The following is a 72,089-nucleotide window of genomic DNA, read 5'->3' as shown; positions in this document are numbered from 1 at the left end:
AGCAGAGACATTACTTTGTCAACTAAGGTCCGTCTAGTCAAGGCTATGGTTTCTCCAGTAGTCATGTATGGATGTGAGAGTTGAATTGTGAAGAAGGCTGAGCGCCGAAGAATTGATGCTTTTGAACTGTGGTGTTGGAGAAGACTCTTGAGAGTCCCTTGGACTTCAAGGAAATCCAACCAATCCATTCTGAAGGAGATCAGCTCTGGGATTTCTTTGGAAGGAATGATGCTAAAGCTGAAACTCCAGTACTTTGGCCACCTCATGCGAAGAGTTGACTCATTGGAAAAGGCTCTGATGCTGGGAGGGATTGGGGGCAGGAAGAGAAGGGGACGACAGAGAATAAGATGGCTGGATGGCATCACTGCCGCGATGGATGTGAGTCTGAGTGAACTCCGGGAGTTGGTGATGGACAGGGAGGCCTGGCATGCTGCGATTCATGGGGTCGCAAAGAGTCAGACATGACTGAGTGACTGAACTGAACTGAAGTGTCAAGAAACACCTGGAGTAACAGGGAAATTTGACCTTGGGGTACAGAATGAAGCAGGGCAAAGGCTAACAGAGTTCTGTCAAGAGAAAGCACTGGTCATAGCAAACACCCTCTTCCAACAACACAGAAGAGTCTACATATGGACATCACCAGATGGTCAACACTGAAATCAGACTGATTATACCCTTTGCAGCCAAAGATGGAGAAGCTATATACAGTCAGCAAAAACAAGACCAGGAGCGGACTGTGGCTCAGATCATGAGCTCATTGCCAAATTCAGATTTAAATTGAAGAAAGTGGGGGAAACCACTGGACCATTCAGGTATGACCTAAATCAAATCCCTTATGATTATACAGTGGAAGTGAGAAATAGATTTAAGGGACTAGATCTGATAACCTGATGAACTATGGACAGAGGTTCATGACATTGTACAGGAGACAGGGAAGCAAGACCATCTCCCAAAAAAAGAAATGCAAAAAAGCAAAATGGCTCTCTGAGGAGGCCTTACAAATAGCTGTGAAAAGAAGAGGAGTGAAAAGCAAAGGAGAAAAGGAAAGATATACCCATTTGAATGCAGAGTTCCAAAGAAGAGCAAGGAGAGATAAGAAAGGCTTCCTCAGCGATCAATGCAAAGAAATAGAGGAAAAGAACAGAATGGGAAAGACTAGAGATCTCTTCAAGAAAATTAGACATACCAAGGTAACATTTCATGCAAAGATGGGCTCAATAAAGGACAGAAATGGTATGGACCTAACAGAAGCAGAAGATGTTAAGAAGAGGTGGGAAGTATACACAGAAGAACTGTACAAAAAAGATCTTCACAACCCAGATAATCATGAAGGTTTGATCACTCTCACTCACCTAGAGCTGGGCATCCTGGAATGTGAAGTCAGGTGGGTCTTAGGAAGCATCACTACGAACAAAGCTAGTGGAGGCAATGGAATTCCAGTTGAGCTGTTTCAAATCCTGAAAGATGATGCTGTGAAAGTGCTGCACTCAATATGCCAGCACATTTGGAAAACTCAGCACTGGCCACAGGACAGGAAAAGGGCAGTTTTCATTCCAATCTCAAAGAAAGGCAATGCCAAAGAATGCTCAAACTACTGCACAATTGCACTCATTTCACATGCTAGTAAAGTAATGCTCAAAATTCTCCAAGCCAGGCTTCAGCAATATGTGAACCGTGAACTTCCAGATGTTCAAGATGGTTTTAGAAAATGCAGAGGAACCAGAGATCAAATTGCCAACATCTGCTGGATCATGGAAAAAGCAAGAGAGTTCCAGAAAAACATCTATTTCTGCTTTAGTGACTATGCCAAAACATTTGACTGTGTGGATCACAATATACTGGAAAATTCTTCAAGAGATGGGAATACCAGACCACCCGACCTGCCTCTTGAGAAACCTGTATGCAGGTCAGAAAGCAACAGTTAGAACTGGACATGGAACAGACTGGTTCCAAATAGGAAAAGGAGTAAGTCAAGGCTGTATATTGTCACCCTGCTTATTTAACTTCTATGCAGAGTACATCATGAGAAACACTGGGCTGGAAGAAGCACAAGCTGGAATCAAGATTGCTGGGAGAAATATCAGTAACCTCAGATATGCAGATGACACCACCCTTATGGCAGAAAGTGAAGAAGAACTAAAGAGCCTCTTGATGAAAGTGAAAGAGAAGAGTGAAAAAGTTGGCTTAAAGCTCAACATTCAGAAAACGAAGATCATGGCATCTGGCCCCATCACTTCATGGCAAGTAGATGGGGAAACAGTGGCAACAGTGGCTGACTTTATTTTTCTGGGTCCCAAAATCACTGCAGATGGTGACTGCAACCATGAAATTAAAAGACACTTGCTCCTTGGATGGAAAGTTATGACCAACCTAGATTAGCATATTCAAAAGCAGAGACATTATTTTGCCAACAAAGGTCTTTCTGATCAAGAATATGGTTTTTCCAGTATGGATGTATGTCATGTATGGATGTGAGAGTTCGACTATAAAGAAAGCTGAGCACAGAAAAATTGATGCTTTTGAACTGTGGTGTTGGAGAAGACTCTTGAGAGTCCCTTGGCCTGCAAGGAGATCCAACCAGTCCATCCTAAAGATCAGTCCTGGTTGTTTATTGAAGGGACTGATGTTGAAGCTGAAACTCCAATACTTTGGCCACCTGATGCGGAGAACTGGCTCATTTGAAAAGACCCTAAAGAAGATTGAGGGCAGGAGGAGAAGGGGAAAACAGAGGATTAGATGGTTGGATGGCATCACTGACACAATGGACATGGGTTTGGGTGGACTCTGAGTTGGTGATGGACAGGGAAGCCTAGCATACTGCAGTTCATGGGGTCGCAAAGAGTCAGACGTGACTGAGAGACTGAACTGAACTGAAGTATCATATAAATTAATGTGATGATTCAAAGAGTGAATGGGTTACAGTTAACCCTTGTGAGTTTTTGCTTCATAACCCTGTGCATGCATGCATGCATGCTTAGTTGCTTCAGTTGTGTCCAACTCTTTGCAACCCCATGCACTGTAGCTTGCCAGGCTCTTCGGTCCATGGAATTTTCCAGGCAAGAATACTGGAGTGGGTTGCCATGCCCTTCTCCAGGAGATCTTCCCAATCCAGGGATTAAACCCATCTTCCACAGCTCCTGCACTGGTGGCAGATTCTTTACCTATTGAGCCACCTGGAAAGCCTCTTAATCCCGTATATTATCCTAAATTTCTGCAATAACTGACATTAAGGGGAAACAGCAATAATAAATGTTGTACAGGGAAAATAAAATGTATTGTGGCTTTATGACTGATACTGGCCCTAACTCAACCAATTTATTTTGTGACTAACAGCAACAAAGAGAAAACATGAAATGAGCAGCTGAACAGAGGGACCCAGCCAACATACTGATCAGCGATCCAGGTGGGAGCTTCCAGAGACCTGGGAGATCATTCCTTCTAAGCGCAGTCAGATTCTCAGTTTCCCCAGTTCTCTCTCCCACTCTCTGCCTTTTTCTCACTCTCCCCATGGACTGTCATTCTCCTCTCCGCCCCATTCCCAGCTCTCATTGCCAATTATGAACTTATCTCTTTAGTCACGGACTTAAGCTGGTTGAAGTAATGAAGATATTCTCACTTCTCTGGACATACAGTGTTGTCATTTGAGCCATAAATGAGAAACTGGAACCAATTACAGATATTTGGTGCATCATGTGGTAATCTTAAATGATGTATGAAAATGGTATAAACATGGATCGATTTTTATAACCTACTTTGATTCTACTTGGCTGCAAATGGTGATAAAACTTGTTTTGAATAGAAAACTATGAAAAGGTGAGAGAAAAGTCACAGAAAAAGAGTTTGAAACTCATAGGGGCCAATGTCTTTATTTAAAGATTTCTCCCACCACTCGTACAGCGAAGATACTTTCAAAATCAAGTTTAATTGCTTAGAACTTCATGTGTCAGAGGGATATACTTTATAGAGTTTTAACTGCCTGTCCCATATATGCAAATATTTACATCAGGATTTTTATCATTATAATATCATAGAATTTCAGACCTGGAAAAGGGCTTAGAATTAATCTTGCGAAGTCCAAGCTCTTAACTTTACAAATGAAAAACCTAAGTCTTACAGAAGTAAAGAAATTAAACTCAAATCTTAGAGCTACTTAACCACAAAGCAAAATGTTGACTGTATGCTTCCAGAGTCCTGTTTTAATGCTGCACTCCCCCAACTCTAGAATTGGGGAAAATACGGTACACAATGGGGATTCTCATGAATAATAATCATGAAGGGTGGAAGGAATCAATTTTCTTGAATACAGCTAAGAGCCCATTCTTTTAACACAATTTACATGATTTTCAGGACAAGCATGCTTTCCGTGCATATGGAATGCAAAGAAAATGTAGCCCAGATGACTGCTAAGTTTTAAAAGCAAAATATGCATGGAGAAGGAGCAAAATTAGAACAGTAAAGGAGTAAATCTAAAAAACTCATAGCTTGAGACTTGAAGAATATCTCAAGTTTGCAGAGACTACAAAATATTTGCAAGCTTCTAGATATTGAGATCTTGGAATGACTGAGAATGATACATTGAAATGCATGTTTTTTGGCATTGCTATGATGCAGTTAAATTGTGTCATTTTAAATCAAGAGCCCTCAATAGCCCCAGTCCACATCCCTGAAAAGAACTGCCTCGCCATCTAGCTATCGTTGTGCCTAAACTTTGTGCAGAATGACCCTTCTCAAGACACTTGCATAGTTTACAGTACATAGATATTCAATAAAGAATGGTGTTAAACAGGTGAACTTATCTCCTTCCACAGTGCTGGGAAAGTTGTTATTTGATGCACTGGAAAATATGTGGTTTGACATACAGATACAGCAGATACTGACCAAGCCTCACATTTGTGTTTATAAATCATAACCACTGGTAAAGGAAAAGCATCTCACCCTCTGCAGGCTTATCTTGAAAAAGAGGTAGAAACCTTTGTCTTTAGGAGAAAATGATCTTTCCAAAGAAACTCAATGCACTTTTCTCCTCTAAGCAAATCAGAATCATGCTAGGATAGTGAATTCTCCAGAGAAAGTGAAGACAAAATCTTGACATCCATTGCAGTTTGAAATTCTCCATGCCTCAGGAAGAAAGTCCTTTTCCTCCCATTTCTGAGTTAACAAAAGTCCTCCCTGGTGTCTAGAGAGAGAGACTATGTACTGGGGTCCTTGAGCTGTTAGTAGAGGTAAGACCATATTAGGCAATGTTTTCACACTAATTTGAGCACTAAAGGAAGTGTTGAGCCCATGGGGACTTTTCATCAAGCAACAGACAAATTTGTTTTCAATATTGAGAGAAAAGGACCTACACATGAAACACTTTGTGTGTTAGTTGTTCAGTCATGTCTGACTCTTTGCAACCCCATGGACAGTATCCCACCAGGCTTCTCTGTCCCTGGAATTCTCCAGGCAAGAATACTGGAGCAGGTTACCATTCCCTTCTCCAGAGGATCTTCCTGATCCAAAGACTGAACCCAGGTCTCCTGAATTGTAGGCAGATTCTTTACCATCTGAGCTACCAGGGAAGCCCTACTGTAAGGCAAAAATTACTGCTGCCACAGAAGCATAAGAAAAGATAAAGAACCAATAGAATTTAATATTTAACTGACAGTATGAGAAATGTTTTTAAATGGTGTGGTATACCAGTTGGACTTTGAACAATTGGTTACATTTTAATAGGACAAAAAGCATAGAGATTTTGTTGTGTGCTGCTGGAATAGTAGTAAAGGCATGAATATGCATCCTGTGTTTAGTAATAACCAGAAAACCAGAGATAGGGATGTAATTTGTGGGAAAGACAAGAAGTTAGAGAAGGGTCAGCTGCACTTCTGCCTCCAGATCTGTTCCTCAGGCTTGCATCCCATTCCACTCCACTTCGCAGACAAGCCCATTCCTACAGACTGTTTCATCCAGGCTTCCACCTCATCTGATTTATGGCTAAGTTTGGCCAGTGGGAGTTACCAGCTAGAGACTAGAAGGCAGTTTGTAGTGCAGAGATGGGGGCTCTGTCAGCTCCTTTCTTGCCCTTGGACGTGACCTCCAGCAGCAACTAAGTCCTTATGGCTCCAGCTTCCATGGGACAGTCCACCCTGTGCAGTTTCACTTCTCATCAGGAAGCTCCCACTGGGGTTACAGTTTCCTCCAGAAAGCTTCGGCTTCTTGGTTCTGGTATCACCATCTCACCACATTGTCCTCTCTGCCTGTGTAGGGAGGTAGCAGCTTCCTCTTTCAACAGAAGGAAATCAGGATATGTCACCCCAAAACATGCCTCTCTGATATAAAAATTATTTTGAGGAATTAACAGAATATGAACACTTAGGTGACAAATGATGATGACACAAAAATATCTCCTATGGTTCTCGTCCTACAGTTATTAGATTTTCACATGAACATACACAACAGATAAGTTTATTAACTGTACAGCATGATGACCATTTACTGTTCATTAAGTGGAAGTAGATCATCATAAAGGTCTTCATGCTTGCCACCTCCGTGTTGAGTAGGCTGCAGAAGAGGGTTGGTCTCACTGTCTCAGGAGCGGCAGGGACCGAAGAGGGAGAGGAGGTGGAAAGGGCAGCAGGAGGGGCAGGCACACTTAGTGTAACTATGGAAATATATCGTAACTTCTGTCTGATTCCGCTTTTCATTTCTCTCAAAATGTTTCTACACAGACTCAATCCTCCTACCATTCACTTCAGTGCCCAAAATCATAGAAGGGGTCATCCATGTCATAAAAGAATGCAAAAGCAGTCTTGCAAAGTCAGAACCCTTCTGACTTTTGATTAACGTTGGTTTTTCGCTTTTGTTTTTTTCTGGCACTGCTTCTTGTACATCTTCTCCATTGTCTGGCACTGGTTCAGAAGCACTCAGTCATCTTCTGGTAATTCCTCTGGTGTGGTGTCTATTAGCTCTTGAATTTCTCCAAGATCCATATTCTGAAACCCTTCACAACCACCACCCTATCTTTTTTTGCCACATCCACAGTCTCTTTCATAATTTCCTTGGCGAGCTCTGTCATAAATCCTGAGAAGTCATGCACAACATCTGGAAACAGTTTCCTCCACAGGAACTTATTGTTTCAGGATTTATGGTTTTCGCAGGTAGTTTTTACAATAACGATGGCATCTTTCGTGGTGTAATCTTCCAGACCCTCATAATGTTGTTTTCATCGAGGTTCTCTTCCACAGCATTGACAATCCTTTCCATAGAGTACTATGTGTAACGAGCTTTAAAGTCCATAAGAGCCCTGATCTGGAATCTGAATCTGAGACACTGTGTTTGGGAGCAAGTAGACCACTCCAGCACCTGTGGTGCGGAACTCATGAGGTTCTGGGTGGCTAGGGACATTGTCCAATATCAAAAGATCTTTAAAAGGCAGTGCCTTATGGGAGAGGTATTTCCTGATGTCAAGGACAAAGCATCAGTGGAACCAGTCCAGAAAAAGACTTCTCATTGTCTGGGACTTCTTGCTGTACAACCAGAAGACTAATAGCTGGTGTATATTCTTTCCTGTCAAGGCTCAGATGTTAGCAGCTTTATAGATACGGGCAGTTCTGATCATAAACCCAACTGCATTTGCACAAAATGGGAGAGCTAGGCTATCCATTCCTGCCTTAAATCCTGGTGCTCATTTCCCTTCTGTATTAATAAATGTTAATAATCCCTGGAGATGCTCTTTCCAGGAAATTGTCTGCTGCCTCTTGGTCAGTGGAAGTTGCCTCTCCTGTTATCTTGATATTTTTAAAGCCAACATCTTTCTAAAACTATCAAACCACCCTTCACTGTTAAATTCTACAGCTTTAGATCCTTTGCCTTCCTTTGGCTTTCCATTGTCATATAATAACTTCACTTTTTTGGAAACATATTAGTCTATAGATATGCCTGCACTTGCATAAAAGCTGCATTTTCAATACAGGATTAAAAAGATATTTTGCAAAAAGTGCGAAGTTTTCCTGCTTGCTAATGTAGATGCAGTTATACCTTCATGGATTTCCTTTTTGGGGTTTTTGTTGTTGTTGTTGTTGTTGTTTTGTTTGTTTGTTTTTATAATGGTCCTTATGCTGGATTTGTTTATCTTGAAATGGCAGGCAACAGAAGCTGCAGACCTCCAGCTAGGGTACATATCCAGCAATTAAACTTCCTCTTGTAATACCGTCATGACTTTTCTCTGCTTCTTGGGAGCACTTCCAACCTCACTAGCGGCACTTCATATGGGTCCCATGGTGTTAGCCAAGGTTTATGGTATAGAACTAAACATGATGAAAACCACGCAAGAACTGAGAAAGAGCACTTTCTACTGTGATGCACAATTTACTGGAGAGAGGAACTGCACAGATGGAGATGATTAGCATCACATGGCACTTTACACAGACTCACAACACCTAAGCTCACCTAAACCGCAACAGGAGTTGCCTGTACAGTAGTACAGTGTGTCCTGCAGCTAATTTTACAGCTATGATTTAATACTGCATCGTTACATTTTTTTTACATTGTTTTTTACATTTCTCTCGGCTATGAATGGTGCCAAGTATGGTTTTTACATGTTTTAATGCATAAGTTTTGATAAATTTTAAGTTTTCATTATAGATTTATACATATTTTATAAATGATAAAATAGGCTAGTATATTCATATATTTTATGCATTCATGACATACCTACTTTTTCTTCACTCTTTTTTTTTTTATATTTCTAGGCTACATGGGGAGAAGGCAATGGCACCCCACTCCAGTACTGTTGCCTGGAAAGTCCCGTGGACGGAGGAGCCTGGTAGGCTGCAGTCCATGGGGTCACTAAGAGTCGGACACGACTGAGCGACTTCACTTTCACTTTTCACTTTCACGCATTGCAGAAGGAAATGGCAACCTACTCCAGTGTCCTTGCCTGGAGAATCCCAGGGACAGGGGAGCCTGGTGGGCTGCCGTCTATGGGATCGCACAGAGTCGGACACGACTGAAGTGACTTAGCAGCAGCAGCAGCAGGCTACATGGATGGTTTATCGGTCATTTTTTCAAACCAGTGCAAATCTCCAAAATTTTGTCCAATATATTTACTGAAAAAGATCGACTATCAGTGGGCCCAGACATGTGTTGCTCCAGAATCAGCTGTAGATTTTTTTATGTTATTCTCAGCTAGGTTTTCAGGTATCAGGTTCACATCCACATAAGTCTTCATATGTTTTCTAATCACTTCATTTAATTCCTTCAAACATTACTGAACATCTACTATTCACAGAAACTGTACTAAGTGAACTGACCACAAAAAGCAGTGTGCCCATACATGACCATATAGCTAAATAACATATAGTGTGATAATGCTTGAACAGTGTCTACAAAGAGTCAGCAGAACGCAAATGACAGAGAAATCAGTTCCTGATTGGCAGGTGGTAGAGAGGTATATGAGATGAAATACTACAGAAGGGAAACACGGCTAGCATGCCTAGGCTTCCCTAGCGGCTCAGTGGTGAAGAATCTGCCTGCCAGCGACATGGGTTCGATCCCTGCATCTAGAAGATGCTCTGGAGAAGGAAATGGCACCCCCGCTCCAGAATTCTTGCCTGGGAAATCCCATGGATGGAGGAACCTGGCAGACTACAGTTCCTGGGGTCACAAAAGAGTTGGACATGACTTAGCAACTAAACAACAACAGCAACAACATTTACTGTCTACTGTGTTTCTGACACTTCAAAAAGTACTTTAAGTATACTTTTATTTAATCCTCAAAACAATTCTCTGAGGTAGGTACTATAATTATTCCCATTTGCCAGATGAGAAGACAAGGTACATAGAAATTAAATAACTTCCCCAAAGTAGAAACAATCACATGGAGATGGACAATGCATAAAACAGTTAAGAAGAGGAAGTCACTCAGTGGAGCACTTGTTTCAGTGTTTGAGATCAAGTATGTCCAGATTAGGAAAAATATCCTAAGAAGTTTGGACATAATGCTGTGTAGGCAAAGGAATTCATCATAAATCTCTGAAAGAAGCATTGGTAGGGAACCAGGGCACATTGTCATGTTTTTGGAGCACTGTGCTATTTTAACTAATTTGCAGACTCTTCTTTCTTATGGAATAATATTAAATCAAATATAAATGTACATTGAAGGAACATGACTCTTGAAGCATAATGTTTCTTCTGTTCTACATGAATGTAATTTGCCTGCACAAATTAACTCATGTGTAAGTGGGTTCGAACCTCATTATCCAAAAGTAATGTCATTGGGAACAACATTGTTTTAAAGCAAAAGACAAAAGTTCCCATTGTATGTGTTTATTGATCACCATAGGCCTTGAGCATTATACATTCAAATTTCTATTTAAATATGCTAAAATAGGATATGTTAATAATACCTTAGTTTGCAAATATGCATAAACAATGTCTGATATAATGCCAGGAATAAAAAAATTCTAGCACAGAACACAGCATTTCCAAAAGCTGTCATATATTCAACACCAGGAGAAAATCATCTTCCATTCAATAATGAACACCTTTAACAAAATTATATGTTAAATTTTTTTTCTGCTCTGATGGTTTTCCTTTAAAAAAAACAAAATTAGATGCCTTAGTTTTTATTTGAGCTTCCAAATTCAACCTTCACCGTCTTCTCCATTTAGAGCATTGACCACTAGGGGGCAGAAATGACCCAATCATTTAGTTTGTTTCTGTTGACTGTTTCAGATTTTGAATCCGAGACGTATGCTCCTAAAGCAGTATGCTTCTAAAGCTAAAGGTGTATCTTCTTTAAACTGCATATCAAACAAACAAACAAAAAGAAAGAAAGAAATTCAATTTAAGTCTCTTTCATTTTTTATGAGTTACCAAGTCCAAATCTTATGCTTGTTTTCAACTACAATAAAGTTAAATTTACAATAGAGAGATTGATAGTTGATTATTGGTCTGTTGTAATATAAGACTAGCAATGTCCTTCCGTATCTGGGTTTATGTTTCTAAGTGCCTACACTAATGATTAATGTAGTTATGAATATCACCTAATTCACATATATTATTAGTTACATATATACATATTATACATTATACATATTAATGTAGTTACATATATTATCTAATTATGTATATGCATATATTATCTAATTACATATATTATCTAATGATTTAGTTACATATATTATCTAATTTAGTGTTTATGACATATCTATGTAAGATGGGAAATTAAAGATTTTTTAAAAGATTGCAAATTATGTGGCATAATAGGGATTTAGATCCAGTTCTGCATAATTCCAAAAGTTTTCTATGATATTAATTTTTTTCTGTGTTGGTATGGAATATACAATACATGCAGGAAAGTACATTAAATACAAATATTCAACTTAAAAATGATATAAAGCAAATATCCATTTCACCACCATTCTGATCGAAACAAAGGACACTTACAGCTCCTGCAGAAGCACCAGGTGGCTACTCACTCTTCACAAACCCCCTTCACCTTGGGAGGTAAAGAAATAAAATAGTCTACCTGTTTGTGTATGTTTTTGCCTGTCCAGACCAGTTCAACAAGCAGGGTTTCCAAAAGCGCGAGAGAATGAGAAACAAGACACAAAAATTCAGAGAAAAGCGAGGATCAGGGGACCAACACCGCTCCAAGGTGGTGCCGAAACCGAATCCAAGCCAGCTTTATTATGCCTTCAGCCGTGAATGAAAGAATATGCGGGGAGTTAAACTATAACTCATGTGGCCTTCAGGGACAAAGAAGAAAATGATCATTAACCATTGAGTAATTAAGAAACAGTAACCAATAACAAATCAGTAACTAAGACTGATTTTCTTATCTATAGATTTTTCACCAGATATGTAGAACATGTGATTCTGAGAAGCCAGTTGAGAAACAGTCTGGGGTTGCAGGATCATATCTTGTTTTCAAGATTATGAACTGTTCCCTCTGGACTTGTTCCAAGAGTCTCATGCCTTATAGCATCCAGTTTATCAATAATTACAAATTTATTTTGTGGCCCTTGCCAGGGCCTGCTTTTCTTTTATTCTTCCTGTCTCCTACACTTGCCTGTAAAAATATTTCCTTCTTTTTATTGCTGAGTAGTATTCCATTGTGTGGATATACCACATCTTTTTACTTATTCACCTGTCAAGAGGCTATGGATTGTTTCCAATAAGGTTGAGGATATGTAGACAGACACAGTGAGCTAGCAATTTCTCAGTTATACATCTTAGGGACGATTTTTATATGTGCCTCAAAAGATGTGTGTAAGAATCTTTGTAGTAGCATTATTCATAACAGTCCCAAATTGGAGATAATCCCCAGGCCTATGAATAGTATTAATAGAACAGACAATAAATTGCAGTACATTACATAGAGCCCCTCTCCACCTTAAAATATCATCACCATCTTCATTTTTATGACCATCATCATTTTTAAGATTATCATTCCTTTTGTTTTACTTAGAACTTCTATGAGATTTATATAAATCTATTCATCATGTATAGATTCATTCATATCTTTCTCCTTTTGGTCAATAGTATATTTTTAATATTTATTGATACTATTGTATATAGTTATAGCTCTTTAATTTTCATTGCTACATGAAATGAAATCTCTATGTAATATTAATTTGCTACATCCTTGAAGAAGTGTTCAGATATTCAAACAAAAATGGCTTTAGGTTAAAGAATACAACATTAATAGGGACCCAAAGAGAATCAAGCACTTTAGAAATAACATAAGAAGGCAAAAATTAAGACAATATAGGTGAAGTTCAGAAGATGTTGACAAGTTGTATTAGAATAATCTTTTCCAAAATCACACACACATACCACACACACACGTATGCACACACTCAAGTTAGACTTCAGTTTTACAAGAAGAAACTTTAATTTTTCACAGATACAGTACATAATTTTTAAAGAAATTGTTAGTCTTTTATATAATTAATGACTTAAATTGTGCTGTTCTTCTTTATAGGTATTATGATTTTGTATGTAATTTCATTCTAGATTTAGATAAAATATCCCCCTCAGGTTCAACTGCTTCCTTTTTTCCCGTGTTTTCTCATTTCACACTTTTCACTTTTCTATGATGAAATTAAAAGCTTTAATATGCAACGTGCTCACTTATTTTCTTTATTCACATTTGATCATTTCTTTCTTCTGATCTCTGAGTAAAGGAAAACAATATATTCTTAATGAGTTATCCAGGGAAAAGCACGGAGAAGGCAATGGCAACCCACTCCAGTACTCTTGCCTGGAAAATCCCATGGGTGGAGAAGCCTGGTAGGCTGCAGTCCATGGGGTCGCTAACAGTCAGACACGACTGAATGACTTCACTTTCACTTTTCACTTTCCTGCATTGGAGAAGGAAATGGCAACCCACTCCAGTATTCTTGCCTGGAGAATCCCAGGGATCAGGGAGCCTGGTGGGCTGCCATCTATAAGGTTGCACAGAGTCGTACACGACTGAAGCAACTTAGCAGCAGCAAGGAAAACCAACCAGTAGGAAGAAGAAATATTGGGCTACAGAAATATTGGGCTAAGCCAACCCTGACTTTGGGAGTGCATGCCCCACGAGGAAGAGAAGGAATGGAAAAACCAAGATGGTAGAGTCAGAACTGCAAGCGTAGTAATGTGACAGTTTCCCAGGGGTTTGCAAGCGAGAGAGCCAGAGATAATATGATACTCTGATTTCCCACAAACTGAAATAAGTTTTGAGTTTAGGTTAACACTCCTGCCTTATCTTTGATTGGAACAGTACAGCATGTATTATACACAGGTTGATAATAGGAAATACACATAATACTAAAATCTGAAGTCATAAACAGGAAAAGCACCCACCTCTACCCAGAACTGATTACACTGCATTAAGACAGGCTCTGATAAGGGAAAGCCATTGAAAAGTCAAGTCAAAAAACAGGCATAAGGATAAAGCTCCAAGGAAGGACCAATAATCAAAGATCCCATCTGATCAGAACAATGCTGAGTCAATCCCTTTCTGAGTCCCAAGCAGCAAAGCCCATTTTGACAAAAGAGAACAAGGATACTGCTTGGTCTGTTAAGACAGAGGTGAACCATTTCAAATTTTCATTTTAAAACAAGACAAGAAGGGGAAGAAATAGTGTAGGTCCAGTATATACCCAAACTGGAAGTAGCCACATAGTGGACACCTTGAAGCTTTCACACCATCAAACACACCTACCTGTTTTCTCAAGAGGCAAATTCTCTAAGAAGTCATCTGCAGCCCACAGCATCTCTTTCAGTGCAGAGAGGATCAGGACATCTATGACAGGCTCCAGTTCCCACTCTGAGGTATAATTACTAACCACAAAGATGTCAGAAAGAGCGAATCCAAGTTTTCTGTGAACTGCCTCTAGCTGCAATAGAGAATGCAAAGCCCAGAAATCTTAAAACAGTGCAAAATACAATTTTATGTTAATATAAATTATGAAAGTATGAACATAAAGTAAGAACTTGGCAATGGTTTGGCTGTTGGAGAATGTAGAGACAGAGATCTGGCCCCATAAAGGGGTTTCTTCAAGAACTTCACAAGTCAGGTTCTAATATCATTGCTAATTTTCACTTAGAATACACATAATAGACTCAGTATGAATTAGAAGTGAAAGGTACCTAATAGTTTCATACAAACTACACTGAAATTCAAGCATTTTAACACCTTATATTAAAATCTATCATTTCCTTTCATTTCTTTTTTAAATTTCTTTTCAATTTTTATTTATTTGTTTTTGACTGTGCTAGGTCTTTGCTGCTTTGCACAGACTTTCTCTAGTTGTAGCGAGTGGAGGTTAGCCTCTAGTTGAAATGTGCAGCCTTTTCATTGCAATGGCTTCTCTTGTTGCGGATCACAGGCACTAGGCACATGAGCTTCAGTAGTTGCAGCACGTGGGCTCAGCAGTTGCAGTGTGTGGGCTCTAGAGGGCGCAGGCTCCAGTAGTAGCAGCACTCAGGCTTAAGAGTTGCAGCACATGGGCTTGGTTGCTCCAGGACATGCGGGATCTTCCTGGACCAGGGATCAAACACGTGTTCCCTGCATTGGCAGGTGGCTTCTAATCCACTGTAGCACCAGGGAAGTTCCCTTTCAGATTCCTTTTAAAGGCTATTCTCAGGATAAGTCGGTTTTAAGACTAATTTAACGTTATGCTTAATTCAAGCTTAGCCTAGTTTATTTGCGTAACCATACTTCCTATGGCAATCCACTCCAGTACTCTTGCCTGGAAAATCCCATGGACCGAGGAGCCTGTAGGGTCGCAAAGAGTCGGAAACGACTGAGCGACATCACGTCCACGTTCACGTTCACGTTCACACTTCCTAGGTTCAAAATAGGACTCTGTCACCTCCTAGCACCGTCAGTAAACTAGCAATTGCTTTACTCTGTGTGCTTCCGTTTCCTTATCTGTCAAATGTGGTGATAACAGTGCCCATCTCATAAAGCTGTTACGGAGTATTGAATAAGAAAATACATCACATATTTAGTGCTCAATGGCCTTCCCTGTTGGTTCAGTGGTAAAGAATCTGTCTATAATGCAGGAGACCCGGATTCAATCCCTGGGTCAGGAAGATCCCCTGAAGGGCATGGCAACCAACTCCAGTATTCTTGCCTGGAGAATCCCCATGGACAGAGGAGCCTAGCAGTCTACCGTCCATGGGGTCACAGAGTCAGACATGACTGAAGCCACTAAGTAGCAGCAGTTCTCAACAAATATTTACTATCTTCATTTCCTCCCAACTATGGTTCCCACCTCCAGGTTCCCTCGACTCCAACCTATTCTGCACATAGGTAGCAGATTTTTATTGGCTTAACTTTGGTCATACCATTGCTCTTTCAAAAAAATTGCTGTAATTCCATATAATGCACCTAATTAATAGAATCATCTCATGCAAATGTAACTTCCTCTCTCTATCACTCTGAGGATTCAGCCCTCCCCTAAACTAAACAGTGCCATGCTTCCCACACACACTACCTTTTCCCTTATTGATGCATTGGCTTATTCAGGGCCTCAGTTTTTCCCCTTTTGGTCCCTTCACTTCCTGAAATGCTCCTCCTCAGTACCACCCCAGTAATGAAATCACCCCCCTCCCCTTTAAAGTATTATCTTCCCTCCTCTAAATTTTCAAAACATTTTATTTTTAATCATTTCTGTTTATCACACTCAATCATATCACATTCTTTAGTCAATTTCTTCTTATCCTACCACCTCCCCCAGTTTCTTTACCTCTTTCTACAAAATTATAAGCTTTTTAGTGCAGGGAAATTATTTTTGTTATCTGTGTATTTGATTGGAGACTCTCATATTTGCCTGATCATCAAGGCAATTGATATAAGTTGAATAGAACCTAACTGAATTAAATTGGAGTGAATGGAAATATCTGTGTCAGTGTAAAGATAAATAAATATTTAATTTTTAAAAATTGGAAAATGAACCTGAGTTATCCCAAGAAATTGTTTTAATTCTTCTTAAACTCAACAGGTGTTTGTTTTTATTTTTATACACAGTAATATGTGATTAGAGTGACATAATACCCCAGAAAATATGTTTACAAATGGCATCACCCATTACCTTAAGTTTCACAGGCACACATTTGTATATGTCTATGAGGTCACCTTTTGTAATCAGATCCAAGGTATCCACATGAGTGAGCAACACCACATGGACCACATCTATGCCAAAAAGATTCATATTATTTTCATTATTAAAGACAACACCAATATTTTTCATTTAATCAGCTATCAGTTATGCAATATGCTATCTATGGAGCAATTTCAGAGACTTGAGAAGGTTCCGTATCACCCACAAAAAATGTCCCCCTTAACTACTCATTCATACTTGTAATTCGTCTAACAGAAGAAATATCCTTCATTGCCTCCTAGGGGAAAAAACAAGACTTCAAAAGAAACCACCTCTTGGAAGAGGTAACTAAAATACACTATAGCATTATTGATTGATTTCACATCCTATCCAAACATTTGTGTTTTTATAGAGATTAGAGAAAACCAAAAGAACTCTAACACACAAGATGGGGGAAAAGACGCCTCAAGAAGGAGAAGGAATTTTAGCAATCACCTTCCTGCACACCACCCTTGAAAGCTTTTAAATTTCAGTGAGCAAATAAATCAATCATTCTCTGCTTCTAACTTAATCAAAGTTGTGACAAATTGGCTCATCTGCAAACAGAATGGAAAACAGAGCCTAGAAAAACCATTAAGGCACTCTAATTCCCTAATCCTATTTACCTTCTCCGAAGCCTTGATGCTACCTCTCCCTACTCAACATCTTACTTTCCTACATCTTTTTCTTACTGAAATGTTCTTTTCTACTTTCTAACCCTTTAAGAAACAAGGGAGAATTTAGGATTCTTGGTAAATAAACACATGCTAGAATGCCGAGGTAGCAGGCAGTGAGGATTATAGTAATCTCTTCATCTATATTGATTTGTTTAATCTTTGTAATAAATCTCTGAGGTAGGCTCTATGATTATACTACAATTTTATAGATCAGAAAATTGAGGCACAAAGTCACTCAGCTTGTGAATGATTAATTTGATGGAATCACACTGATTAGCCAGGGGAATATTCACCTATGAGGGCTTCCCAGGTGGCGCTAGTAGTAAAGAACCTGCCTGCCGCTGAAGGAGACATAAGAGACGTGGGTTCAACTCCTGGGTTGAGAAGATCCCCTGGAGGAGATGACAACCCACTCCAGTATTCTTGCCTGGAGAATCCCATGAACAGAGGGACTTGGTGGGCTACAGTCCATAGAGACTCCAGGAGTCAGACACAACTGAAGCCACTTAGCACACACACATTCACATATGCAATTTCTTAAGTTCTTCATCCTGTCCCCAAACCACCCAACAATATATTCATTTGCCTTAGAAGTAAAGTGGAAAGAGACTCACCAGACTTAATCAACTCCCTTTGAATTTTTTTGATCTTTTCCACCATCTCATGGGAGAGCTCTCCAACAGAGTTGGCATTGAACACAAATGCCACACAATGGATTCTGTCCTTCAGCAATGGGCAGCCTGTATGGTTACCAATGCCTTTTGGCCTTAGTTTCAAGGAATTAAACTGTTAAGTAAAGATAGAGCAACATATTAATTCAATGAATATTTATAAGCACACACTCTGCACCAAGCACAGTTAGAGTGACTGAAACTGAACAAAACAGGCATGTCTCTAACACTAAAGGGCTAACAATCTGGTAGGGAAGACAGTTGTTATGCAATTAGATGGCTGTCCTTTCATATGTTCAGGTAAAGCTTCTGTGAGGAAAGGTCATATATTCAGAAAGCTAAAATGTTGGGGGAGAGTTAGTCTGATAAGGGGAATAATGAGATGGTAGAAAGCATTCAAGATAGAAGAAGCAATGTGGATAAAGGTGGAAGTGAAAGCATTCAGAAAGAAATCTGGTACCGGCAGAATACAAGGGGGAAAGTGATTAAAAATAGGATGTGTTTACTCTTGAACTAGCAATTCCTATGCTGGGAATCTGTCCCACATATATACTGGCAAAATACAAAATGATATATATACAAGGCAATTAACTTCAGGACTATTTGTAGTGCCAAAAATCTGATTCATCAGTGACATATAGTATTTTATCACCTCTCTAAGAAAGGAGAAACCACAAATAAACTACAAATTTTTATATGGGTACTTATAAGAAAAGAGGAGGAATGTATTTTATGAGTCAGAGAAGAGATGGATTCTTTGAGTACATCTTCTTTTCTAGATTTGACCTTGTATAGATGATAAATATAAATATAAAACTAAATTTTAAAAGCTATCCTTAACTTTAAACAAACAACCTTTTACATCCAGTGGAATCATAACCACACAGAGATAAATAATTTGACTTGAAAGCATAGTCATTTATATATTTCTGTTACATATTTCCTAAATTGAATATAAAAATCTGCTAAAAGACTAAATTGTTTCCAGCTTTGATTGTATTTATATTATGTTGGTATTAAATATGATCATGATTAGACTGTTCATAGTAGTAATAGAAATTTTGCTCTGAGACCACAGTGAATATTATGTGCAATAAAGCAAATGAGTGGTGATATGATATTCTGCCACTTCTGATGCACTTGAGAATAGGGATTCTCTGCTTGGGAGAAATGAGATACAAATGTAAGATTGCTGTTCAGTGGCTAAGTCATATACTGCAGCACACCAGGCTTTCTTGTCCTTCACTATTTCCCCGAGTTTGCTCAAACTCATGTCCATTGAGTCAGTGATGCCATCCAACCATCTCATCCTCTGTCACCCGCCCTTCTCCTACCCTCAATTTTCCCAGTATCAGAGTCTTTTCCAATGAATAGGCCCTTCACATTAGATGGTCAAAGTTTTAGCACTTCAGCTTCAGCATCAGCCCTCCCAGTGAATATTCAGAATTAATTTCCTTTAGGATTATGTGAGATAGAAAAGATTAAGTAAAAGTTCTCTAGCCCTGAATTTGAATGGAAATTTTCTTCATGAATTCATAATATATTTTATCATAAGTACATATATTATATATGTGTATGTGTATGTGCGTGTGTGTGTATATATCTTAGCCCTGTCTACAGAAAAGGGCAAGAACCAGTAGCCAACTAAGAAGCAATCAACAGTTCTAATGACCCAAGCAAAGACTCCTTAGAGAAATCATTGATTTAAAATCTAGAACTGGAAATATATACAATGTGGTTTGAATATCTAGCATATCATAAATAAGAAATATAGAAGATTTTTCAGGTTTCTGTCAAAAAAAAACCCACTCAGTATCCAAAATGTAGAGGCTTCCACTTGTCAAAAATGGTACATTTGGCATCAAAATGGAGAAAAACATAATAAATAGAAGCACATCAAGTATGTTCAATTCATGAGTTCATATGGATAGTAAAATAATAAATGGTAATTGTTGGCAGATACAAAGAGCTAACTTATTGTTTCAAAAGTTTGTAAAAAAGAGAATAAATGGAGCATGCATTTCTACCTTTCCTATATAAGCTCTACCACTAAATAACCTGGTAATAGAAGAGGGGAAGTTCCTCTTTCGTATGTGAAATGAAGGAGTGATAGAAAGAGAATACCACTGTTTTCACACTTCAGTAAAGGGTCTAGACATTGGACACTGATGAATATGTATATTAGAAAAATGAGAAAACCCAAAGTTGTATGCCTCTTCATGAAAGAACACAACACCACCTATGAAGTAGAAGCTGAATTTAAACATGCCCCAGGCATAGTTTTGGAATTTTTTCCATGGTTTTAGAAACCCACATCAATTGAAACAAACAGCAAAGTTCAGACTATAGGTTAGTCTAGAGAACAAACAACCAGATTTCTCAAAAAATTAATTTCAAAGAAGAACACCAGAAGATATAGAGGCAGAACATACAGACTAAAAGAGGCTGGAGAGATTTATTTGAATAATGTTTCTAAGAAACTGTTAAAAAAAAAAGATGCATGATAAAGAGAAATGGGTAATAGTTTGCCAATTAAGAACAAGTATAACTTTTAGATGTGATAAGCATATTATGGCTATATTTAATAAAAGACACATATGTGCCATGAGTGTATATATATATATATATATATATATGTATGTATGTATATATACATACATATATAAAACATTTGACATGTTAAATATAAATTAAATATATATATTAATAATAAATTTAAAATAGATATATATATATTCAAATAAAAGTGAAAATGTTAGTCTCTCAGTCATGTCCAACTCTTGGGAGCCCCATGGACTGTAGCCTGCTAGGCTCCTCTGTGCATGGAATTCTCCAGGCATGAATACTGGGAAGAGTAGCCATTCCCTCCTCCAGGAGGTCTTTCTCACCCAGAGATCAAACCTGGGTCTCCTGCATTGCAGGCAGATTCTTTACCATCTGAGCCACCAGGAAGACTAGAGATCTCTTCAAGAAAATTGGACTGATCAAGGGAACAATTCATGCAAGGATGGACGTGATAAAAGACAGAAATGGTAGTACCTAAAAGAAGCAGAAGAGATTAAGAAGATGTGGGAAGAGTTCACAGAAGAACTCTACCAAAAGGTCGTCATGACCCAGATAATCCGACAGTGTGGTCATTCACCTAGAGTCAGACATTCTGGAGTGTGCAGTCAAGTAGGCCTTAGGGAACATTACTATGGACAAAGCTAGTGGAGGGGATGGAATTCCAGCTGTTATTTCAAATCCTAAAAGATGCTGCTGCTAAAGTGTGACATTCAATATGTCAGCAAAATTGGAAAACTCAGCAGCAGCCACAGGACTGGAAAAGGTCAGTTTTCATTCCACTTCTGAAGAAAGGCAATGCCAAAAAATGTTCAGATTCCTGTACAGTTGCACTTATTTCACGTGTTAGCAAGGTAATGCTCAAAATCCTTCAAGCTAGGCTTCAGCAGTAAGTGAACCAGATACACAAGCTAGATTAGAAAAGGCAGAGGAACCAGGAATCAAATTGCCAACATACATTAAATCATAGAGAAAGCAAGGGAATTCCAGAAAAATATCTACTTCTGTGTCACTGATTATGCTAAAGCCTTTGACTGTGTGGATCACAACAAACTGTGGAAAATTCTTAAAGAGATGGGAATACCAGACCACCTTACCTGTCTCCTGAGTAACCTGTATGCATGTCAGACATTGAACAACAGGCTGATTCAAAATTGGGAAACAAGAACATAAAGGCTGTATATTGTCACCCTGCTTATTTAACTTCTATGCTGAGTACATCACACAAATGCCACACTAGATGAATCACAAAGATAGAATCAAAATTGCCAGGAGAAATATCAACAACCTCAGATATGCAGATGACAACACTCTAATGGCAGAAAGTAAAGAGGAACTAAAGAGCTTCTTGATGAGGATGAAAGAGGAGAGTGAAAAAGCTGGCTTAAAACTCAACATTCAAAAAACTAAGATCATGGCATTCGGTCCCATCACTTAATAACAAATAGAAGGGGGTGGGGAGGAATAGAAGCAGTTACATATTTTTCTTTCCTTTGGCTCCAGATCACTGTGGACAGTGACTGCAGCCATGAAATTAAAAGACACTTGCTTCTTATAAGGAAAACTATGACAAACCTAGACAGCATATTAAAAAGGAAAAACATTACTTTGTTGACAAAGATTCATATAGTCAAAGCCATGGTTTTTCCCGTAGTCATGTATGCATGTAAGAGTTGGACAATAAAGAAGGTGGAATGCCGAAGAATTGATGCTTTCAAGTTGTGGTGCTGGAGAAGACTCCTGAGAGTGCCTTGGACTGCAAGGAGATCAAACCAGTCAATCCTAAAGGAAATAAATCCTGAATATTTATATGGAAGGACCAATGTTGAAGCTGAAGCTCCAATAATTTGGCTACCTGATGCAAAGAACTGATTCATTGGAAAAGACTTTGATGCTGGGAAAGATTGAGGGCAGGAGGAGATGGGGACAACAGAGGATGAGATGGTTGGATGGCATCACTGACTCGATGGACATGAGTTTGAGCAAACTCCAGGGGATAGTGAAGGACAAGGAAGCCTGGTGTGTTACAATCCATGAGGTCCCAGAGGGTCAGACACAACTTATCAAATGAACAACAACAATAGCAACATATATTTAAAGGCATATTCATTTATGGGTGAAATGTTATGGTGTCTCATATATTCTTCCAAATAATATAGGAGAGAAGAATGTGGGTAGACATAGATGAATCAAGTTTGGCTATAAATAAAAAATTTTGAAGCAATGTAAAGGAAAAATTTGTTAACTAGTTTTGTCCACTTTTACATAGGTTTAAAATTCTCTATAACAAATATTTCTTTTAAAGAACATTTTAAAATAAACTTAGCTACCTCTATAAGATAACCTGACACTAAGCAATGAAAGAATCTTGCATGAATTTAAAAATTAAGTATTTTCTGTTTCTGGATAAAAATACTGGATGTGCAAAGATGTATATCGACATGCAATATAAAGTTTTCACATCATCCCAATCAAAGCACCAACAAATCAAACACAGAAACAACAAAATAAAGCACAAACAAGTTCATTTGAAAAATTGTATGTATGAAATAGTCAAAAATCTGTGAGAAGTGAATAATGAATGATGTATCCAGTGAGTGATCAAGACACAATTTATTGCCATGGAAATTAAAACAATTAGACAATATAGTAACAATATCACAATGGAATTGAAATATATATTAATAAGACAAACTATGGAATAAAAATTAATATATATATTTAGAATGAAAAATACACAAAAACATTCAATGAAAGATGTTGGCACATTTGACTATTCATTTGGAACAAGACGAATTGATAATTAACTTAATTATATAAATGTTTATTAAAAGGAATAGGAACTTTGTTTTTTTTAAAGGCCGACTGAAGTAGTTCTTCTCTTTAATCCTTTCCTTTTTCTTGCCTGGAATATTGAGAGTACTTAGCATGATCATCTTGAGAACACAAAGATTAAAACCACATGTCTTAGTCATCCTGGCCTGCTGTCACAGGTTAGAGAGAAAAACTTCTATTTCTCATAGTTCTGGAAGCTAGTAAATCCAAGATCAAAATGCTAGTAGATTTGGTGTGTGGCGAGAGCCACCTTCTTGCAGTGTCCTCATATGGCTTCTAGAGAGGTCATCTCTTGTGTCCTTTCTTGCTGCTGCTGCTGCTAAGTCATTTCAGTCGTGTCCGACTCTGTGTGACCCCATAGACAGCAGCCCACCAGGCTCCCCTGTCCCTGAGATTCTCCAGGCAAGAATACTGGAGTGGGTTGCCATTTCCTTCTCCAATGTAGGAAAGTAAAAAGTGAAAGGGAAATCGCTCAGTCTTGTCCGACTCTTAGCCAAGGATACTAATTGCATTTACGAGGGCTTCACTGTCATTATCTAATCACCTCCAAAATTCTCTACCCTCAAACCTCAGCACATTATGGATTAAGCCTTCAACATATGAATGCAGGGTTGGGAGGGCAAACATTATGCCTTATGCTGAGGGTTCTCAGAAATGAAAGTCAGAAGCACTCTTGAAATTAATAACCTGCCACACTGCCTACCTTCAGACTTCCTGTTACATAAGAAAAATCACCCATGTGAGTATATTTATGTAGTTAGATTTCTGTTTCACATAACCAAAGCAAGTGAACATAAAATAGCATTCATTGTTATAACAGCTATGACAGAAGAATCCTTTGGATGCTTGGTGTGCTAAGCCACTTCAGTTGTGTCTGACTTTTCATGACCAAATGGACTGTATCCTCTGTCCATGGGATTCTCCAGACAAGAATACTGGAGTGGGTTGCTGTGCCCTTCTCCAATGAATCTTCCTGACCCACGGATAGAATCCAGGTCTCTTGAGTTTCCTGCATTAGCAGGCGAGTTCTTTACCATTAGCACCACCTGGTAAGCCCCTTGGATGTTTTAATTCTTTATAAAATAAAATATCAAAAAGCAGAAAAGGATCATGAACAAGTATAGTTTAACACAGTAAATCCCAATGCACTAGAGTTTGATATTGTCAATTGTGAGCAAAAATAAACATTTTAAGTATCAATTATACATTCTCAATAATTAGCTAAGTCATACCTGGTATCTGTCAGGAAAATGGCCTTCTAAGATATAGGGTATGTCATCCATGTCCAGGCCTTCTTTCTCACTCAGCCCCATTGAGTCACACAGAATAAATGGCAGAGTGTTGTTATCCTTCCCATCCTTAATGAAATATGCTCTGTACTGCAAAGGGAAAAAAGCAGCTTTAAGAACTCATTAAAAAAAAAAAACACTGTAAATTGAAATGAACTCTATGTGTAATGAAATTGATCAGCAAAAGACATTTCAAATCTAGTTAACTTGAATGAAGAAGCAAAAGCTGAGTGATCTAGCATGGACTTACCTTTTCAGATGTCCCAGTTGGATTAGAACCCACCAAAGCCTGGTTCGTTACATGGCCTCGGAAAATAGACCTCACTGAGTTGAAAAAGCTAGACTTCCCAGCTCCAACTGGACCCAGAAGCAGAATGCGAATTTTGTGAACCAGGCCTCCATATGGTATATAACTTCTGATAGCACACAATAAGCTCTCCTTGAGCCTGTTTAGATAAGACAAGTTTAAAAGTTGACTAAGGTTAAATCATAAGACCCTACCATAAATTTTCCTAGAATTCAGTCTCTTTTCTTCTGTGTTATTATTTATTTCTAACTAGCAACTTGTATAAAAAGACATGAAACTATCTTATCTCAAATCCTATTGTAAAAGAAGTAAAAGTAAAAATAACAGTTTTAACTAAAACCAATCAGACATAAAGGCTTTTGAACTTAAGTATATATAAATCTTGGAATAAACAGCAATTATGCTAAACAAGATAAATTATCAATAATAGACTTCAAAAACCACAAAACAATATGTGACTTTTGAAGTTTATAGAAGTAGATGGTTTCTAACATGTTCTTGAAGTTCATCATAACTATTCCTGCCCTGCCAACCACCCCTGCCCTGAAATAGTTAAAACTATAGCTCTAAGAATTCTAAGCAAAAATATAGACATTCAGCCAAATAATAATTTCCCTTAAAGTATATAAATGCCTTTCATCCACTCAGTGCTCTTTTTGCTTTAACATTGAAATTATGAAATATTTTATGATTATAGTTTGTTCTTCATGACACACAATTTATATGCTATAATTTACACTATCAATTTTATTGACAGACAGTATAGTAGAATAGGGTTTTCCAGGTGGTGCTAGTGGTAAAGAACCCACCTGCCAATGCAGGAGACATAAGAGACACAGGTTCAACCCCTGAATCAGGAAGATCCTCTGGAGGAGGGCATGGCCAACTCACTCCAGTATTCTTGCCTGGAGAATCCCATGGACAGAGGAGCCTGGTGGGCTACAGTCCATAGGGTCGCAAAGAGTTGGACATGACTGAAGGGACTTAGAGGAAAGGATAGTAGAATAATTCTCAGATAATGAACAGAATAATAGAAAGTTAAAACATTGACTTACACAGTAATTCCATTCATCCTCCTTTCGTCCAATAAATCTAGAGAAATAATCAAGGAATAATGAAGATTACAGGTTGTTGAACGATTGGAACTGAATGAATGTTAATGAAGTCACTAGAAAAAAATGCAAAAATTGCCTTTCTGCGGAACTGTACAGTATGGTAAAAAGCAAGTAGAAAATTACAGGAAATCTCCTGAATGTATTTCATTTGAAGAGTCCAGAGCTGGTGGGCACTGCAAGATCTTTTCTCACCAAATTATTTAGCAATAGTGTGTGACCCACTCCAACAAGAGAGATATGAGCTGGGGCCTCTCTGAATCAGAGTAGCAAGGCCTAGAGGCATAGACAGGCCAGGGAAAGACTCGAAATACTCTAAAATGTCTTCTCCATAAATCCAATAGATCTGAAGGGGATAATGTACAAAGACACACAAATAAAAAACTACAGGCACCAGATTTTCTCTAACACCTACTATCAACGGTTGGGCCTCTTAGAACTTCCAATCCAGTTGATTTTCTTCTTGGTGTAAAAAGGAACGTAGTACTTGTGCATCAACAATGAGAGCACAATAAAGGATTCAAGGGCAGACTTGCATCTTCACTGAACCAGTGGGACTCAGGCTCAGCATTCTTTTGTTTCTTGGAAAGAGTTACTCTTTTTTGGTGGATTTAAAACTGAAAGGATTAGATGTAGTGATGCTGGTAACTCTAAATAACAAAAGAATAATACTGTGTGAAACATTTATAGATATAGCTAAATGCATGGTTATAAAGCAATACTCTTTAAATTACCAAAGGTAGCAATAATGAAGACTGTGTTCAATGACTACAATATTAAAAAAAAACTAGAAAAGAATGAGGGTAAACAAAGAGAAGGGCAACCTCTTAGGATTTCACAAAGCACTTTTTAGATAGCTTTAACATCCAAAAGGAAATAAAAATCACAATTGTAAATGTATAGCCTATAAGAATACAAATACTTAATATCAACTTGGGATGTGTATATTTCATGAATAACTAGAAAGAAGGAAAGAAACAGAAAATAGAAACAAAAGAATAAAGGGGAACAAATCTTAGAAATATAAGAATATAACAAAAATTAAAAGGAAAATTTCCATAAATTGAAAAAGAATAAATTAATATAGTAATTAATGTAACATATGAAATAAATTACTAACTAGTCTAATCAAAAAAAGCTAAATTCACAAAATGTCACACCACAAGTTGCATACCAGAATGGCTACAAATTGTAAAATTAGTAATAAAAGATTTGGGGAAAGTTTTAGAGAGACAGAAAGTCTCATACACTGCTTGTGGTAATGAAAACGGGTATGACAATGTGGGAAAACTTTGTCAGTGTCTACTGAATATGCACATACCTGATGACCAATTTCATACTTATATTCTTCAAAAAAATTATATATATACATGAACAAAAAGACATATACAAGAACATTTATAGCAATATTATTTGTACTAGGCCCAGACTGGAAAACCCAAATGGTCACCAAAAGTGACTTGATCTTCTTTACAGTGTGATGGAATCGCTACAATGAATATTATAGGAAAATAAAAAGGAAAAAATTACTACTATATATAATACTATGGATGTATCATTAGGGAGGTAGAAGTTAAAACAACTGACCTAGGATACATTCACTCTCTTTACCAGGGAAAGAAAAAAAGTAACTAGGTCTAATTTTCTTATAAATATGCTAGTAGTCTTATCTCCTGGGAAATAAACTAGTGATATTTGCTACAAGGATGGTATTTTTCTCTTGAATATCTTTAACAGTATGTTCCTGGCTAAGAATTATGTGCTAAGTTACTTCAGTCATGTTAAATTCTTTGTGACCCCATGGACTATAGCCCGCCTGGCTTCTCTATCCATCGGAATACTGGAATGGGTTGCCATTTCCTTTTCCAGAGGATCTTCCTGACCTAGGAATCCAACCCAAGTCTCCTTCATCCCCTGTATTAGCAGGCAGATTCTTTATCACTGAGCCACCTGGAAGCCATTTCTAATTACAAATTGATATATTGACATGTAACTAGCTAAAGATTAAAAGGCAGCATAGTATTATTTTAGAGTCCGGAGCAGTATCTGGCCCATAAACAAGCATGTCTACAACACTTTTGTGGGTAGCACAGACAACTGAAGCTTTTGGAAGGTATCTATCCAAATGCAAATGTACATAATTCTTAAACAGCAACTCCACTGTTGGAACGTTACCATAAAGAAGTATTTTTGTGTACTTATACGCATACAGATAATACAGGAGCATTGGTTGTAACAGTAAATATAAGAAACAATTTATGTCTTTAGTAGAACAATGGGCAAACTAACTTTGGTCTTTTGATATGATTGATATAATAGGAGACTGCAGCAGAAAGCATCGAGTACCAGCCAAGAGAAGTTCAAGCTCTGGTTTCTTTCTAACAGTCTCACAATCTTCAAGTTTGCTTTCTGTTCTCTCTCTCTCACTTCCACAATATCTCCTCCTCCCTACCCCTTCCCCACACTCCAGAGAGCTCTGAATATGCGACTTTTGACCATGTTTGTGTTGTAGAAAACAATTTGGGGCCAGTTTTCAGTCTGGACTTCCTGATGATAGGGACAAGTATAAAAAATTATTGTTCCTTACATGAATGGGTCAGCTAGAACCCTCCAAATGTGAAGGGTTATCCGGTTAAACCTACCTTCACATCGAAAAACTTCACAGTCCTGGAAGGAAATATAATTTTGAAGTAGTCCAAGTGTTTTCTTTGCCTTTACACTAAAATACATGGTTTTTTCCTTTAGATGCATACTGACTTCAAGATTTCCACCAGGATCTTTATCAAATGACATAAGTAGTTTAAATGGTCCTACTTTGCATTCTGTAGTTGTAGTCTCTTGAAAGACAAAAACAGTGATTAAATAGTTTCCTTCCCCATAGTTCTTGTGCATATATGCCGCAACAATCCGATCTTTACTGTAAATCACTGTTAGAGTAGGTCCTTGTCTAGAGCATATCTGAAGCAAACTATTAGTAGAGAATCCATGGACACTGGCCTTATAGAGAAGGCTAAACTGCTTTTCTCCAAAGTAATTTTGCAGCTTTTTTTCTTGCATCCATGTCAAATGAGTTGCCACTGCCATGCTTCTCAATCTGGTGGAAAATCAAATACATTTTCCATTAAGTATTGAAATTTTTGCACTGCCAAAAATTTGCATTAATGCTTCTTATTTACTTTGCGTTACAAATGAAATATGTAAACAGAGGGTGAATAAATAGCAAGAAAAGTCATTAGCTAGTTTTTCATTCTAAATGATTTCTTTTTTAATTAAAAAAAAAAAAAAGACAACTGTTTGCAAGAGGCTAGGAAAAGTGGAAAGCCATTTACCTGTTTGGAGGATCTCTTCAAGGGCTGAAGCTGAGGGTAGCTGCTTTGTCTGACAGCTAGGCAGGCACAAAGTGAGACCAAAAACCTTCTCAGCAACCTTGAGGCTTTGGAGAAGCAGCGAAAAGGAAACTGAAACTTAGTGAGGTCCAGCCCAGTTGGCTCTGTGCTCACTTCCTCTAGTAAGTAAGCATAAAGGGATCCAGTTAATTTTAGATAGTAAAGTCATATAAAAATTATATTAGAAAAATCAAGGAATTGAAGTCAGAAGGAAGAAAGCCTAATAGCTCACTACTTTTTTTAATGATTTAAAAAAAATTTTAAGGACAATTCAGTTTCTAAGCATGGACCCACAAAAAAATCAATGTCTATTCTACCTCCAGCATGCATCTCAAATTTGTTCATTTCTCTTCATCTCTGCTATCAATATATTCTAAACCAACAAATGCAGATTGTTTAAACAGTTTCCTAACTGGTCCCTCTACTTTTCTGTTTGCCTCCTCTCCAATACTGTCTCTTCAATGGAACCAGTCATTTGTAAAATATTTACTGAATAATGTAAACTTCACACTAAAACCCCTTCTCTGATTCCACATTGCTGGGGGTCAGAAACTTGTGTCCTATAGGCGGAACACAACCTGCAGATTTGTTTCATAGGGACAACACAATTCCTTTTCCTTCTTCCATTGTTTTTTGTTTTTGTTTTTTTTCCCTTGGTGGGAATGGGGTGTAGGGGTAGATTTTAAGTTTGAATGTTTTTATATCATCCTATTTCCAATTGTCCTCATAAATCCACTAATCCTAGTTCTGAAAATCTGTAATTGTTTGCCTGGCCTAAAGAGGAATTTAAGTTTTTTATTCTATTTTTAAAAGCACATAAAATAAAAATATTTTAGGTAGCTTTTACATATTACTTACTTAGCTAAAAAAGTACCAGAAGCTATCATATACTTATTATTTATAAGGCACTATCCATGTTAACTCATTTATTCATTTCAATAATCTTGTGGGGAAAATACCAATCTTGCCTCCAGTTTTCAGATAAATAAACTATTGGAGTTCAATAACTTGCCAAAATTCACTCTGCTGCTGAATTTTAGAGCCAAGATTTGAACCATAATCTAAGTGAAAGCAGAGTGATAGGGGTTTCACAGGTACATACATTTGTCAAAACCAGTCAAATTATATACTTCCAACAGGTACAATTTTATGTATCTCAATTATATTTTATTATAGCTGCTAAAAATGTCAACAAGTTCCAAACAATATATTATCCTGTTTTCCCCTGTATAGTAAAAAAGTTTGTAATACAGTTAAACCGCCTGGCCACAGTTTAAGGGCAATGACATACATAAATACACTTAAATAATTCATTAACATGAAAATAAAAGTAAGAAAGATGCTCTTTTGCAAAAGCCATTAATTATCTGTTAACTCCAGAGTCTCTAGCTATGCAAGGCAAGATTCCTATTTGTGTTGTGACCTGAGATTCTTTCATTCATTCTTTCTTTCAATATTTATCAGATACTTGCTATGTGCCTCCACTGTTTTGGAGGCTAAAGATATAGCAAACAAGACAAAGTTCCTGTCCTCATAAAACTATAGTCTTTAGAAGACAGGCAATCAACACAAATGTTATCTAGAGAAAAAAGTTGTGAGGAAAATAAATGGGAATAAGAGAGAGAAGAATAACGAGAGGTGTCTGCCACTTAGCAGCAGTAAAGTAGGTATGGAAGAGATTAATGTCGATGATCACTCTAAAAAGAGAAAAAATATAGGGCAGCAAGAAGGCTATTGCAGTATCAGGTGAGAAGTGAAGATCATGTAGCCTAGTGTGATAGTGAGAGAAGCAATGAAAAGTGGTAAGAATCAGCATACATTTAAGGATGACAAAAAAGCGGTGAGAACTTATTGTAGGACTAATTGTGATGGGAAGGGAGCAGGAATGGAGGACAGAGGAGAATTTACCCTTTGGAGAAAGGAGAATGGCCCTCACGGATTTTTGTCTTGAGACTGGATAAATGATGGAACCACTTGTTGAGATGTGTATACTGGAAGATTTCTTGAGGGGATATCATATATTCTGTTTTATCTGTAAGTGCATAATACAGCTAGTTGGGTTTATGAGATCAGAGACTGGGAAAGAGGACCAGGTTGAATATTGAATTTGAGAATCATCAGCATAAGTCTACATCTATATATCTGGAGAAGGAAATGGCAACCCACTCCAGTATTCTTGCCTGGGAAATCCCATGCACAGAGGACGTTGTGGGCCACTGTCCATGGGGGTCTCAAAGAGTTGGACATGACATAATGATAAAACAATGACAGCAATATCTATATTTATCTATCTAGAAAGCTAAAAGTGACTTTAAATTAATGAGAGCAGTCCTATAGACCAAGACCTACCCCTGTCCCCAACATCTAAAGGTCATATTTATTAAAAGGGTCTATCCAAGAAGAATGTGTGACCAGAAAAGAGAAAAGCTGGAAGAGTAAGTTATACCAGGAACCACGTGAAGAATGAGAAAGTCACTGGCTGCATCAAATAGTGGAACACTTTCCTTCAGAGCCTCCTGCATCTAGGCATCTGAAAAGACTCACTTTGTCTCTCAGGATCTGGGAATTTGAGGGATAGTCTCGTCTCACTGTGGCAGAGGCCGTTAGGGTAGTGGCGACTATCTCTTGTCAGGGAAAGGTTGGAAATTGTTAGAGAAGGTAGCTCTGCTGCAAATACAGAAGTGAATCTTCAGAGAAGCTGTCTCCACAGAGCTGAGTGAAGCTGTGGTCTATGCTAGCAACAGAGAGGAAGGCCTCCCGCCCTGGCCTCAGTGAATTGCTCAAGCAGTTCTATTTGGTAAGCAGCTCTATTTCCCTCTTTTCATGCTCAGTAGAGAGGACCTCTTGTCAAACTGGCCAGTCCTGAGGGTCCTGAGTTCTTAGTGCATCAGGGACCACTGTTTTATATGCTGTTGGTGATAAGGAAGACTTTAAAGCTTACTCCAGCAAAAAAACATGGGAAGGTTTCTGAAAAGCTGTGATGGGAGGAGCAGCCTCAAGCGGAGATTATTTGATAAAATAAAAGGCTTTCAGAGATTAGTGAGGGTTAAATGCAGTGTCACCATGGTCTGAACTTCTCCTATGTTCAGGTTCCACTGTTCCCTGACAGGCTCCAAAAGCAGAAGATACTCCCTCCTTCCATTTTGAAGACTGCCTTAAGAACTCAGACTGGAGCGAAGGAGTCTAATATCACCTGGAAGATGGTTGTCAGCTCAATTAGAAAGATGGGAATCTTAGGGTAATACTTGACACATTCCTTGTATGATCAACAAAACCAAAATAAATAAAGCTTAGCTCTGTAAAAATAAAGAAAACAAGACATGGAGATGGCAGAAGAAATCATTTGGTAGTCAGCACTAACCTCACATTCTTTTGAAAGATGCTGTAGAACTGGCATTTATCAAGATGTAGTTTCAGACCTGCCCTCCTACCCACCCGATGCACACACATTATTGTTGTTCAGTTGCCCAGTCATGTCCGACTCTTTGCAACCCCATGAATTGCAGCTCACCAGGCCTCCACATCCCTCACCATCTCCCAGAGTTTACCAAGTTCATGTTCACTGAACCAGTGATGCTGTCCAACCATTTCAACCTCTGACGCCCTCTTCTCCTTCTGCCCTCAATCTTTCCCAGCATCAGAGATTTTCCAATGAGTAGTCTATTCACATCAGATAATCAAAATACTGGAGCTTCAGCTTCAGCATCAGTCTTTCTAGTGAATATTCAGGGTTGATCTCCTTTAAGATTGACTGATTTGATCTCCTTGCTGTCCAAGGGACTCTGAGAAGTCTCCAGCACCACAGTTTGAAGGCATCAATTCTTAGGCATTCTGTATTCTTTATACACACATACAATAACCCAATAACTTAGACAGCCCTTACTCACAAATTATGTCATTTAAATGAATCAACACCTTCAAAAAGCTGATATTCTCAGCTTTCCTTTCCTTGAGACTTTAAAAAAACTTATTAATACATGCTCAATATGAGCTCAGAGTTGGGATAGATCCCACCCAAAAGCCTGTGTTGGTGTCCCCTCTATCCCCCCCACCTTGCATACTCCCACTGGTCCTTTTAGCAATAAGGATCAACCCTATATGTTTGGAGTATTTTGAGTGTCTCAAGTCTTTATAAAAAGCTATGCTCCAACTGTTCAGACAGCCTCAGACAGCCTGAGCCGCAGCCTCACATTTTAGAACAGAAATGTGTCCTTCCATTGGATAATCTACAGATGATTAGATTACCTGTAGGTTACATTATTATAATCAAGCCATTATTAATGAAAGGCTCACAGGCCACATTGACAAGATTGTCAGATACAGTTTCTTCTTTACCACGTAAAGTGTGGGACTTCTTCAAATGGGAATGAAGACTTTGGACACATTGCCCTGGCTTCTAGTCAGTGTCTTAACTTTCACATGGTACTGAGAATTTCCCCCTTTGCTAATGAAACCCTTCCTCTGGTTCTCTTCGATTCTATTTCTCTTGATTTTTCTACAAGTGTTATGGCCAATGTCTCTTCCCTCTTTCTTCCCAGGATCGGCGACTACCTTGTAGTTTCTACATAACTGAGTCCCTCTATTACCTTTTTAGTACATAGCAATTCCATAAATTCTGTGTTCACATCCTTTCATTGCCTGGACTCCCAATAGTCTATATGGAAGTTTAAAAAACTCAGATCACTGTTTCAGGTTTGTTTGGGTTTTTTTTAAACCCCTGTTCTAAATAATCTTAATTCTTAAGAGGAAAATGGACATGACTCTGGGAAATAAGGGATGAAATATACACAGGAAAGTCTATATAACTATATATAGTTATAGTGTTATATATATATATATATATTAGTTATTTTAAGAGTTTATTCTAGCTGCATGTGCAACCCATTTGAAATATCTGAAGTCCTACCATGTAGATGAGCTATTTTTTCTCCCTGGACTGGTCAGTCATGGGGACTTGACAATTCTCCCTCTATAAATCTACACTGAGACTAGAACCACTGATTGCCTATCAGGCAGAACAAGGTCTGATACACTCAAAATAACATACCTGTATTTTTATCTTATTAATGGTAAGCTTATTGAAATTATAGTGATCCATTCACATTTGAATTTCTTCTATAACATAACACCAAAATAGAACACTAATGTGCTCAAAAACTTATCTATGTGTGGTTTTCTTTGCATTTTTAATCAATATCAGACTGGCATTCTCATGAAATACTCCAAATAAATAAATCATTTAAAAAAATTATAATGATTTACCCACCTCTGTTGAGCTCAGCTTGTCGGTCTTTTCCCTGCCTCTTGTGAGTTCCTGCCATCTGTACTTGCAGTTTTGCTTACACCAACATTTCTTCCCTGGGGCCTGGAATAGCTTGAATCTATCCATGTGAGGGGTGTGCAGCTAGATATTGACTATTATCCTAACTATTATCTGACTGACCCCAGTGTCCTGCATTTTCTCCAGCACCAGAAAAAATTTTTGCAGTGGTTTGGGAGGCTTGATTCCATCTTGCTTAGATTGAAGGCAAAAATCAGATGTATTTAATCTACTCTCCTCAATAAATTAGCACAGACATTCATCACTTTAAAGATGGAATTTGGGGACATCCAAATTCTCACAGCTTTAGGAATGCCTTAAGACTTTGATCAAGCTTCCCTTGTGGCTCAGGAGGTAAAGAATCTGCTGCAAAGCAGGAGACACAGGTTCAATCCCTGGTCAGGAAGATCCACTGGAGAAGGGAATGGCTACCCACTCCAGGATTCTTGCCTGGAGAACTCCACGGACAAAGGGGCCTGGTGGGCTATAGTTCATGAGTCTCAAAGAATCAGACTCAACTGAACAACTAACACAAAGACTTTGATCAGCCTTGCTATCAAGTGGCCACTTTAGCATCAGATGGAGTTATGTCCCTACAAGATGATTAATCATCAGCTGGTATCTGAGTCATCTGAGGCTTACGTGAGTCCACGTCAGTTTTGCCAAATTAGTTATTAGCCTCCCTTTTTTATGAAAAAGCAACAAGATAATCTTTTAATATTAGGTTTCTTTTTTGTTGTTGTTTTGTTTTGTTTTGAAATTTTTATTTTTACTTTATTTTACTTTACAATACTGTATTGGTTTTGCCATACATTGACATGAATCCACCACGGGTGTACATGCGATCCCAAACATGAACCCCCCTCCCACCTCCCTCCCCACAACATCCCTCTGGGTCATCCTCGTGCACCAGCTGCAGCATGCTGTATTCTGCATCGGACATAGACTGGCGATTCGATTCTTACATGATAGTATACATGTTTCAATGCCATTCTCCCAAATCATCCCACCCTCTCCCTCTCCCTCTGAGTCCAAAAGTCCGCTATACACATCTGTGTCTTCTTTGCTGTCTTGCATACAGGGTCATCATTGCCATCTTTCTAAATTCCATATATATGTGTTAGTATACTGTATTGGTGTTTTTCTTTCTGGCTTACTTCACTCTGTATAATCGGCTCCAGTTTCATCCATCTCATCAGAACTGATTCAAATGTATTCTTTTTAATGGCTGAGTAATACTCCATTGTGTATATGTACCACAGCTTTCTTATCCATTCATCTGCTGATGGACATCTAGGTTGTTTCCATGTCCTGGCTATTATAAACAATGCTGCAATGAACATTGGGGTACATGTGTCTCTTTCAATTCTGGTTTCCTCAGTGTGTATGCCCAGCAGTGGGATTGCTGGGTCATATGGCAGATCAATTTGCAATTTGTTAACGAATCTCCACACTGTTCTCCATAGTGGTTGTACTAGTTTGCATTCCCACCAACAGTGTAGGAGGGTTCCCTTTTCTCCACACCTCTCCAGCATTTATTGCTTGCAGATTTTTGGATCGCAGCCATTCTGACTGGTGTGAAGTGGTACCTCATTGTGGTTTTGATTTGCATTTCTCTAATAATGAGTGATGTTGAGCATCTTTTCATGTGTTTGTTAGCCATCCGTATGTCTTCTCTGGAGAAATGCTATTTAGTTCTTTGGCCCATTTTTTGATTGGGTCGTTTATTTTCCTGGAATTGAGTTGCATAAGTTGCTTGTATATTTTTGAGATTAGTTGTTTGTCAGTTGTTTCATTTGCTATTATTTTCTCCCATTCAGAAGGCTGTCTTTTCACCTTGCTTATATTTTCCTTTGTTGTGCAGAAGCTTTTAATTTTAATTAGATCCCATTTGTTTATTTTTGCTTTTATTTCCAGAATTCTGGGAGGTGGATCATAGAGGATCCTGCTGTAATTTATATCGGAGAGTGTTTTGCCTATGTTCTCTTCTAGGAGTTTTATAGTTTCTGGTCTTACATTTAGATCTTTAATCCATTTTGAGTTTATTTTTGTGTGTGGTGTTAGAAAGTGATCTAGTTTCATTCTTTTACAAATGGTTGACCAGTTTTCCCAGCACCACTTGTTAAAGAGATTGTCTTTACTCCATTGTATATTCTTGCCTCCTTTGTCAAAGATAAGGTGTCCATATGTGTGTGGATTTATCTCTGGGCTTTCTATTTTGTCCCATTGATCTATATTTCTGTCTTTGTGCCAGTACCATACTGTCTTGATGACTGTGGCTTTGTAGTAGAGCCTGAAGTCAGGCAAGTTGATTCCTCCAGTTCCATTCTTCTTTCTCAAGATTGCTTCGGCTATTCGAGGTTTTTTGTATTTCCATACAAATCTTGAAATTATACGTTCTAGTTTTGTGAAAAATATCGCTGGTAGCTTGATAGGGATTGCATTGAATTTATAAATTGCTTTGGGTAGTATACTCATTTTCACTATATTGATTCTTCCGATCCATGAACATGGTATATTTCTCCATCTATTAGTGTCCTCTTTGATTTCTTTCATCAGTGTTTTATAGTTTTCTATATATAGGTCTTTAGTTTCTTTAGGTAGATATATTCCTAAGTATTTTATTCTTTTCGTTGCAATGGTGAATGGAATTGTTTCCTTAATTTCTTTTTCTACTTTCTCATTATTCGTGTATAGGAATGCAAGGGATTTCTGTGTGTTGATTTTATATCCTGCAACTTTACTATATTCATTGATGAGCTCTAGTAATTTTCTGGCGGAGTCTTTAGGGTTTTCTATGTAGAGGATCATGTCACCTGCAAACAGTGAGAGTTTTACTTCTTCTTTTCCAATTTGGATTCCTTTTATTTCTTTTTCTGCTCTGATTGCTGTGGCCAAAACTTCCAGAACTATGTTGAATAGTAGCAGTGAAAGTGGGCACCCATGTCTTGTTCCTGACTTTAAGGGAAATGCTTTCAATTTTTCACCATTGAGGATAATGTTTGCTGTGGGTTTGTCATAGATAGCTTTTATTATGTTGAGGTATGTTCCTTCTATTCCTGCTTTCTGGAGAGTTTTTATCACAGATGGATGTTGAATTTTGTCAAAGACCTTCTCTGCATCTATTGAGATAATCATATGGCTTTTATTTTTCAATTTGTTAATGTGGTGAATTACATTGATTGATTTGCGGATATTGAAGAATCCTTGCATCCCTGGGATAAAGCCCACTTGGTCATGGTGTATGATCTTTTTAATGTGTTGTTGGATTCTGATTGCTAGAATTTTATTGAGGATTTTTGCATCTATGTTCATCAGTGATATTGGCCTGTAGTTTTCTTTTTTTGTAGTATCTTTGTCAGGTTTTGGTATTAGGGTGATGGTGGCCTCGTAGAATGAGTTTGGAAGTTTACCTTCCTCTACAATTTTCTGGAAGAGTTTGAGTAGGATAGGTGTTAGCTCTTCTCGAAATTTTTGGTAGAATTCAGCTGTGAAGCCGTCTGGACCTGGGCTTTTGTTTGCTGGAAGATTTCTGATTACAGTTTCAATTTCCATGCTTGTGATGGGTCTGTTAAGATTTTCTATTTCTTCCTGGTTCAGTTTTGGAAAATTGTACTTTTCTAAGAATTTGTCCATTTCTTCCACGTTGTCCATTTTATTGGCATACAATTGCTGATAGTAGTCTCTTATGATCCTTTGTATTTCTGTGTTGTCTGTTGTGATCTCTCCATTTTCATTTCTAATTTTATTGATTTGATTTTTCTCTCTTTGCTTCTTGATGAGTCTGGCTAATGGTTTGTCAATTTTATTTATCCTTTCAAAGAACCAGCTTTTGGCTTTGTTGATTTTTGCTACGGTCTCTTTTGTTTCTTCTGCATTTATTTCTGCCCTAATTTTTAAGATTTCTTTCCTTCTACTAACTCTGGGGTTCTCCAATTCTTCCTTTTCTAGGTGCTTTAGGTGTAGAGTTAGGTTATTTATTTGACTTTTTTCTTGTTTCTTGAGGTATGCCTGTAGTGCTATGAACTTTCCTCTTAGTACTGCTTTTATAGTGTCCCACAGGTTTTGGGTTGTTGTGTTTTCATTTTCGTTAGTTTCTATGCATATTTTGATTTCTTTTTTTGATTTCTTCTGTGATTTGTTGGTTATTCAGAAGTGCGTTGTTCAACCTCCATATGTTGGAATTTTTAATAGTTTTTCTTCTGTAATTGAGATCTAATCTTAATGCATTATGATCAGAAAAGATGCTTGGAATGATTTCGATTTTTTTTAATTCATCAAGGTTAGATTTATGGCCCAGGATGTGATCTATCCTGGAAAAGGTTCCATGAGCACTTGAGAAAAAGATGAAATTCATTGTTTTGGGGTGAAATGTCCTATAGATATCAATTAGGTCTAACTGGTCTAATGTATCACTTAAAGTTTGCATTTCTTTGTTAATTTTCTGTTTAGTTGATCTGTCCATAGGTGTGAGTGGGGTATTAAAGCCTCCCACTATTATTGTGTTATTGTTAATTTCCCCTTTCATACTTGTTAGCATTTGTCTTACATATTGCGGTGCTCCAATATTGGGTGCATATATATTTATAATTGTTATATCTTCTTCTTGGATTGATCCTTTGATCATTATGTAGTGGCCTTCTTTATCTCTTTTCACAGCCTTTGTTTTAAAGTCTATTTTACCAGATATGAGTATTGCCACTCCTGCTTTCTTTTGGTCTCTATTTACATGGAATATCTTTTTCCAGCCCTTTACTTTCAGTCTGTATGCGTCCCTTGTTTTGAGGTGGGTCTCTTGTAAGCAGCATATAGAGGGGTCTTGTTTTTGTATCCATTCGGCCAATCTTTGTCTTTTGGTTGGGGTATTCAACCCATTTACGTTTAAGGTAATTATTGATAAGTATGATCTCGTTACCATTTACTTTATTGTTTTGGGTTCAGTTTATACACCCTTTTTGTGTTTCCTGTCTAGAGAATATCTTTTAGAATTTGTTGGAGAGCTGGTTTGGTGATGCTGAATTCTCTCAGCTTTTGTTTGTCCGTAAAGCTTTTGATTTCTCCTTCGTATTTGAATGAGATCCTTGCTGGGTACAGTAATCTGGGCTGTAGGTTATTGTCTTTCATCACTTTAAGTATGTCTTGCCATTCCCTCCTGGCCTGAAGAGTTTCTACTGAAAGGTCAGCTGTTATCCTTATGGGAATCCCCTTGTGTGTTATTTGTTGTTTTTCCCTTGCTGCTTTTAATATTTGTTCCTTGTGTTTGATCTTTGCTAATTTGATTAATATGTGTCTTGGGGTGTTTCGCCTTGGGTTTATCCTATTTGGAACTCTCTGTGTTTCTTGGACTTGGGTGATTATTTCCTTCCCCATTTTAGGGAAGTTTTCAACTATTATCTCCTCAAGGATTTTCTCATGGTCTTTCTTTTTGTCTTCTTCTTCTGGGACTCCTATAATTCGAATGTTGGAGTGTTTCATGTTGTCCTGGAGGTCTCTGAGATTGTCCTCATTTCTTTTAATTCGTTTTTCTTGTTTCCTCTCTGATTCATTTATTTCTACCATTCTATCTTCTATTTCACTAATCCTATCTTCTACCTCCGTTATTCTACTATTTGTTGCCTCCAGAGTGTTTCTGATCTCATTTATTGCATTATGCATTATATATTGACTCTTTTTTATTTCTTCTAGGTTCTTATTAAACCTTTCTTGCATCTTTTCAATCCTTGTCTCTAGGCTATTTATCTGTGATTTCATTTTGATTTCAAGATTTTGGATAATTTTCACTATCAATATTCGGAATTCTTTCTCAGGTAGATTCCCTATCTCTTCCTCTTTTGTTTGGTTTGGTGGGCAACTCTCCTGTTCCTTAACCTGCTGAGTATTCCTCTGTCTCTTCATCTTGGTTATATTGCTGTGTTTGGGGTGGCCTTTTAATATTCTGGTAATTTGTGGAGTTTTCTTTATTATGGAGCTTCCTCACTTTGGGTGGGGTTGTATCAGTGGCTTGTCAAGGTTTTCTGGTTAGGGAGGCTTGTGTTGGAGTTCTGGTGGGTGGAGCTGGGTTTCTTCTCTCTGGAGTACAGTGGAGTGACCAGTAATGGGTTATGAGACGTAAAGGTTTTGGAGTAGCTTTGAGCTGCCTGTATATTGAAGCTCAGGGGTGTGTTCCTGTGTTGCTGGAGAATGTGCGTGGTATGTCTTGCTCTGGAACTTGTTGGCCCTTGGGTGGAGCTTGGTTTCAGTGTAGGTATGGAGGCGTTTGATGAGCTCCTATTGCTTAATGTTCCCTTAATTCAGGAGTTCTCTGATGTTCTCAGGCTTTGGACTTAAGCCTCCTCCTTCTGGTTTTCAGTTTTATTTTTACAGTAGCCTCTAGATTTCTCCATCTATACATCACCGATAATAAAACATCTAGGTTAAAGATGAAAAGTTTCTCCACATTGAGGGACATCCAGAGAGGTTCACTGAGTTACATGGAGAAGAAAAGAGGGAGGGGGTAGTTAGAGGTGACTGGAATGAGATGGGGTGAGATCAAAAGAGGAGAGAGCAAGCTAACCAGAAGTCACTTCCTAATGTGCACTCCATAGTCTGGACCGCTCAGTGGTATTTACGGAGTTATACAGGGAAGAGGAGAGGGAGGAAGTAGACAGAGGTGGCCAGGAGGATAAGAGAGAGGAACGAAAAGGAGAGAGATAAATCCTGCCAGTAACCAGTTCCTTAGGTGTTCTCCACCGTCTGGAACACACAGAGATTCACAGAGTTGGATAGAGAAGAGATGGGGGAGGAAAGAGACAGAGGCCACCTGGTGGAGAAAAAGGAGAGTCCAAAGGAGGAGAGAGTGGTCAAGCCAGTAATCTCGCTCTCAGGTAAAATTGGGTAGTGAAGTTTGGGTTTTTAAATGTACAAAATTGACAACAAAAAACAAAAAGCAAAGATTAAAAATCTAGAGTAGAGGTTGGATTTTCAAAAATACAATATTAAAGAAAAGAAGCAGAAGGAAAAAAAAAAGAAAAAAAAAAAGCCACAAGAATTATTAAAAAACTCCAACCACAACCACATAAAGACTATATATGGTGTTTGTCTTAAAAAAGTAGAGTCTTTTTTTTTTGAAAAGTAATAGTAGGTTATAGAAATAAAAATTAGAGGAGAAATAGAAGACTTAACAATTTTAAAAAAAGTTAGGGGAAAAAAAGGCAAGAAAAAAAAAGGGAAAAAAAAGGGGGGGGGGAGGAATGATTGTAAAAATAGTAAAGATATCTGGCCCTTCTCTGATGTCATGGGCAGTGTGGGGTCACTTCCAAGGCAGTTCCCTCTGTTTAACTTCTTCTGTTTGCTGGTTTTTTAGGCTCACTAGTTCAGTCGCGCTGTGGGGAGGGGGAGATGCTGCAAACAAATAGCACTGTCGTGTGCACACAGTGTCTCAGCCCCGCTGGACCTGTCCCTTCTAGCGGCGCACAAACCGCTCCGGTTCTACGATGCTCAGCGGGGAACCGTCTGAGGCCGGCCCTAGGCTTCTTGCACCTCCCCGGTCTAAGCAGCTCAGGTTCGGCGCTCAGGTAGCCCTCAGAGGCTCAGATTCAGTTGGGACTGCATTTTGTGCCCTTCCCAGGTCTGAGTAGCTCAGGAGTTTGGCAAGTGTGGTCGGTAAGACTTGTCACCTTTTCTGTCTCTCCTGCTGTTTTCTGGGTGGACCGCTGGTGCCCCTTGTGAGGCAGATGGTGACTGTCCAGCACCCCCAGAAGTCTTAGCAAAGAAGCCTGCTTGCAGTTTGGTAGGTAGAGTCTCTCTAGGGCTGCAATTGCCCCTTTCCAGCCCTTACGGCTCTGGCTACCTGTCCCCGGCGGGGGATGGTCTGCAGCCGGCCTTTTCCGTTCCGTCCTTTGTTCTGTGCTCGGTCCTGGCGGTGTCTTATGTTCAAGCTTTTCGCGTGGTAGCTATCCCACAGTCTGGTTTGCTAGCCCAAGTTAGATCGCTCTGGTTACGCGTGGGGCGTTCCTGCCCGAGTCTTACAAATCTCTGCAGCCCGTGCCTCCCGCGCGTCCCTGCCCTGCCCCACTTGCTAGTGGCGGATGCCAGCGTCTGTGCTGCCTTTCTGCTGGGGGAGTTACTGTTGGGCTTGTAATCTGCTGGTTTTAATTATTTATCTATTTTTCCTTCCTGTTATGTTGCCCTCTGTGTTTCCAAGGCTCACCACAGACTCGGCAGGGAGAGTGTTTCCTGGTGTTTGGAAACCTCTCTTAAAATTCCTTTCCCGGGATGGGCTTCCCTTCCCAGGACGGAGCTCCCTCCCCACCTCCTTTGTCTCTCTTTTCATCTTTTATATTTTTTCCTACCTGTTTTTGAAGACAATGGTCTGCTTTTCTGGTTGCCTGATGTCCTCTGCCAGCATTCAGAAGTTGTTTTGTGGAGTTTGCTCAGCATTGAAATGTTCTTTTGAGGAATTTGTGAGGGAGAAAGTGGTCTTCCCATCCTATTCCTCTGCCATCTTAGGACCGCCCTAATAATATTAGGTTTCTAAAGAAGACACAGGCTTGCACATCACCCACCATAACTACTCCTCTTATTAAGGTGGATGCTGGATGAATTTGCACAATGCTACAAATTTCTGTCAGAAATAATTACTTTTGTTTTTACTTTTTTTCAAATTTCATCAAGATATAACTGATATAAACCATTATGTAAGTTTAAGATGTTCAATGTGATGATTTAATAAACATATTATGAAATGATTACCATAATATGGTTAATTAACATATCCATCATCTCATCTCAAATCATTATCCTCTTTGTATGTGTGGTGAAAATATTTAATAACTACTCTCTAAGCAACAACTGAAAATTTGTATCCTTTAACCAACATCTCATTTCCTCCCGCTCAGCCCTTGGCCACCACCATTTTATTAAAATTTAAGTAATGTTATGCAGTATTTGTCTCCCCTATATGACTAATTTCTTTTAGCATAATACTCTGGCCCATCTATTTTGTCTAAAATGGCAGAATTTTCTTCTTTTATGGTTGAATAATATTTCATATCTTTATCCATCCATTGATGGACATGTAGATTAAGAAACATGTGGTGGTATGTTTTAATGCCACAACCCAATCCACTCATCCACCTACCCCACCTACCACACAAAGGTTTTAGCATTGATACTTAAACTGTCTCACCAACATCCCTCTCACTTTAAGACAATATTCTACCTTACATTTCCCCTTGTTTTATCTACTGTGCCCCTTAGCACTATTTCGATAAGTATTTTAGCAATTTTGGCTGGACTATACAACTAGATGAATTGCAAATTATGTAAAGTTTAAAAAACCCTGAATGGCTTCTAAAATGCAGCAAAATGGTGAGTCCTACTACCTCTCAGGATGGTAGAGAAAGATCAGCAAAATCTACAATTTCAGGGAAAGTCTTCTCTCAGGTAAAAGAGAAGTTTACCCATTTTGAGGCTTCCTGCCATCTCCAATCTTTTCCAGCCTAAACTCCAAATAAACATTTAGTTCCATTGGAGGTCTAAATGCTCCCAAAGTAGTATAAAATCAGAGGATTCAGAATTGTGACATCAGTTATCTAACACTGCCCTTTATAGAAAAAAAAGAAAAAACCTCAATATTTACATTCTCAAATAATATTGGCTCACCTAGACAGTCCCTCGTTGCTTAAGTCTGTTCATCATTCCATTATGTCCCATCTTTTTCAGCATCTCCTTCTCTCTCATAACAGTATTCCATGCCATCCTTTCAAATAAAGTTCCACTTTCAATCTAATTTTACATCTAGAAAAACTTTCCTCTGCCCAGATTCTTGCTGACTCCACTCTGGAGAAGGATGAAGTATGGCCCTGCTGCTGCTGCTGCTGCTAAGCCACTTCAGTCATGTCCGACTCTGTGGGACCCCGTAGGCGGCAGCCCACCAGGCTCCCCCATCCCTGGGATTCTCCAGGCAGGAACACTGGAGTGGGTTGCCATTTCCTTCTGCAATGCATGAAAGTGAAAAGTGAAAGTGAAGTCGCTCAGTCGTGTCCGACTCTTAGCGACTCCATGGACTGCAGCCTACCAGGCTCCTCTGTCCGTGGGATTTTCCAGACAAGAGTACTGGAGTGGGGTGCCATTGCCTTCTCCGGAAGTATGGCCCTACAGTTGGTGAAATCAATGGTGGGTCCTGAGTTACCTTCAGTCTTTTCCAACCAACAATAGCTATGGCTTTTTTTTCTCCCTAGAATACATGGAGGCAGACATACCTTACTTTCCAGACCTGTTGTGCCTTACATCCACATCATAACTATCCTGTTTGCCATTCTTAATTTTGTTCCCAACATCTACTTGGGCTCTACTCCTCAATACTTATGACCATTCTATTCCCAAATATTTTCTAAAGAACTTATCTATCGTTTCCATTGAATTATGGCTTCTGGACATTCATTAGAATATGGCTTCACCTGTAGCTTTGCTTTAGGAAATATTCCTTTTCCCGTAATTATCCCGAAGGAATTCTTGCCCTTGTAATACCCAGAACTTCCCCCAAAAGATAATAATTCTAAGTTGGATTGTATTAATATAAAGAACTATTGATCCAAAGCATATTCATTTGAAAAAGACAGAAATTTGAAAGGAGTTAAGTAAAAAGAGAGAAAACTTGATTCTTCATCTTTCTTTACTAATAGTTCTAACTTCTCCAGCTATCCAGTGAACTTTAGAATCATTTGGGAGTACTTGTATAAAAGAACCTTATAATTGACTTGCACTAGTAGACTTCCCTTTTACTTTTCATTTTCATGCATTGGAGAAGGAAATGGCCACCCACTCCAGTGTTCCTGCCTGGAGAATCCCAGGGACGGGGGAGCCTGGTGGGCTGCCATCTATGGGGTCACACAGAGTCGAACATGACTGAAGTGACTTAGCAGCAGCAGCAGCAGCAGTAACCTTATTTGATCACTCTGCTTTGGAAATGTGGCTAGGGTGGTTTGGAATTCAATCAATGAAAATCAAGCATGGGTTCATTATAGGAAAAATGTTTGTGTTTTTCTCACAGAAAAGAAATGTTAATCTCTTGAGAACACTTGTTTCTTTTAATTAACTTAAATTCATATTTTCATCCAGAGCTAAGCGATACGTTCTCCTTCCTTTATTTATCTCCAGCATTTCATTCTCTCACAGTCTTCCTTTTCATAAGGAGAAATTTTTAAATACACGTTATCACACCGGGGAGATTGGGAGATATGCTTAATAGCAGGTATGCTTGCACCCTTCCAGGCAGTGTGCGAATTTCTGTGAATACAAAGATAAGCAAAATCCAAACCCTGCTTCTTGAGAAGCTCACTATTTAGAGAAGCAGATATCTATAACCATTTTATATTCAGTGTGGTTATTACTGACACTGAGTTTTAAACTAAGTGTTGAAACAATTAAGACAAGTAAGTAAGGGAGTAGTTAACTTTGTTGAGGATATAGTCAAAGATGTCATAGAAATTAATTTGTAAATAGTGCAAAAATACAAAAGGTGGTTTGCAATAGAACATATGTTGGTCTACAGCTGCTCAAGGTTGGCCTTTGTACTTGAGGTATGACTGATCTTAGAAGAAACCATCAGTTAACTGTTGTCAGGGACAGAAAGTGAAACACAAGTAGAAGCAGAGTCTCAAAGAGGCTGTTGGCAACTCCAGCTCGGGCCAAGTGTCTGAATCAAGTCAACTGAGGCAGAGCTGGAACATTCCTGCAGTTGTATCTGGAAACAAAACATAAAAAGGGTGAGAACAAAGCAATATGGTTACATGGCTGTCAGGACTACTGCAGGGAGATGGGTACCAACCATCCAACTGAGAAATAGCTTAGCGTTTTTCCAAAAACTTTGTGAGAGGAGCAGGATGGGACCAGATCACCTGTTTACTCAAGAAGCAAATCCTCTAAGAAGTCATCCACAGCTCGGAACATCTGCTTCAGTGCAGAGAGGATCAGAATGTCCTTTAAAGGGTCCATCTCCCTCCCTGAAGCATAATTTTCAACCACCAATATTCTAGAAAGAGGAATGCCTAGTATCTTGTTGACATTCTGTATCTGTGGAAAAAAGAATTTAATAAATGTAAGTCTTATATCTAAAATTTGACTGAATTTAAATATAATTTAAGAAAGAAACAGTAAACACAATGGCTTAATATTATTTTCTGAATATAATTATAATTCAGATTATTATTTTAAAGTAGAGTATTAACTTCAATCAACCAGCCAATTGATCCACTTCTTCATTTACCTGTGAATATGTAGTGTGAACATGCACACACACACACACAAAATATAAAACTATTACAATTCTATCTAGTTGCAAAAAGTATTCTTTACCTGGCTTTGAGAAATCATAGCCTTATTCATATTTAAGAAGTTGTCTTGAAGAACTTCATTGCAATTATTCACTTTAGTAAGTAATGCTACTTGTGCTACACCTATATCAAGTAGATAAATCAGTTAATTTATATCATAAACAGTACTGTATTAACAAGGTAATTAAATATGTGTGAAAATAGTACTCTGTACGGTAAATTTAAGATCAGGAGAATGCAATATTCCCAAGAAATCTCAATATGGGACCTGAAGTTCTTCTAATGGGAGAAATTATTTCTTCCAACATGAGAGACTATTTCTAAATGGAATTAAAATTATACTAAGTTGCAGTCAGCTATTATACCATTCAAACAGTGTGTTTTAAATTGGTCGGGGGGAGGGGGGGAAGTGGTTGCTGGATCTTGAAAACTGAAAAATAACCCCAAGAAAGAGAAACAGCAAGGAGATTTGTGTGAGAGCATTTGTGAACTTGAAGTACACTGATTTCACTGTTCTACTAAGGACCTTGCATTTTCCCTCAAACTATAGAGATAAAAGTAAATAATAACTGGTTGTAACTGAATCAAAGTTCTACTTTACTAATGGCTATTTCCCCAAGAAGGACAGAGGGATATCTCTATAGACCCCAAAGACATAAAAAGCATGAGAAGATACTACGAACAAGTCTACATGTGTAAATTTGACAACTTAGATGAAATAGACTGAAACTATACACTACAAACTATGCTACAGCTCATCTAATATGAAATAGATCATTTTAATAGCTCTAAAACTATTTTTAAATTGAACTCATGGTTTTAAAAATCCCTGAAAAAGAAATCTCCAGGGCCAGATGATTTTATTGGAGAATTCTACAAAATGTTTAAAAAAAAAAAAATTCTATACAATCCCTTCCAGAAAATGAAAGAGGAAAGAGTACTTCCTAACTCATTTTATAACACCAATATTACCTGAGACCAAACCCTGACAAACACTGCTGTTGATGCTGCTGCTAAGTTACTTCAGTCCTGTCTGACTTTGTGTGACCCCATAGACAGCAGCCCACCAGGCTTCCCCGTCCCTGGGATTCTCCAGGCAAGAACACTGGAGTGGATTGCTATTTCCTCCTCCAATGAATGAAAGTGAAAAGTGAAAGTGAAGTCGCTCAGTCATGTCCTACTCTAGCGACCCCATGGACTGCAGCCTACCAGGCTCCTCTGTCCATGGGATTTTCCAGGAAAAAGTACTGGAGTGGGGTGCCGTTGCCTTCACCATGACAAACACTACAGAAATTAAAAAAAAAAAAAAATACAGACCAGTATCCCTCATAAATATAGATGCCACATTTCTTAATAAAATATTATCAAATAGGATTCAGCAATATATAAAAGGAATTATGCACCATAAACACATGGGTTTTTTGTTATGGAGATAAAGTTGGCTCAAGATTCAAATTCAGTCAATATGATCCATGATATAAACAGATCACAGAGGGAAACAATTCCCATGATCATATCAATCTATAGAAAAAAAACATTTGGCAAAATTCAATACCCATTCATGCTTTAAAAAAAAAAACAAAACAAAACTCTCAGAGAAGTTGGAATAAAGAACTTGCTTAAGTTAATAAAGAACAGGTATTAAAAGCTATAATGACACTAGTTGACATTAAAGTGATGAAACATTTAATCTCTTATCCTAAGTTCAGAAACAAAACAAGGGTATTTGTTCTCATCACTATTCAACTGAAAGTACTAGCCAGGATGGTAAGATAAACAAAAATAAATAAAACACATACAAGTTAAGAAAGAAGAAATAAAATTGTCCCCATTTGAGATGACATGAAATCCTAAGAATTTAATGATAAAAAAATCTTCCTAGAACTAATAAACAATCAACATCCCATTAAGACTTTTTTTTGTAGAAATATACAAAGTAATGCTAAAATTCCTAGAGAAATGTAAAGGAACTAGAATAGATAAAATAATTTTGACAGATAAGAATAAAGTGGAAGGAATTATTTTACTCACTTTAAGACTTATAGTTTTTATTATTATATAACCACAGTGATGAAAACTGTGTGATGTCAGTAGAGGAATGAACATATTGATCAAGGAAACAGAACAGAGATGCAGAAATAGATGCACAGAAGTAAGGACAATGGATTTTTGATAATGGTACAAAAGCAATACAATTGAGAAATGACAGTTTTTTCAACAAATGGTCCTGGAACAACTGAATATCCATAGGCAAAAATAAAATAAACCTCGACCTACACTTCACATCCTACACAAAAAGTGACTCAAAATTAATCACATATTTAAATGTAAAATGTAAGACTATAAAACTTTTAGAAGAAAACAGAAAAAAAAATCCAAGACTTAAAGCTTGGTGAAGGATTTTAGACACAAAATGAAAACCATGATCCTTAAAAGAAAAAATTGACAAATAAGAGTTCACCAAAATTTTTAACATTTTGTTTGTGAAAGGCTCTGCTAAGATATTGAAAAGACAGCTGAGTACTGGGAGAAGCTATCTGCAAACCATATATCTGACAATTGAATCATATCTAGGATTTATGGATCTTTTAAAACTCAACAGTAAAAAAACCAAAGTGTCCAAATAGAGAGCAGGTCAAAGACATGAAGAGATCTTTTACTGAAAAAGACATATACAAGCAAATAAGTACATTAAAAGATGGTCAGTGTAATTCATCATTAAAGTGAAGTCCCTCAGTCGTGTCTGGCTCTTTGCAACCCCATGGACTGTAGCCTGCCAGGCTCCTCCATTCATGGGATTTTCCAGGCAAGAATACTGAAATGGGTTGCTATGTCCTTCTCCAGGGGATCTTCCTGACCCGGGGATTGAACCCAGGTCTCCTGCACTGCAGGCAGACTCTTTACCAGCTGAGCCACCATTAGGGCAATGCGAACTATCACTATATACCTACTAGAAAAGTTAAATTTTTTTAAAAAAAGCAATAATCGCAAATACTAGCAATGAAAGAGATGGGAATACCAGACCACCTGATCTGCCTCTTGAGAAACCTATATGCAGGTCAGGAAGCAACAGTTAGAACTGGACATGGAACAACAGACTGGTTCCAAATAGGAAAAGGAGTACATCAAGGCTGTATATTATCACCCTGCTTAATTAACTTACATGCAGAGTACATCATGAGAAACGCTGGACTGGAAGAAACACAAGCTGGAATCAAGATTGCCAGGAGAAATTTCAATAACCTCAGATATGCAGATGACACCACCCTTATGGCAGAAAGTGAAGAGGAACTAAAAAGCCTCTTGATGAAAGTGAAAGATGAGAGCAAAAAAGTTGGCTTAAAGCTCAACATTCAGAAAACGAAGATCACGGTATCCGGTCCCATCACTTCATGGGAAATAGATGGGGAACCAGTGTCAGACTTTATTTTTGGGGGCTCCAAAATCACTGCAGATGGTGACTGCAGCCATGAAATTAAAAGACACTTGCTCCTTGGAAGAAAAGTTATGACCAACCTAGATAGTATATTCAAAAGCAGAGACATTACTTTGCTGAGTAAGGTCCATCTAGTCAAGGCTATGGTTTTTCCTGTGGTCATGTATGGATGTGAGAGTTGGGCTGTGAAGAAGGCTGAGTGCCAAAGAATTGATGCTTTTGAACTGTGGTGTTGGAGAAGACTCTTGAGAGTCCCTTGGACTGCAAGGAGATCCAACCAGTCCATTCTGAAGGAGATCAACCCTGGGATTTCTTTGGAGGGAATGATGCTAAAGCTGAAACTCCAGTACTTTGGCCACCTCATGAGAACGGACTCATTGGAAAAGACTGTGATGCTGGGAGGGATTGGGGGCAGGAGGAGAAGGGGACGACAGAGGATGAGATGGCTGGATGGCATCACTGACTCGATGGACGTGAGTCTGAGTGAACCCCAGGAGATGGTGATGGACAGGGAGGCCTGGCGTGCTGCAATTCACGGGGTCACAAAGAGTCGGACACGACTGAGCAACTGAACTGAACTGAACTGGGCAAGAATCCAGAGAATCTGGATGCCTCATATATTGTAAAAATAGAAACTGTGCAGTAATTCTTAAAAGTGGTTTGGCATTTTCTTTTAAAAATTAAACACTGAGTCAGCATAGGACCCAGCAATCACACTTTTGGGGAATGATCCCAGAAGAAAGAAAACTTACATCCACACAAAAACCTGCACACTAATATTCAAAGGAGCTTTATGTGCAATAGCCAAAAAAACAGAAGTAATCAAAAAGTCCTTTGATAAAGAACGGTTAAAACAACTGTGGAATATCTATACCATGAATTAGTACTCAACAATAAACAGAAATGAACAACTGATGTACATAACAACTTTTATGTAATTCAAAGGATATTAGACTGAGTTGAAGAAAGCCAGCCTCAAATCAGACATACTGTTGGGATTCCATTTGTATAACATTCTCAAAACTTATGGAGATGAAGGAGAGATTAATTGCTGCCAAAAATTAAGGATGGTGAGGGTTGGGGGGTACTATGACAAAGACTTTCATGGCGATGGAATAGTTCTGTATGTTGTGGTAATTAGTGGAATCTACCCATGTAACAAAATAACAGAGCTATAACACGCATAATGAGTGCTGTATCTCCTGGTTTTAATCTTTCTGGTCTAGTCACTTAATATGGGGAGGTAACTCCTCTATCTAGCCATAGGAAAATCACACATGATGAAAAAATTATACCCATTCTAATCTTTAAGTATTTCAGTAAAGCCTTTGAATGATCTCTATCTGCTATTGCCACCAACCAAACCAGGACTCTGGAAATTGGAAGAAGGGGACATGGGACCTTGCTGTAATCTTTTTGCAATTTTCTGTGAAAATTCAAAGTAAAAATGTTTACTTTATTTCAAAGTAAAAATGTTTTGAAACTCACCACAGTTTATTACTTCTTTTTGAATTTGTTTGAGCTTCGCCATCATTTTAGGGGAGAGATTGTCCATAGAGTTGATATCAAAGACATAAGCCACACAGTGAATCCTGTCTTTCAGTGATGGAGAGGTGATGAAAGTAGGATGCTTGGGTGTAATTGGTTTTTGGGGACTAAACTGTTATAGAAATATAAGGCAACATTTAAGAGAATTCTTTCATTCATTTAAAAGAATTCTGCTGAATTCTTTCAGATACAATTCATGTTTCAAGCATGATCATCACTAACTTCCAACACAAAACTTCCCTTCTCCCAGACACTACTGCCCCAGATTAGTTCATAACATTCTTTGATACTTCCTCTCCTCTGTTAGCATGGCATCTTTATATTAAAAAAAATACAACCCACTTTATTGCTTTGGCAAAATATACATATATATGATTACAACTTAATTATCCATAATGGAAATATTTCAGAAAAGTACAAACAATGTTATTTTTTAAAGCTAATTTCAAATCTCAGTCTCTTCAAATCCCAAAGCACAATTGAGGAAAAGGGAATCACTGCTTAGAAATTGAGGTTAATTTTATTGCACCCAATACCTAAAAGAAAGGTGATAATAATGATTAACTTTCTGAGAACTTAGAGTTTATCTTCTCATTTAATCTTCTTAGCCACCTATGAGATCACCATATTATTATCTACATTTCACATATTAAAAAAAAAAACTCACTGAGACAAGCATGTAACTTACTTATGGGTATACACCTAATTGGTACAACTAAGAGTAGTTGTTTCAATATTTTGTCTAAGTGATTATAAAAGTGCAAAAGATTATATTACTCTTTTCCTAGTATTTAGAATCATAGCAAAGAGTAATATAAACACAGTTCCTCCTGACCTTTTCCTGGAACCTATATGAGTAAAATCTTGCCTTTTGTTTATATTTCTTAATGCTGTAGAAAATAAGAGAAGTTATCTGCTTTCTTTACATAAATATTTTTTCATTTAAAATACAGTAGTATTGGTTGGTGTTGAAACCACTTTATAAAAATTGGAAATGCATGTGATAAAATATAAACAAAAAGCATTGCTGAAAATGATTTGAAATGTTCTAGACTTTGAAGGATTCTTACCTCATATCTGTCTGGCACACAGCCTTTTAAGATGTGGGGTATGTCATCCACACATAACCCTACTCCCTCTTCCTCATCCAGCCCCATGGAGTCACACAACATAAATGGCAGAGACTGGCCATTTTTTCCATCTTTAATAGAATATATCCTATACTGTAAAACAAAACACAGCAATATAAAAGTTCACTCTTCAACTAGCCTTCAAGATGTAATAATAAGAAGAAAAACTCATTAATATTTATACTGTGGTCCTCAAACATTTTGGTCTCAAGATCAACTAAGTTTCTTAAAAATTATTGAGGCATCCAAAGATATTTTATTCATGTGGGTCTTATCTATTTACGTGCAACATACTAGAAATTAAAACAGAAATTTTTAATATTTCTTAAATTATTTAAAAACACAATATGAACCTGTTATATATTAATCTAACAATTTTAGAAAAAAACTATTTTCAAAAAATTATAGAAAAGAGTGGGATTGATTTACTCTTTGCAATTCTCTTTAATGTCTGAATCAATAGAAAACAGCAAGATTCTCATAGTTGCCTCTGCATTCAATCTGTTGTGATATATTGTTTTGATTGAAGTATATGAAAAAAATCTGACCTCACACATACAGGGAGTAGGCAAGGAGGGAGTATTTAATTTAACAGCTTTCAGAGAATTATGGACATTGCTCATTAATAATACATCAAAGCTGAACAAGTGATAATTTCTCAAAGGTTACCTGCAATGTGAAATCTGTGATACTTTTAACTATGACATTAAGTTCATTGATTTATTTTACACTTTGAATATATTTTATATCCATCCATGATTTTGTAAAGTGATGCATTGGTCATTTGAAGGTATTGGTTCACTGGCTTATCTGGATCTTCCAAATATTGGTACATTTCATTGTATAATATTAAAATATCATATTTGTTAATACCATCATTAATCTCATTAGATAAGTCTTTAAGTTATTAAGTTTTCAAGCTCAAAGTAGTGGATACAAATCTTCCTCATGCTGTTTTTCTTAAAAGCTCAAATGTTATCTTTGACAGCAAACACTGTGGGTTGTTATCCTTGAAGTGATACCCTCATTTCATGCATTTTTCCCCAAAATGTCTACCAAATATCCAAGTATAAATAAGCAAGTCTTTCAGTTGCCTTTTCAGTCAAATATGATATTCCATGAGAGAAGTTCAGCTTACAACCACCATATTTTGGCATGCATTAAGAGCACTTTGCATGCAGAATCTGCCTGCAGTGCAGGAGACCTGGGTTCAATCCCTGGGTTGGGAAGATCCACTGGAGAAGGAAAAAACTACCTATTCCAGTATTCTGGCCTGGAGAATTCCATGGACAGTCCATGGGGTCACAAAGAGTCAGAAACAACTGAGGAACTTTCACTTTTCACTTCACAAAGCTTCTTTTCTAGACACACTCCATCAGATCCCAAGACTATTTTTCAGGATGCTGCTGCTAAGTCGCTTCAGTCGTGTCCGACTCTGTGCGACCCTGTGAGACCCCGTGGACTGCAGCCTACCAGGCTCCTCCGTCCATGGGATTTTCCAGGCAAGAGTAAAAATTTCATTTATTGGTCAAATACACTTTCAACATAGACTCAACTATAGAAGATTTGGGAAGAATCACAAAGAAAAGGGCTTCTCAGAGACCCCAGATGATACTCAGTTCTTTCAGTCCAAACCAGGAAGTAGAGAATTCCTCTGTAACCTATTGTCGTTTGAGAAGGAGTCAAAGCACCCATTGCTTCATAAAAATGCCTAGAGTAATTCCACTGGAGATTTTGATCTAAGTGAATGGGGTTTATTGGTAACTCAACATGAAAGAAATTAACTCTAATTAGAGTTAGATAATATTCAATACACTAAAATTTCAAGATCAATAGGCACATTCATAGTCCCAATAACCATTAACCTGTTTCCTTTACAGCTTCAATTCTTCAGAAAGAAAGGTCTCTGAGCAATAAAGTATTCCGTTTCCTTCACTAATATGCTGTCCTGTTTTCCTTTAATGTATATAGTATTTGCATTCTATTTGGAGTTCAGGATCTAATACATCTTCCCTTAAAGCAGCAAGTCGTTGGAGTTTTCAACATAAAAAGAAGGCATAGAAATTCTGTCCTGATGAGTACCACTATTGTAGCATGTCTCACACTGAGTAGTACTTAGTTGATTATTATCTACATTGGTCTCTGAGCTCCCTGAGTAAAGGGTGTAGTTTTATTTGCATAGTCCCTGTTGCAACACAATATTTAGCAAACATAAATATTTCAATCAATGCTTAATGTACTGAATTGCTGTTGCAGTATCTTGCTTCTGAGGCTAGGCCCATATATCATAATAAAGCCACTGAGTGGATAGAGAATAGCCAACATCCAGAAATAAGATGTGATTCTTAAAAGTCTTAGAAATGCTTTCAGTTATTAAATATGACCTGAAATTAAATCAGCTATGACTGTCTTATGCTAAATTTTGCATTGACAACATGCAACATATTCTCAATCAGAAGATAACAATATTGAACTTCAGCAATCATAGAAAAACACAGCTTGATTTTGACATTTTCTATTAATTTACTTTATTCTTTTTGTTTGATTACATAATATTGACAAGCATAGAATGGAAGCTTCTAGATAAATATTGCACTATAAATCGAAGATCTTTAGCATAACAGCTTTAAAAATGGTATTAGTACTTATTTCCTTAAATACATTTATTTACAAATAAGATAGCCTTTATAGGAGCATTGGTAGACTGATTTACCCCATGAAAGTTTTGCTTCTCATGATCATTTTCTATTAAATGATCTCATATAATGCAAAAGTGTTACGATACACAATTTCCATTATTTTATTAGAAAAAAAGAGAAAATAATTTCAATCCAGGCAAAACCATGTGGGACATGAGTAAATTATATATATATATATATATATATATATATATATATATATATATATATATATATATATATATATAAAATAGAAAAAGATATCTACAAAGTTTTTAAACATTATTTTTTGCAAATACCAAAAAGCACTCTTCTTAAAACTGCTTATGTCCATAAAAATGGAAAGCTTCTCTATGTAATATAACTCATGGGGGCCATTCTAATTCAATTTTTATTCCTGTTTTACATTTGATTTAGCATTTAATTGTTCATAGATTAGAAGGTTAAGCTATTGAGAGAAAATGCCAAAGAAATTAACAGACCTCATAATTGTAACCTATAAAACAAAATCCTCAGGAAATCCTGAAATAACTTACCTGTTCAGTAATGCTGGTGACATCAGATCCCACTATGGCTTGGCGAGTCAAATGGCCTTGGAAAATGGACTTCACTGAATTGAAAAAACTGGACTTTCCAGACCCAACCGGACCCAGCAAGAGAATACGGATTTCTGAAACCAAGTCTGCATAGGGACTGTAGGCTCTGACATCTGCTAGGAGCCTATTTCTGTGCCTGGAAAACTGCAGTAGTTAAATGCAATAGCCAAACTTCCATAAGGAACAATATAATTCTGCTGAGCTTTTCTTCCTGCTAAAAAGCATGTTTTAATGCTTATTTATTATTTTGATATTAGCATCTTCTTTCATATAACTTGAAAGGGTCTAAGGTTATACATTTTGTGCTTGACGAAAATGTACTTATCTATATCTGACTAAGTTAAACTAACCAGCAACCAAATAATTTCTAAATTATTAGCCTTAGACCCCATAAGTATAATAAGAAATAACAACAACACTGAAAATGAATTTTCAGTAACAATGTTACATTAAGGGGAAAGAAAAATAAAATATATGCAATGCAGGTTTTTATCTATAAAGTGGGAAGAGGGTACTTTGTTTTTAAAATTTTCTGAGATTCTCTGAAGACTTGATTCTCAAAACAAAGATCCAGAGGAATTATCTAAAATAGTCATCTCAACTCTGGAAAACTTTGAATCTAACAGAACCAAAGCAAAACATGAAGTCAAACTGCCATCAGGTGGATCTTAAAAAGTTTCAGCTGGTAGTGGTTTTGCTTTTGTTGCTGTTCTAAATTGTCTTCAACACGCTATGTCAGGAGCACTGTAACTGACTTTTATCACTCCAAGTAACACGATTTTTAATCTCACTGTCAGTGCCATTCACACAGTTGCTCTAAATGAAATGAGTAGTAGATAGTTCAAGAAACTAACTTACTGTGTGGCTCTTGTTATCCTGTTTATGTAGCCTGCCTCATCCTTAATTCCTAAAGGAAATAAACATGGAATAACAATTTTTAAGCTTGTCTGATTAAATGTGACCAAGTCTAACTTCTAAATAGAGCAGTGAGTCTTTTTGCATAATCCAGCTGAGCTGTTTGGTTAGGAATTAGGGTTGGCAGCATAATGAGATTAAGAGGAGCTAAAAGTATCTTCTTTGTATAAACCACTCTGCAAACTCATATAATTATGCCTAGGAGTCCCAGGGCTAACTCAAAAGGTGTCACGTATCAAAATAATGAGACTTCTCTCTTCTCCATTTCTTCATTCATACTTCTCAACTAACTTTGGTCAAAGCTGGCTATATTTTCTGGGTGATAATCCCATAAACTTTATGCCTTCCATGTTTCATTTTGGAGGTTATTAAAAAATGAGTGGTATGAAATTCACTTGTCTGTCTTCTTTTTTCTTGTTCTTGTAGATTAATTATGAGTTACCAAACACAAAGAATAGAATCAGAATATAGTAGTGTACAAATTAACATACCTTCAACTCGAAAAACTTCACATTCTAAACTTGAGAACATTGGGTTACATTTTACTCTTAACTCTTGCTCTAAATCTCTAGCTATACAAATGCATTTTGTGCTGAAATTTAGAACCAAATATTGTTTGTCATAACTAGAGATATTGAATTCCGAGGTATTATAAGAAATTGTCACTGTTGAATTTAAAACTACAGTTTTCATTTCCACTGTTTCATTCTTTTGAAGTGAAAAAAAGAAGGAATCATTTGGCTCTATAAAACTTTTGGACTTTTCAGAACTATGCCCACGCATAAAGATACCAAAAATATTGTTGGAATGATAAATCACTGTTACAATGGGTCCTTGACAACAGCACCTATTCTGCATTTCTACAGTGTTTTCTCCATGGACACTAGACTTATAAAGAAGTCTCAGAGAAACATTTCCAAGCAGCTTTTGAAAACTTCTTTCCCCATTCCATGTCAATGTGGTTGTCACTGCCATTGTTCTGTATCTAATAGGAAAAAAAAATTTAATAGTTTCAGAGAGTAGTACAGTATTATGATTTCTGCTATACTAGTTTCAGTGAGTTCTTTATTCACTGACCCAATTAAAGCATGTTATTTGGATTTGGAGTGTAAAGAAATATATACACACACATACGTATATACAGGTCAGGAAGCAACAGTTAGAACTGGATATAGAACAACAGACTGGTTCCAAATAGGAAAAGGAGTATGTCAAGGCTGTATATTGTCACCCTGCTTATTTAACTTATATACAGACTCCATCATGAGAAACTCTAGGCTGGAAGAAGCACAAGCTGGAATCAAGATTGCTGGGAGAAGTATCAATAACCTCAGATATGCAGATGACACCTCCGTTATGGCAGAAAGTGAAGAGGAGCTAAAGAGCCTGTTGATGCAAGCGAAAGAGGAGACTGAAAAAGTTGGCTTAAAGCTCAACATTCAGAAAACGAAGATCATGGCATCCAGTCCCATCACTTCATGTGAAATAGATACGGAAACAGTGGAAACAGTGTCAGACTTTATATTGGGGGGGCTTCAAAATCACTGCAGATGGTGACTGCAGCCATGAAATTAAAAGACGCTTACTCCTTGGAAGGAAAGTTATGACCAGCCTAGACAGCATATTGAAAAACAGAGACATTACTTTGCCAACAAAGGTCTGTCTAGTTAAGGCTATAATTTTTCCAGTAGTCATGTATGGATGTGAGAGTTGGACTGTGAAGAAGGCTGAGCGCTGAAGAATTGATGCTTTTAAACTGTGGTATTGGAGAAGACTCTTGAGAGTCCCTTGGACTGGAAGGAGATCCAACCAGTTCATTCTAATTGAGATCAGTCCTGGGTGTTCTTTGGAAGGACTGATGCTAAAGCTGAAACTCCAGTACTTTGGCCACCTCATGCGAAGAGTTGACTCATTGGAAAAGATTCTGATGCTGGGAGGGATTGGAGACAGTAGGAGAAAGGGACGACAGAGGATGAGATGGCTGGATGGCATCACTGACTCAATGGACAAGAGTTTGGGTGAACTCCGGGAGTTGGTGATGGACAGGGAGGCCTGGTGTGCGGCAGTTCATGGGGTCGCAAAGAGTTGGACACGACTGAGCCATTGAACTGAACTGAATGTATATACATATGCATTTATATTATATATTTTAATATATATAGCATTAATGGGTAGATATGAAAAATATATATAATTTAGAGATTTAAATATCATTAATTGTTTAAGTCGATAGGAAAAACAAACTAGAGACTGGATTTTAAAAGTAGAGAAAAATTAATGAATTAGAGCAGAGATCATCACACTTTTTCTTAGCAACACACAGTAGAAATTTTAGGATTTGGGGGTCATATTGTTTCTACCACAGCTACTCAACTTAACCAGCATAAGGAAAAAGCAGTCATAAACAAAGCTCATGACAGTGTCCAAATAGAAACTTTTTTACAAAAATAGATGGCTGGAATGAGGGCATATTTTACCAATCCATGAATCTGATGATAGAAATGAGAAATTAATTCAAAAAACAGTGCACAAAGAAAGAAATTGAAACATGAGAGGATTTAATAGGTAGGAAAGTCCATGATGACTAGAACATTAGCCATCCTGCCAATACTTTCAATAAGAAAAATTAAAAACAAGGATAACTGTGATATAAATATATTTGAAAGCATTGGAGAGAAAACAAAGCAGTAAAGAATTATATTATTGGCTAAGATTTGGAAAAGAAATGACTGCAGAGAGGTAAGCTTGGCATTGGGGCATCTGTCAAATTCAGAAGCTGCTAAGAAATTCTCCAAAGCAGGCTTAAACAGTACATGAACTATGAACTTCCAGATAGTCAAGCTGGATTTAGAAAAGGCAGAGGAACCAGAGATCAAATTGCCAACATCTGCTGGATCATCAAAAAAGCAAGAAAGCTCCAGAAAACATCTGCTGCTCCTTTATTGACTATGCCAAAGCCTTTGACTGTGTGGATCACAACACACTGGAAAATTCTGAAAGAGATGGGAATACCAGACCATCTTACCTGCCTTATGTATGAAAGCAAAGAAGAACCAAAGAGCCTCTTGAACAAAGTGAAAGAGGAGAGTGAAAAAGTTGGCTTAAAATTCTCCATTCAGAAAACAATGATCATGGCGTCTGGTCCCATCACTTCACGGCAAATAGATGGGGAAACAATGGAAACAATGAGAGACTTTATTTTTTTGAGCTCCAAAATCACTGTAGATGGTGACTGCAGTCATGAAATTAAAAGATGCTTGCTCCTTGAAAGAAAAGCTATGACCACCCTAGACAGCATATTAAAAAGCAGAGCTATTACTTTGCAACAAATGTCTGTCTAGTCAAAGTTATGGTTTTTCCAGTAGTCTTGTATGGATGTGAGAGTTGGGCTATAAAGAAAGCTGAGCATCGAAGAATTGATGTGTGGTGTTGGAGAAGACTCTTGAGAGTCCCTTGCACTGCAAAGAGTTCAAACCAGTCAATCCTAAAATAAATCAATTCTGAATATTCATTGGAAGGACTGATGCTGAAGCTGAAGCTCTGGTACTGTGGCTACCTGATGAGAAGACCTGACTCATTGGAAAAGATCCTGATGCTGGGAAAGACTGAAGGCAGGAGGAGAAAAGAACGACAGAGGATGAGATAGTTGGACAGCATCACCAACTCGATGTACATGAGTTTGAGCAAGCTCCAGGAGTTGGTGATGGACATGGACTGCAGCCTGGCATGCTGCAGTCCCTGGGGTCACAAAGAGTCGGACACAACTGGGAGACTGAATTGAACTGAACGGGGAAGAACCACCAGTGGACTGAAACAGACTTAATTCCATCTCTGGTCTTCTCAATCTAATCTATAATAGTATTAAGACAAATGAGAATTGCCAATGTCTCTAGCTATATAGGACAGATGAAAATAAATTTTGTCCAAGTGAAGAGAAAATTTTCTTAACGTTACATTAAGTCTACATTTTTTTGATATTCGATGTCTCACACTCACCATAAACACCAGAGAGCAGACAAAACAACATGATAGAAAACCAAGAGAAAAAAAACAGAAAATAGAAACAAATCCATACTGATAATTGAGTTACCCACAGTGATTTTTAAACAGCTAAGCTTTGTGTGGGCTTCCCTGGTGGCTCATCCATAAAGAATCCGACTGCAATGCAAGAGCTGCAGGAGAGGTGGGTTCCATCCCAGGGCCAGGAAGATCCCCTGGAGGAGGGCGTGGCAGTCTACCCCAGTCTTCTTGCTGGAGAATCCCATGGACAGAGGAGCCTGGCAGGTTATAGTCCATAGGGTCAAAATCAGTCAGACATGCCTGAAGCAACTTAGCATGCAAGCTTGGTGTATTCAAATAAGTAAAAGATGAGATTAAATGGCTGACAGAAAATGGAGTGGGTGGGAGTTGAAGGGAATTCTAGACTTTAAAAATAAATATCTGAAATTGAAAAATTGAAAAATAAATTTAACTGAAGGTTAAACACACTTGAAAGAAAGAATTAGTTGGAAGAAGCTATATCAAATGAAAATTTGAAACAAAGAGAAGGAAAAAGAACAAAGGACCAAAGAGAGTAGAGAGTATAGTAAAATGAGTGGATATCTATGCAACTAAAGTCTAAGAATGAGAGAAAGAAAGAATATGGCAGATATCAAAGTAGTCATACAAAGCTCAAAAAGCAAGCAAGTCTCAAAACATTTCAAACATAAAATAGATTCCCTAATACATTAGAAAATAAAGAAATCTCTGGTGGCTCAGATGTTAAAGTCTGCCCACAGTGCAGGTTCAATCCCTGGGTCGGGAGGATCCCCTGAAGAAGGAAATAGCAACCCACTCCAGTATTCTTGCCTGGAAAATCCCATGGATTGAGGAGCCTGGCAGGCTACAGAGTCCATGGGGTCACAAAGAGTCAGACATGACTGAGTGACTTCACTCAGTACTAGGAAGTCCATTTATCAAATAAGAAAACTTAGTAAGATCTGGAAAATTGAATAAATGATCATTATTGTCAAAACTTGTGAAATGAAGCTAAAACATGCTGTAAAATTTGTTTATAACTAAATATATGTATTAGAAAAGAAGAAAGGCTGAAAATGAATAATATAAAATTCAGCTTCACAAGTCAGGGGAAAATTGCCAATTACACACACACAAAAGAAATTAAATAGTAAAAGTAAAAGCCAAACTTAATAAAGCAAAAATAAATATACAAAGAGAAGATTAACAGAACCAATGTTAGTTTTCAAAAAGTATAAATAATAAAGTCAGTAAAACATTGCTGATATTGATAAAAAATGGTTGGGGGGAGGGACAATGTACCAAAATCAAGAACATAGACAAGAATATCAGCACATATGCTACAAACAAGAAAAACATTTTTTAAGCTGAAAAAAAAATTTTTAATAAATTTGAAATGGGTTAATTCTGAGAAAAACTTACCAAAACTGACTTAAAAATAAATAGAAAAAAAAAATGAATAGTCCCATAGCTATTCTAAAAAACAAAACTCACCATTAAAGACTTTCCACAAATAAATTGCAAAGATAAGTGGGTCCAATAACTAAACCAAACTTTGAGTGATAAGCATTAGAATCTTAAAAAAAAACACTTCAAGAGAATAGAGACCAATACATTACAATGGCATTGCAAGCAGGAACACTGCAAGCTAGTCTCACTCCTAAATACAGGTGTAATATTGTAAGCCAAACATCAAGCAATTAAAAATAAATAAATATTTTTTAAATCTTCAGCAAAATATTAACAAGCCTAAAAAAAAAAAAAGAAGTGAATTTTTGAAATTTATTCACAAAAGCAGCAAATAATGTACCTGGGAGAAAATTTTTTTTAAGATATAAACAACTTCTGTAGAGATAATTATGAGATGAATGTTATAAAGGACATGAAAAATGACCCAAATAAATGAAGACCTATCCAATTTTCTTAGATGACAAAAGCCTTCTTAAAAATTATGTCAATTCCTCCAAAATATATCTTTCATTTCAGCGCAAGGGTGATCAAAAGCCCAAGAACATTCTTTCGATTGAATGTAAGAAGATAATCTGAAAGTTCCCATGATATCTCAAGGAGCAAAGAATAGCCAAGAGAGTTTTAAAGATGAACAAGTCAAGAATTATATAAAATTATGATAATTAGGAAAATGTGACCATGGCATTAAGATAGTCAAGAGCCCTGAGACTGACCCACTTTCATAGCTGAGGTGCCCTGGAAAACAAAGCTGAATGCCAAGTTTACATGTGTAGACTTTACTGCTGGGTACAATTTCAAAGAAATAAACATGAGATAAAGAAGAAAGTGAAATTAAGAACAACTTAAACCAAATACAAACTTAACAGAACTGATTACTCAGCTTGGAGGGGAGGTAATAGCTCTATCGGAGAAAAAATTTTTAATTAAGTCATATCATCCTCATAATCTCATAACATTCTCAAAAGTAAATTCCAGTTGATATAAAGCATTAAATGTGAGAAATTTTTAGAAGGAAGTACGAGATATTGTCATTACAACCTTTGCATTGGGAAGGATTCCTAAAAAAAGATACCAATAGTACAAACTATAAAGGAAAGAAAAATAAATTTAACTATATTAAAACAAAATATTTTACAATAAAAGGTACAACAAATGCAACCTTAAAACATCATATATCTTACAAATACTATCCCATCTATGAACAACAAAGAAACCACAAACAACCTAATAGAAAAGTAGTCAAAGTATGTGAACAAGAAATTCACAAGTGGAAATAACTTAAATGGACTATAAACATATGAAAAAAAAATGTTCAAGAATTCTAGTGACAAGAAACTGTAAATTAGACAACAACGAGATATCATTTCACATCAAACAAAAGTTCAGTGAAACAGATGACCAGGATATAGAAATTCAAGAATATTTACATTGTCCTGATGGACATGCATCATTTTGGAAGCAATGTGTATAGCATCATTGTTTATGGTGATGTTAGAAGATTGGATGTACAAATTTTTGCATATTCATAAAAGGAAATACTAAAGAGCATTGAAGTAACTGAATTAGACCTATTTGTCTCAACACGGATAAATCTCAAAGAATTCATATTGACTGGAAAGAAACAAGTGGAGAATGAAAATCTTAGTATGATACCATAAATAAACTGTTAACTTACAAAGCAATACTGGAGGTCATTTAAATACACACATATATACAGTAAAAGAGCATAAAAACAAGCATGACAATAATTTATGACAAAGTCTGGGTATAATTTCTCTCTAGGAAGTAAGGGAAGTGAAGAAAATAGAAGAGAGATTCATCAATAATTTCAGTGAGATCTGTAATGCCTTGAAGTTTTCAAGAAAAAAAAAACTATTCTTATTAATAAAGCAAATCATTTAAAAAGCCAGAACTGTATAAGATTACAGTAAAGTTTATGTATTCTCTGTATTCCCTGTATTTGAAATATTCATTAAAAAGCAAAACCATGTTTGGGAACGCATGTAAGAATTAAAGATTTTAAAATTTAAAAAATAAATAAATAAATAAAAAATAAACAGAAAAAAAAAAAAAAGCAAAACCAACGAAAGCAAAAATCATGATCTTAGTAGCGATTTCACTTGAAGCTCTTCTTCAAAGAAAGAAAAACAAGCAAATTTCTTTGCCCACAGCTAGGAAACATTGGATGGCAACAAGTCACTTACCAGCTTTTCAGAATGGGACAAGGCTTAATGGAGTGTTAACTGCTCCGTCACACTTATGGACTAGCCAGAGTTTGGAGACTGAAGGTTCTGTTGAGATCCCTGGCTTCCTGTTTCTGAGAAAGGAAAGTGAAACTCAAGCAGCAAACGAGCAGGAAACAGCAAGCCAACTGCTGTTAAGTTTCTCTTTCCCTAAAGGAAAAAGAGACAGAGAACAAGAAAAAAGAGAGATCTGCTCAGCACAAGAAAAAGGTGCAAAGATGTTTGGTCCCCTCAGTAGCCCACATCTAAGCATGCATGAAATGCAATTATTAATAAGAAATTACAATAAAACTAATAGTTTAAATTTTTTTGTTCATTTAACTTATCTATTTGGCACTGATCTATGGGACTACATACATTTTCCTAGTTTCTTCAGTCTTATACAGTAAACTTTACTAGCATCCATATTTCTCAAAGTATGAAAATAAAACTTAATGACATTCAGAGACTTCGCCCAAAGTAATTGAACTGATAGAGTGGTGAAGTCAGCCGGTATTCAAAACCCAGACTCTGTGCACTGGAACAAACAGATTATGATTTGGCTTTTCCTGAATACATATGTAAGGCAGTGTGCAGCCTCTTTTCCCATTTACAAGTTCATTCATTCAACATGGACTTAGACCCTGCAAAGCAAAATGCAGAGTAAGATAAAACCTCCACCCTCAGAGACCATGCCTTGTACTCAGGGAGGCAGGCAGGTAAACCGACAGTTTTGTCAGTGTGCCAAGGGCTACAGGAGGTGTCAGGCGAGTGTATGTTCCTCGGTTTTTGTCTTGTCACAACAAAGATTTGGAGTGATGGACATTAAAGCCCCCTCGGTGTGTCACAGCTACTGGGGCTCAGCAGATGGAGCCTTTGGGACATGCTGAGGAGAAGCCTCTCCAAAGTCCTTCAGTTGTGCCCACTGCCACCCGCCTGTTCTCAGGAGTCTCAGGGAAACAAGAAATGAGAGATTGTAGAAGAATTAAGATTTTGTTAGGCATGTCCCTCCAGCCATAGGAGCAAGGACCTCCTAGCTTAACCGGAGGTCTTCTGGAATCTGAGACTGAGCCGCGTGAGCTTTCTGCTGAGTTCGTTTTTCACTGTCCTTGTTTCCAGCATGATGGGCCTTCCCCTGCCCTGGGTTTCTTCGCGTTCTGCTTCTGCTTCTACCGCGGGAGCTTCGCTGAGTTGGGCTCCTGCTGTGCTTGGCCTCTGCGCGTAGGTTGTTTCAGCCAGGTTAAACCCAAGTCACAGCACCATAGATGTCACGCTAGCGCGTGCTCCTCCGTTCTTTGTCTCTTCACAACAAAGATTTGGAGTGACGGGCATTAAAGCCCCCTTGGTGTGTCATAGCTCTCGGGTCTTGGACAGACCGTGTTATAGCTCTCAGGTCTCGAATGGACTGTGTTATAGCTCTTAGACAAATCAGTGTTACAGCTCAGTGTTACAGCTCTATTTTATTTAGAAGATAGCAGGAAAATCCGTCTTCGAGGCATGAGGGCACATCGATCCAAAGACGCGAAGAGAAGAGTGCCCCAGCGTGTGGGAGAGAGAGAGAGCTAGATTTGGCTCCTCTTTTTATATGTTTTTCTCTCCTTGGGCCTGTCCTATGTAAATTGGGCCAGCCAGGAGTGTTGTTTGTTTTACCTGAGGTCCTCACTCCGGTCCTCGTACCTTCCTTTGTTCTATTTTTGTGGGCTTTTCCCTTCCTGGTCTTTTAGCCACCGCCATTTTGGATTCCTTTTTCCTATTCTACCTACCTAACAGGAGGAATAAGAACAGGATTGTCTGGGGACCAGGATAATGGTGGCCTCACACTACTAGTCATAAGTGAAGTGAAGAGAAGTCGCTCAGTCGTGTCCGACTCTTTGCGACCCTGTGGACTGTAGCCTACCAGGCTCCTCCATCCGTGGGACTCTTCAGGCAAGAATACTGGAGTGGGTAGCCATTTCCTTCTCCAGGGGATCCTCCAGACCCAGGGATTGAACCCTGGTCTCCTGCACTGCAGACAGACGCTTTACCCTCTGAGCCACCAGGAAAGCCCTACTAGTCTTAGGGCACTAGTAAAACACTTGCTAAAAGATCGAAGTTTAGATTGAGACAGGAATCACAAGGAAGAAGTGAAGCAGGAGAGAGCGCAGTGTTATGAGACCTCCAATTATTTTAGTCTGACTGGAATGTAGTGACATCAGATTGGCAGGCAACAAGGCTAGAGAGATGATCAGGGTTTTAAAGTGTTAGTCGCTCAGTAGGATCTAACTCTTTGCAACCCCAAGGACTGTAGCCAACCAGGTTCCTCTGTCCACTGACTTCTCCAGGCAAGAATACTGGAGTGGGTAGCCATTCCCTTCTCCAGGGGATCTTCCCAACCCAGGGACTGAACCCAGGTCTCCTGCATTGTAAGCAAACTGTTTACTATCTGAGCCACCAGGGAAGCATGAGACTTTCTAAATAAGTCTTATTTTATTTCTAAAAAGTCTTATTTAACTTGAATTTTTATCAGAAAGACAACATTCACACTCTGAAAGCAAGGGGTGGCACAATCAAAACTGAATGTCTTAGAAACAAAAGTTCTTCTGTTGTTTCTTGCTTTGTAACAAATAGCATAAACTTAGAGGCTTTGAAACAACTCGCATTTATTATCATACAGTTTCCATGGATCAGGAAACCAGCATGGCTCAATTGGATTCTCTCCTCAGGGTCTCTGACTAAGGTGTTGGCCAGTGTTGGTCTTCTCTCTCTCTGGGAAAGCTCTTTCAGGTAATGGCAGAATTCAGTTCCGAGAAAGCGTAACACTCAGGTCCCCTATTCCTTGCCAGTCTGAGGCCACTCTCAGCTCCAAAAGGTTGCTCCCAGTTTCTTGCCAATGGTCTTCTCACCCATCGGGAGCTTACATGACATGGTGGCAACAGAATCCTCCAGGCCAGCAGTAGAATCTCCCTCATGTCAAATCTTCTTCAGAGATAGCCCCTTTCTTTTAAGGGTTTACCTGATTGTATGGAGCTCACCCAGTGAAGATAATCTCTGTTTTAAAGCCAACAAATTAATCATGGAAGTGACAGTCCATCATTTTCAGATCTCTCTTGCACTCAAAAGGAGTCAGTAACACAATGATATAGGTCAGAGGGGGCCAGCATAGATTTCTATCACAAAGAGCAAAACTGACCACTTTTTTGCCTTTCCTTTTTTATTTCTTTAATATTTATTTGGCTATACTAGGGTTTCGTTGCAGCACACAGGATCTTCTGTCTTTGTTGTGGGATTTAGGATCTATCTGTAGTTACAACACATGACCTCTTCAGTTCAGTTCAGTCCAGTTCAGTCGCTCAGTCGTGTCCGACTCTTTGCGACCCCCTGAATTGCAGCACGCCAGGCCTCCCTGTCCATCACCATCTCCTGGAATTCACTCAGACTCGCGTCCATCGAGTCCGTGATGCCATCCAGCCATCTCATCCTCTGTCGTCCCCTTCTCCTCCTGCCCCCAATCCCTCCCAGCATCACAGTCTTTTCCAATGAGTCAACTCTTGGCATGAGGTGGCCAAAGTACTGGAGCTTTAGCTTTAGCATCATTCCTTCCAAAGAAATCCCAGGGTTGATCTCCTTCAAAATGGACTGGTTGGATCTCCTTGCAGTCCAAGGGACTCTCAAGAGTCTTCTCCAACACCACAGTTCAAAAGCATCGATTCTTCTGCTCTCAGCCTTCTTCACAGTCCAAATCTCACATCCATACATGACCCCAGGAAAAACCATAGCCTTGACTAGATGGACCTTAGTTGGCAAAGTCATGTCTCTGCTTTAGAATATGCTATCCAGGTTGCTCATAACTTTTCTTCCAAGGAGTCAGCATCTTTTAATTTCATGGCTGCAATCACCATCTGCAGTGATTTTGGAGCCCCCAAAAATAAAGTCTGACACTGTTTCCACTGTTTCCCCATCTATTTCCCATGAAGTGATGGGACCAGATGCCATGATCTTAGTTTTCTGAATGTTAAGCTTTAAGCCAACTTTTTCACTCTCCTCTTTCACTTTCATCAAGAGGCTTTTTAGTTCCTCTTCACTTTCTGCCATAAGGGTGGTGTCATCTGCATATCTGAGGTTATTGATATTTCTCCCAGCAGTCTTGATTCCAGCTTGTGTTTCTTCCAGTCCACTGTTTTTCATGATGTACTCTGCATAGAAGTTACAGGATCTAGTTGACTGATCAGGGATCGAACCGAAACATCCTGCATTGAGAGTAGGGAGTCTTAGCCACTGGACCACCAGGGAAGTCCCTCCATTTATTTATTTATTTATTCAATCATCTATCCATTCATTGTTTTTTTTTAAGTATAGCTTACTTACAATATTGTGTTAGTTCACTACATAGAGATTCATATTTTTTCAGATTATGTTTCATTATAGATTATTACAAAATAATGGGTATAATTCCTTGTGCTATACAGTAAATCCTTGTTGTGTATCTATTTTATGTATAGTAGTTTGTATCCATCAGTCCTTAACTCTACTTTGTCCACCTTTCCTTTCCTCTCCTCTTTGGTACCACAAGCTTGTTTTCTATGTCTGTGAGTCTGTTTCTCTTTTGTATATAGTTTTATTGTTTAGGTTCCACTTACATAAGTGTTGGACTTTCCTGGTAGCTCTGCAGGTAAAAAATCTGCCTGCAGTGCAGGAAATACAGGAGATATGAGTTTGAGCCCTGGGTTGGGAAGATCCCTTGGAGAAGGAAATGACAAACTACTCCAATATTCTTGCCTGGTAAATCCCATGGACAGAGAAGACTGGCGGGCTACAGTCCATACAGTCACAAAAGGGTCAGACACGACTTAGGGACTAAACAACACCACCTGAAACTATTATAATGTAAGTCAATTACACTTTTTTAAAAATTAATCAAACAGGGATTAAAAACACAATTTCCAGTTCTTCCTAGAGTAAGACTCTAAATTTTAGACTCAGGCCTTAAAGACTTACATGGACAAAAATTTTTGTCAATTGAGTTATTTCTGTAGCTGAATAGTGGACCACCTCTAAAAGCAATGGGCATCCCCAACACTGAGTGTAGTCAGGAAAACCAGAGAGCCACCGCTCTTCTTGAGGAACAGAAAGGTATGGCCATGCCTTCCTTCTCCTTCTTTGTTCTTCTGCAGCCTCCTTTTGGTACAGACTGGGGGTAGAGTCAGACACGACTGCAGCAACTGAGCATGCTCACATGCGCATGAGACAGTACTGGGAAGTACTGTCTTGCCTTGAATATTTTGGTTTCCCTCCGCTCTACTTAATTTGCTTCCTCCTCTAATAGTTTCTTTCTTCTCTATTTTCTGCCTCCTCAGCATTTTTCCTTCCTCCATTTTCTTTCTGCTCCTCTGTGGTTTGTACCCAATTCTGCTTATTTTTCCTTAGCTGCTTAATGTACATTTGAAAAATGAATTAAATGAAATAGATGTGTGACAATTTAGAAACTCCTAAGATTAAAGAAGAACCCAGTCATGATCGCTGTGACCTGTTTTCTAAAAGGAAAATAGAGCATATTTAAAGAAAAATATCTTTTTGAGAAAATAAAAATTAATATTTTTCTATGATTTAAGAATTTCCTTTCCTTGTGATTAAATATGCAACTACATATTGATTGATTTCTTGTTATTCTGCATTGTAGATGAATAGTGAATGGATTTAAACATGATAGTCAAACTCAGGAAGAACTCTGCAAAGTTTATGTAATTTCAGATTTGGGGCTACCACAAATTATGGTATGATAAATGTCAATTTTATAAAATTTACTATAAGTACATTTAACTTTTATTATTAAATGAAAAAGAATGTTCTATAATAAAATTTTCACAATAATCATGAGCATAAAATAGAGATATATTTAAAAGAAGCATAAGTTTTCATTCTTTCAACTCACGTGTAAATCATCATTTTCTTTAAATCAACTTGTTCATTTCTGAATCCCACTGCCAGAGTGTCAGGGATTTATGCTCTAGCATTAGGGGGAATGCTCCATTTTTAGAATTGGACCAAGGACTTTGAATCCAGAAGAAGGACTATGTGTATCCTAAAGCAGTTAGGGCATGTGACTTAAGCAAACTATTCCAGTAACAGGAGCTTGACTGGGCCCCTTCTCCCTTGACTCCTGGACAAGTTTAATTCCAGCTTCCCTCCTGATATTCATGTAACACATTGCTGTTCTTTAAGTCAATGAGAGCTGACTACTGTTGCTTATAAAAAAGGAACCATAACAAATCTGCATTCACTTCTCTATCAACACTCACATCCTGGATGATTTGATTCATCTCATACTTTATTTTTCTTTTTTAACAGTATATACTACAATTAGTGTTTTTAATTGCAATATGGTTAATTTACAATGTTATGTTAGTATCAAGTGTACAGAATCAAGTGATTCAACTATACAAATACATATAATATATTCTTTTTCAGATTTTTGTCCATTATAGATTATTATAAGATACTGAGCATAGTTCCCTATGCTATACAGATCTTTGTTGTTCAGCTATTTTGTATACAGTAGTTTGTATCTGTTAGTCCCAAACTTCTCATTTATCCCTCCCCTCCCCTCCCCCTTTGGCAACAATAAGATTGTTTTCTCTGTCTGTGAGTCTGTGCTTCTGCACAAGATGATCCCATCCTTCAGAGCCTCCTGGAAGTTGGGTGGATGGACAAGCCGATGAGTCCCTCGATCCAGCTTCTGAGCTCCACCTCCTCCTGAGGGTCGTGTTCCTACAGGAGCCAGTTCTTGACCTCTGCCAGAGAGCCTGCAGGAGGGCCCCTTGTTGAAGTGCATGGAGCTCAGGGCTGGTGGAGGGGCACTGCAAGACAGCGTGGACAGAGACCCACTGCCAGGTTGCCAGAAATGCTGGCTAAAGTGGACCAGGTGCTCCACCCCCACTGCTGATTCGATGGAACCACTTTGAAGAAGAGGGAGGGGAGAAAAGAACTAACCTAAGTAACTGCAAAAAAC

General features: G+C 37.9%; 2 protein-coding genes across 6 annotated transcripts; both read right to left on the bottom strand.

Moving 5' to 3' along the window:
- On the bottom strand, positions 10,287–29,583 carry IFI44 (interferon induced protein 44). Of its 4 annotated transcripts, none has more exons than XR_001917826.1 (10): positions 29,402–29,583; positions 28,715–29,166; positions 26,016–26,052; positions 24,904–25,099; positions 24,597–24,743; positions 17,911–18,082; positions 16,572–16,672; positions 14,195–14,369; positions 11,428–13,159; positions 10,287–10,781 (listed from the first exon to the last, which is right to left on the bottom strand). XR_001917826.1 is itself a non-coding variant. In XM_005678196.3 (10 exons), the coding sequence occupies exons 2-9, from the start codon at positions 29,154–29,156 to the stop codon at positions 11,463–11,465; spliced, it is 1,287 nt and encodes a 428-aa protein (XP_005678253.2). In that variant the 5' UTR covers positions 29,157–29,166; positions 29,402–29,583; the 3' UTR covers positions 10,287–10,781; positions 11,428–11,462. The 4 variants fall into 4 exon arrangements, 3 of the variants coding, with proteins under 3 accessions (XP_005678253.2, XP_017901153.1, XP_005678254.2); XM_005678196.3 differs by having other exon boundaries at positions 11,428–11,479; XM_018045664.1 differs by having other exon boundaries at positions 10,287–11,479.
- Positions 45,415–65,210, bottom strand: IFI44L (interferon induced protein 44 like). 2 transcript variants are annotated; one of them, XM_005678249.3, is made up of 9 exons: positions 65,087–65,207; positions 57,887–58,380; positions 57,339–57,387; positions 56,421–56,616; positions 53,147–53,299; positions 52,017–52,188; positions 47,115–47,215; positions 46,658–46,832; positions 45,415–46,503 (listed from the first exon to the last, which is right to left on the bottom strand). In XM_005678249.3, exons 2-8 carry the CDS (start codon positions 58,368–58,370, stop codon positions 46,662–46,664), a joined length of 1,326 nt encoding a protein of 441 aa, XP_005678306.3. In that variant the 5' UTR covers positions 58,371–58,380; positions 65,087–65,207; the 3' UTR covers positions 45,415–46,503; positions 46,658–46,661. The 2 variants fall into 2 exon arrangements, 1 of the variants encoding a protein (XP_005678306.3); XR_001917825.1 differs by lacking the exon at positions 47,115–47,215 and having other exon boundaries at positions 65,087–65,210.

Source organism: Capra hircus, chromosome 3, assembly GCF_001704415.2.
Source record: "Capra hircus breed San Clemente chromosome 3, ASM170441v1, whole genome shotgun sequence".
NCBI classification, from domain to species: domain Eukaryota; kingdom Metazoa; phylum Chordata; class Mammalia; order Artiodactyla; family Bovidae; genus Capra; species Capra hircus.
This window is presented reverse-complemented; position numbering and strand designations above follow the sequence as displayed.

Excerpts from the sequence above, each read along its gene's own strand:
- IFI44 (XM_018045664.1), bottom strand. The coding sequence starts at position 29,156 with ATGGCAGTGGCAACTCATTTGACATGGATGCAAGAAAAAAAGCTGCAA. Across the intron at positions 24,744-24,903 it reads CAACTGGGACATCTGAAAAG|TACAGAGCATATTTCATTAA; the intron begins GTAAGTCCATGC and ends TTCCCTTTGCAG. Across the intron at positions 16,673-17,910 it reads AAGGGAGTTGATTAAGTCTG|ATGTGGTCCATGTGGTGTTG; the intron begins GTGAGTCTCTTT and ends TTTTTGGCATAG.
- IFI44L (XM_005678249.3), bottom strand. The coding sequence starts at position 58,370 with ATGGCAGTGACAACCACATTGACATGGAATGGGGAAAGAAGTTTTCAA. Across the intron at positions 52,189-53,146 it reads GTGTGCCAGACAGATATGAG|TTTAGTCCCCAAAAACCAAT; the intron begins GTAAGAATCCTT and ends TTTCTATAACAG. Across the intron at positions 47,216-52,016 it reads AAAAGAAGTAATAAACTGTG|GTGTAGCACAAGTAGCATTA; the intron begins GTGAGTTTCAAA and ends TACTTGATATAG.